At 42.2% G+C, this 72,089-nt stretch overlaps 3 protein-coding genes and 1 non-coding gene across 4 annotated transcripts in view; 3 read left to right on the top strand and 1 right to left on the bottom strand.

Moving 5' to 3' along the window:
• nsun2 (NOP2/Sun RNA methyltransferase 2) overlaps nucleotides 1-3,885 on the top strand; it is an 11,526-nt gene extending 7,641 nt beyond the window's left edge. The window contains exons 13-19 of the mRNA XM_075449948.1: nucleotides 38-261; nucleotides 464-556; nucleotides 652-787; nucleotides 1,965-2,045; nucleotides 2,512-2,650; nucleotides 3,014-3,053; nucleotides 3,160-3,885. Of these exons, the coding sequence (XP_075306063.1) occupies nucleotides 38-261; nucleotides 464-556; nucleotides 652-787; nucleotides 1,965-2,045; nucleotides 2,512-2,650; nucleotides 3,014-3,053; nucleotides 3,160-3,463 (1,017 nt within the window). The 3' untranslated portion in view covers nucleotides 3,464-3,885. The remainder of the gene's footprint in view (nucleotides 1-37; nucleotides 262-463; nucleotides 557-651; nucleotides 788-1,964; nucleotides 2,046-2,511; nucleotides 2,651-3,013; nucleotides 3,054-3,159) is intronic.
• A 17,760-nt stretch (nucleotides 3,886-21,645) lies between these two features.
• Nucleotides 21,646-33,364, bottom strand: ube2ql1 (ubiquitin conjugating enzyme E2 QL1). The gene is made up of 3 exons (XM_075449873.1): nucleotides 33,138-33,364; nucleotides 31,592-32,523; nucleotides 21,646-23,256 (listed from the first exon to the last, which is right to left on the bottom strand). Exons 2-3 carry the CDS (start codon nucleotides 32,294-32,296, stop codon nucleotides 23,125-23,127), a joined length of 837 nt encoding a protein of 278 aa, XP_075305988.1. The 5' UTR covers nucleotides 32,297-32,523; nucleotides 33,138-33,364; the 3' UTR covers nucleotides 21,646-23,124.
• A 2,062-nt stretch (nucleotides 33,365-35,426) lies between these two features.
• On the top strand, nucleotides 35,427-37,645 carry med10 (mediator complex subunit 10). The gene is made up of 4 exons (XM_075449412.1): nucleotides 35,427-35,696; nucleotides 35,785-35,868; nucleotides 36,313-36,415; nucleotides 36,864-37,645. The coding sequence occupies exons 1-4, from the start codon at nucleotides 35,575-35,577 to the stop codon at nucleotides 36,957-36,959; spliced, it is 405 nt and encodes a 134-aa protein (XP_075305527.1). The 5' UTR covers nucleotides 35,427-35,574; the 3' UTR covers nucleotides 36,960-37,645.
• Nucleotides 37,646-53,058: 15,413 nt separating this feature from the next.
• On the top strand, nucleotides 53,059-53,131 carry trnar-ccu (transfer RNA arginine (anticodon CCU)). The gene has a single exon. It is a non-coding gene; the product is annotated as a tRNA-Arg (tRNA).
• The last annotated feature ends 18,958 nt before the right edge of the window (nucleotides 53,132-72,089 follow it).

Raw genomic sequence — 72,089 nt, 5'->3', positions numbered from 1 at the left:
GTCCGCTCATCCCCCTCCCATCCTTTTTCGTCTCCAGCTGAGGAAGGACGTTTCGTCTCGCTCGGCGGCCCAGACTGAAGGTTCTCCGGCGGCCTCGTCCCCAGCGGACGCTCCCTGCCTCCTCCCTGAGGGCTCCCCGGAGGAGGAGGAGGAGGAGGGAGGCGGCCCAGCAGGGAAAGTAGACGGGGAGGCAGAGCAGGAGGCGCCCCCAGGAGCTTCTGTGGCTCAGGAGGCCGGTGCCAAACAAGATGTAGTGTGTGGGTGAGTCTGATGAGCTAATGCACAAAAAAAAAAAGAAATTGTCAGCACTAAAGAGCTTCTCCTTGGATTGTCAAACCCACCACTGGCCTCTGAGAAACAGGAAATTTGACCCTCCCGAGATGGCATATTTTGCCACAAACCTGAGATTTTTATTTTTTTTAAATGAAAGAACCCAAAACAAAAGTTGTTTTGTCTCTTTCAGGCCTCCGCCCTCTAAAAAGTTGAGGCTGTTTGGGTATAAAGAAGACCCCTTTGTGTTCTTAACTGAGGATGACCCCGTCTTCACCACTATTCAGTAAGTGCCTCTGAGTATCGAACGTAGAAATGATTTATTTGATGGTTGTAATCCAGCGAAACTTTTTTTTTTTCCTTGTTTTTTGTCTTCTCCAGATCTTTCTATAATCTGTCTCCCGACTTCCCCAAGCTCAATGTTCTGACCAGGACCCACGATGGCAAGAAGAGACACTTGTACATGGTGTCCAAAGAGCTCCGCAACGTGCTGCTCAACAACAGCGAGCGCATGAAGGTGTGTGTGTGTGTGTGTGTGTGTTTCAATGATTGCTCATGTGGGGAGTCAGGATGGATGATAACGATGGAATGTTTTCATCTGATTAGGAACAGATCCATAATCAATTTTAGTTTTTCCCTGCTCCTAAAGATAATTGATCTGATATCGATCCCGTGGTAACAATCTTTTGTTCATCTGAGCACAGAAATGCATCAGTTTGGTGTGTTTGTGTGTGGGGAGGGGGGTTGACAAAAGCAGCATAAACAGATGGGACCCCATCCTTAACCAATCCCTCGGGTCCTCTATCCTGTAACACCTGCTCAGGTGGCTGTGTGTGTGTTTCTTTGTTCTCTTCAGTGTTTGATGTTTCTCACTTTTTAGTCATTTTCTCTTGTGCTGAAGCACGGCGAGTTCCATGTTTACTCAGTTCCACAGGTTTTGGACGTGACTTTTGGAAAAACAGGGTCTCTATTTAACCACTGTATCGTCTTGGGGTTTTGGCCCATTTTTTTTTTTCTGCTGATTCTGCCAGTTCTGTGGGCAAACACAGACATAAAGAGACCTGGTTACCAGGGTTGCATGATAATGAGGGGGAAAAAAATGTAGAAGGACTGAACATATATTTGGATTAAACCTACACCGTAGGACTTTTATACCAAACCCCTTGCAGTGAGAGGAATTACTTTAATTTTTCTAATTATCATCATTCGGAGCATCTAAAATGCCTCCCGTGTTTTTTCGCCATTCTCTATCTCTGTTGCTCCATTCGTCATCGCTGACGAACTGATCACTGCTGGTTGATGCAAAGTACACAACACTGTACCCGGCAGATTTAAAACCCCAGCACACAGAGACTCACTGGGAGCTAATGGGCTCATCAGCAGCGACCTGCCTGATCTGCTTCATCTTCAGTGTCAGGAATGACCATTTCTGTAAGGAGTCTGCCATATTTTTCATATGAAATTGTTACAAAAATCCCCTGAGGGCGTAACGGTACAGCGTGCATATTTATCCCAAATGTGTACTTGGATTGTTTTAAATCGCTTACAGTTGCCGTTCTCCTTGCCGCACAGTTAACCAGGATCTTTTATTGTTATAAGCACCATAAATCCTTTTTTTTTATTTTTAACACACATCACTGTGTTTGTATACAGAGCCATTTGTCAGCATTCTGCTGTTTTTGTTTGTTTCTTAGGTCATTAACACTGGGGTGAAGGTGTGGTCTCGCAACAGTGATGGAGAGGAGTTTGGTTGTGCCTTCAGGCTGGCTCAGGAGGTAACGCACACACACGCTGTGGATTTTAAAGAGGCCCGTTGTTAGGGAGTTGCAGCCGATCTTCAAATAATCCTCAGATGAGCAGAAATCATTTAGTGTAAAGCCACTTGTTCCTTTTCTGGAGTCGTGCGAGTCTGAATCTCAGCCACACAATGTCCAGAATCCTGTTTGTTGCAGGCAAATGAAGCTCACCATGTGGAATGCAAAACTTTGTTGGCTTCAGCACTCTGTGTATTTATGAGATTTATAATGCATTTCAGTTCATGTTTAAACACGCACGAAATTCTTCTCGCTGTTATTATTGTAGCCGCCACAGAGCCGACGAACACAGCTGAGAAACGAGGGTGCCAGATGGCAGAATTCACACTCAATTACCATGATAATGAATTCATTTTATACGCGCAGTGTAACTGTAAAGAATGCTTATTTACTAAGTTGATCAGCACTCTCATCTCCGTCCTGCCAGGGCATCTACAGCCTTCAGCCGTACATTCGCTCCAGGATCATCAGAGTGAGTGTGGAGGACATCAAAGTGCTGCTGACGCAGGAGAACCCCTTCCTCAGCAAGCTGGAGAACGACGCTCACACTCAGGCCAAGCAGATGGGTACGCTGCGCTAAATATTTCCAGCAGAATCTAGGAAGAAGCAGCGGCATATAGGCAGGATAAGCGGATTAGTGCTCAGAAGGTTTGTGGCGTCGCTGGCAGCAGCTGAAAGAGGAAAGTAAATGCGGAAAATGCTCCTCGGAGGCTGCTGCCCTTGAGCAAGGCATTGACCCAAAAAGGCTCACAAAAGGAGCTGAACAGTTCCAGCTGTTGAAAACTTGTCAGGCAGGCGATATAATGATCAGATTTTGCTGTAAATCACAGTATATGACACATATGTTGACGTTTTCTTTTGATTTAAATGAACCTTGGAAGAATCAGTCACTTTGTAGTAATTGATCATTATAAAACATCTCTCCACAGGAATGGGTAGCATTGTGCTGAAGTACATTCCAAACCCAAAGTAAGCTGTTCAATTTATTTTATCGTTTGTGCACCTTTTAATATCTTTAGTGGCTATGGTCTAATTGGCGGTTAGTTCTGACACCTGCTGTCTCTCTGTTTGTCAGTAATCCCACGGAGCCTCAGTGTCCCATCCAGCTGTGTGGCTGGAGGGGAAAGACATCCATCCGAGCCTTCGTCCCCCGCAACGAGCGCTTTCATTACCTCCGAATGTTGGGCGTGGAGGTATTCAGAGACAAACCGGGCCAGGGGCAGAAAAGAAGGGACGGAGAGAAGGAAGGGAAGGAGGGTGTAGAGGAGGAGGAGGTCGAAGAGGAAGGGGCCGCAGCGGAAAATGAGGCAGAGATGGAGAACGGCGAAGAAAACGGATCATCACAACCAAAGACCGACAGTGGCAACAAAGAGACTTAATAGTTGAGGATTTAGAGGAGACTGTAAAGAAAAAGGACCGATGACTGATTAGAGCTCTAAAAGCTGTTTACCAGGTCCAAAACCATATGATGTGGAGGATGATGATGATGATGATGATGATGATGATGATGATGATGATGATGATGATGTGCCTCGGTTTGCCACACTGCCAGAGCAGAAGGATTCCCCCACAGTGATGAACTCTGTTGGGTTTTTTTTAGTTTTAACTCCCTTCCAGGAGTCAAGCTTTGTAGTTTCATGGCTTGTCTTTGTTTTATATATCTTTTTTTTTTTTGTGTGTTTTATTGAATATATTCCATTGAACAAGTGACATCAGATCTGTTTGTAACTCCTTATTTCAGAGGTTCTCAGTTTCTACACCTGTAATAAATCAAAGCTATGGAGTCGCCTAAAGTCTGAAAGGTTTGCCGTGTTATTGGTCTGACGGTTGCTCATAGAGATCATCATCATTTTACACAATCTGTGTTTTTGCTTTTGAATTTAGGATATATGGAAGAAAATGAAAATCGCTCTATTGATGCCCTTTTGTATAATATGTAATTGCGCTCCGTTAGAAAGTCTGTAGCTTTGGCAGCAAACTTCTTGGCTGTTGTTTCGGTGCAGACGTACGAAACTTAAACATTTAACCCATTGCTTACATTCTTGTAAGGATAATTTAAGTTTTACAGCACGCCGAAGCAGCATCAGTGCCTGTGACATGCCGTCTCAGCTGATTTGGGGTTGATGGACACCGCTATGAGAGTGTCCGAAGGGGCGGCTGCTCTGAGAAAGCTGAAATATGAATTAAAAAATCGAGCTTCACGTGTCGGCATGAATACCCGCTGTATCTCGTCAGCAGTTGCCACAGCAGCTTTGCTGCATTGGATGGATGGACGGACCTTTCTTCCTCCTGTTTATTAACGAGTCCAGCTGCCATGACAACCAGCTCCGTCACCTCTCTGCTTACAGGAGGGAAGAGAGGACAGCGGGACCACAGAGAGCATCCTGCGCTTCTCCTTGTTTTCCCTTACGTTTACCTTTTGCCATCCCTCGGCCCTCTCTTTGTTTTCTTTTTATTTGACCTCTAACCAGCGCTGCAGTGGCCGTGACTGTTCAGTAGAACGGCTGTCGTATCCGCTCCCATGGCTGTGGGTACGTGACGACAGATTAGTCTGAGGATGCTGAAGTCGGGGACTAGAGGAGTGACGTGCCGACACTGAGGAGGGAAGCAAACCTGCCGGGGTTTTTTTTTTTTGCCTGTTTTGTTCACCAACTGTAGAAAAGAAACAAACAGATAAGGAGCAAGTGGTTGAATATCGGTCAATGTGCCAGAGCGAGGGTTTAAACGAATGATTAGAAAGCCGATTAGAAGATGCCACATGAAAATAGAAGGAGTAGCAAAATGATGAAAGCCTTGGGAGGATGAAGGGAGATGAGTGGTTGGAGGGTGAGAACGGGTGCTGATGAATAAAGTAAACTGACCGCCTGGGAGAGGTTGGAGATGATGCAAAACTTACTGAGTCACTGGCCTGTCAGTGTGTGTTGGAGTGTTTGAGTTAAGCCAGTGTGTGTGTACACTTCAGTTAAGCCTGTCTGTGTGGTCTAAACGTGTGTGTGCTGGTGTGTGAATGCGAGTTCTGACTTTTGCCTTGAAGTCACAACATTTGCATCCAAACTAACAGGACACAAGTGTTAACTTTATGGGTTCTTGCTCCTTCACTGACGAGCAAACCTCTTCTCTTTACTTTTACTTTAGAGTTCTTGTTCCTTTTTTTGTTCATACCCTTCCAGTCTTCTCTCCATTCTTGTTATCCTTCTCTGCGGAAGAGTCGCAGCCTCCCAAAGCTCAGATTCTGAAACGTTTCTAATGATAGTTCACTCTTAATGCACCAGTTTCATTTTACTGTTGAATGTTAATACACTGACATGTTGCAGCAGTACATACTTTTTTTAAATCCCCACCTTTGAACGCCACTTCCTTTGGTTGTTTTCTTCAGCACTCTCCTTTTATTGTTCACTCCCTTTTAATGTGGTCGGTAGACCCGAGTCGTCTCTGGCTTTGTTTATCCTCCTGCTTGCTGACGTGTAATGGCTGATTTGTCTTTTCCGAAAGCTTTCAAGTTTCAACAGGTCAAACAGTGGAAACTTGTTCTATATTTGTTCTAAATTTGGCGTCTCTTTGTCGTCATCTTTATTTGCTGTCATATGCATAATGTTACAATGCTGTTTGCTCATGTTGAATGTGAACGTAGAGCTCAGGCTTCGAATACTGGATACTCAGCTTACAATGTCTTTTTTTCTCCTTTTTTTTCTGTTTTTCATATTTCTAAATCTGGTGGTGTGATCCAGGCACAACATGACCATAACCATTTCCAGGCCTCTGACAAGAATGAGAGTAGCTGAGCAGAAGAGAAAAAGAGAAATGGTGGGGCACAGAAAACAAAAACAAGCAGGTGTGCAGGCCGGATGGGTATTTATTTGACAAAAACCTTGGTGTTTGAGGTGTGCAGGTCCTGCACCTGAACTGAAGCTTAAGAAAATGCAATCCCCATAAGTCAAAAGACAAGATATCCAAAGCTGAAGCTAAAACATTTTCTTTTAAAATAAGGTGTCTCAGGTGAGGCAGCCTCTTGGATCCTAAAGGGAGTTATTTCAGGGTGTCATGGCAAACAAATGCATCCCTGTCCCATAGAATCTCCCTGAGTCCCCCAAAGGCTTGGTGTTGGGACCGTTTTGCTTTGCAATGTACACCCCACTCTGATTATCCACTCGCATGGTCTCTTGTATCACTGCTATGCTGACGACACCCAGCTGTACCTATCATTCTCCCCTGATAACGCCGAGAATTCTGTTGGTTATGAAAGTTGTTTTTCATTCGTAAGATGCTTCTCTAAATGGTTTGCAACCTCTGAATTGTCTATCTGCTGGCCTCATCACTGCGCAAAATCCTACGGATTTTACAACTGGAAACTGGACTGCAGTCAGTCAGGTGTGACATTACAGCAGCACAAGTCTAAATTGGATACAGTCCAATTCAACACAGTTATAATCCACTTCAGTCCAATTTATCTTGATTCAACGCAGGGCCATTCATTATACAATGCCAATCCATGAAAGTTGCATGCCTAAGGAGACCAATGGATCACATTGAATCTTCACTTCAATTCAATCTTTGGTCCTATGCATTCATGGGGTGGTGAGCAGCAAAAAACTCCCTTAACAAGTCGAGATCTTCAGCAGAACCAGACTTGGAAAGGGTGGACATCTTCTTCCACCCTTTGGGAGGTTGATTCATTTTTCCACTTTTTGTTGCTGTGGCCCAAAGTGGCAAAAATTCAACTAAACCAACTCTCATCTGTGTGACTTTTCAAATTGATATCTACCTACATTATTTGGCCATTTATTCCTTAATAGGCTTTATCTTTAGAGCTATGAAGGGATAACAAGCCAGCTTAAGTGGACACTTTTGTCATGCAGGATATTTATTTCACTATTTAATATTCTGTACCTGTCAAAAGTTTATACAAGATCATCTAGTAATGTAGAGTGAGTAAATGTGTCCAAAGCTCTGACTTGTACTGCATCTTGTGCTATTAGGGACACTAATGACATAAAATAAGCTGCCTTCTTTGCCTCATCTGCTCACGTGTAAGTGAACTTACATCAGCATGAATGGATTTTGCAGGAGCAAATATGTGATGTCATTGGAGATCTAATCCACACAAGAAGTGCCCTCAAAGTACCACAGTGTCCCTCTTTTACTTTTCTTCTCTTTCCTTCCTTTGCCCCCCCACCCCCTCCACATCATCATCCCCCTCTTCAATTTGATGCTCTTGCATAGTTCATGCCCTGCAGCGCTCAGCCTAGTGGAGATGCACATACGTCTGGGATTATATAATCAAGCTGTTACGCAACGCTAAAAGAGACTGTGGGAAGCAAATTCACACACACACACACACGGGACGGGTGGTGGTGGTTGTGTGTACATGTCATGTTTGTGTGTTGGTGGGAATCTAGTGTTTCATGTTTGGATTAAACCAAATCCCACTCAGCTCCACACACACACACACACATACACTCGCTGTGCTCGCCCTTTTAAAATCTGCCTGTAAATCTCTGGTTTTGGCTGCTGGCTCTTGCGTGCAAAAGCCAGGGACTGTTTGTATCCACGTGTGAACATGCATGCTGATAATGTAAGAATTTTCAGACTGCCTCCTTCCCACTCTACAGCTTCTTGTAAGCGATCTTTGTTTCTCCCCCTCTGACACGGGCTCTGTTCGCTCGCGTGTGACACAGCAGCTCTCACAGGCTTAAACCCTCTTTCCTCCTCTCACCCCCTGCCCCTGTATTGTGCTAAATGTATGTATGTGCTAGATGTATGTGCATGTGTGTCCATGCAGACTCCTCCTCATATTGCAACACTGGTACTGTGAAAACACCATCTCCCATCTCCCGTGGGTTTACACCTGAATGCACCTGATGTGTTTTAAAATCCACTCACACAGGTAAACAGACACACAGTTGGGTCGTCATCGCACTCTCCAAAATCAGCCACTGACCAGTTCCACATCACAATGAACCTGTGCTGACATGTTGCTCACTGTTACTATCAATCAAGCCAGTCAAACATCAGATTAATGCCAAAACCATGTTGGTGTTGGTCACATAAAATTTGGCGTAATAAGAGAGGCATGAAATCTATATGACTCACTCCATACAGAATAAGATTGCTACTTACAAGCTGTGCTCTCTTGCTACCTGTCAGTTTGACTGTCCTTGTATAACGGTCATAGATTTATCCTTCTCAGCAGCCCAGTGAGAAAGATCGGGTACTATGTCAGAATGACAGTTTGGGGTTAGCTTCACCTGCCCCTGCCCCCGAGTGGGCTGTCTTTATCTACTGCCCATCGCTGTCGATCCGTCTCTGTCTCCTCAAGCTGTCCTGTCACCAGAGAGCACTAAAAGTCAAAGGAATTCAAAATTCAGGGTTGAATTCAGGTAAGGGCAACAGTTGTATTAATAATGCACATGTCTCATGGGATTCCTCACAACTACATTGGCAGCAATGCCTTTCCTCAGATTGATGTTTTTGGTTTTGTAAATTCATAGTCATGTGAAAAAGAACTTACACCCTCTATCAATTCTGAGGTTTTATGTATAATAGACATTACAGAAAAAAATCATCAGGTCTTCAGTAGGACTTAAAATGAGTTAAAGTAACAGGTTCTTTTCTGTTTGGTTTTGCTCTTTGGCTCCCCCTACAGGTGTGAGATGTAAACACATTGTCATAAAAACCACAAAACATCTGCATGATCCCTTCAAATGTTTAACTTTACTCGTGAATTTGTTTTCATGTTGAAGAGGCCCCAAAGACTTAAATAAAGCCCAACAAAGATGTCAAAAGACCAAACAGCAAAACAGTGTGGTGGAAGGCTGGAAACCAAAGTTATGAACTGTGGTAACTCATTCTCCGGGCACTCTAGGATAGTTTTAGCCCAGTGTGCATAAAGTCAATGTACTTTTAGCTTTTCTGAAATAAATAGTCCTACTGACAAGTACAGGGGAAAACATGCGATACTCTGGAATAAGACACCTTTGGTACTGCCATGTGTGACGATGTTCCTTTGACATGTGCCACCCACGTAAACAGTGTTGTATACGCAGCAAATCCCACAAAGACAGCTGCCATCTCCGACAAAGAGTCCTTCCCCTGGCACAAGAATATAAGCTCTGACACGCCTGAAAAACTGCTCAGGAATGTCTCAAGGAACACAACGAAAGTGTTGGCCCAGCTCCCAAACTCTCCAGATCCCAGTCCGGTAGAGTATCTGAGGGGATGTGCAGGAACAAATCCGATCCTCGATGGCTCTATCCCATAAACCGCATTACCCAAAGGATTTTCTGCCAATGCACTGCGTGCCAGACCCCACAGGACACCCCCTAGAGGTCAGGTGCTGTCCATTCCCTAATGGATCAGAGCTACCAACCAGGCCAGAAATCTGGGTGTAGTGATGGACTCAGACCTAAATTTGGAAAAACACATTAAGGCAGTAACAAAGTCAGCCTACTATCACCTTAAGAATATATCGAGGTTAAAGGATCTGATCTGTCAGCAGGACCTGGAAAAACTAGTCCATGCATTCATCTTTAGTCGGCTTGATTACTGTAACAGCATCTTTACAGGTCTACCTAAAAAGTCAGTTAGACAACTGCAGCTCATTCAGAACTCTGCTGCTCGAGTCCTCACTAAGACCAAAAAAGTGGAGCACATCAGTCCAGCTCTGAGGTCTTTACACCGGCTGCCTGTCCATCAGAGGATAGACTTTAAAGTTCTGATGCTGCTCTATAAAGCTCTGAATGGTCCAGGACCAGAATACATCAGTGACCTCCTGACCCAGTATGAACCTTCCAGACCCCTCAGGTCATCTGGATCCGGTCTTTTATCAGTTCCCAGAGTCAGAACCAGACATGGAGGAGCTGCATTCAGCTTCTATGCTCCACATGTCTGGAACAAACTCCCAGAAAGCCTCAGATCAGCTGACACACTCAGTGTGTTTAAGTCCAGGTTGAAGACACACCTATTTTCAGCTGCGTTTGAATAAAGCTCAAAACTTAATCACATTTTAACTATTGTTATTATTTCTTTCTTTTTGTTTAAAATTTAAATCCTGCTTTTTATTTCTCTGATTTTATCTATTGTTCCCATTTATTTCTTTTTTGTTTAAAATTTAAATCATGCTTTTTATTTCTACTGTTTTAATGTCTCTGTAAAGCACTTTGAATCACCTTGCTGTTGAATTGTGCTGTACAAATGAACTTGCCTTGTTCTGGCAACACGAGGAGAGCTTACACAATCTTTGGCTGGTGGTTGTAACATTGTAGAGAAAAACTGAGCGCTGAAGTGAATGTGCGAAGACATTTCTAAAGTTTCATTGGTCAAATTCTACCAACTACTATCAAAGAACCTCAGACGGACTTATTTCTTTTTTCACATTTAAAACTGGTGAATGTAATTATGTATCTAACCTGCTTAGGGACTGCCTTAGGTGACGTGCATAATTGCATTCACTTTTCAGAAAACTCCAGATTCATACATCCACATCTAAGCTGACATCACGAGACGCCCTGGAAACTAATCCTTGATCATAATATTAGGAAAAGGGTAGGTTACGTGTTTGGATTGTTCTCTGCAGTGTATCCAGTTGTCCCAGTTGGATCAGGATTCACCACCTACAGTTACTTCCTTGTGCTGATTGAAAGTTCTAAAAACACAGACACCAGTCATTTCATTTACTCGACCGTCCACTTCCTAACTTCTACATTAAAAACAAAATCTGTTTCAAGTACTGTGAGGGGGGGATGAAGCAAGAAGAGAATGACAACAAGTGAAAGTAATGGATGATGGGGTGAAGGGCAAGGGTCTTGGAGTGTGAAGGGATGAATGAGAGAGGGATAGATGGATGAGATGATGAGTAGGGAATCTGAGTGAGAGTTTGAGGCAGGGGAGTGTGGTGAATGGAGGGTACAAGGCTTTATTTAGTGCATGCCTGCAGGTGTTGCCTAGTAACAGAGAGGAAACAGATCGAGGGGAGAGAGCTGGAGAGAACGTCTCCCTTTATTTTATTTTATTTTTTTGCTTTTTCTTTCTGCTCTTGGCCTTGGCCTTACCCTCTTCTAAAATCACAATACAGGCCACATGCACACTCTGTCTCTCATACACACACACACACACGCACACACGCAATCATGCCACCCCTCTGTGTTTCACCCTCAGACTCAGCCACTTGCACACAGCAAAAAACCCTGCTCCTCATTAGCAGTCAGGGTGGCTGCTGTCCTCCTGTCAGGAAAACGCCGTAGAAAGGAGGGCAAGGAGAGGCAAGAGGACAAGATGGATTAAGGAGAAAAAGTAGACGCAGAGAAGAGAAAATTGAGTTAAAAAAAAAACAAGAAAAAAAACAAATGAAAACCCCAAGGTTGTTGCCATAGCATTTGTTGCTCTGCAAGACATTTGTCTGTAAAAGTGTGTTTTGAAAGGTTATTCTCCAGTTCAAACACAATCACCACACATCCAGCCAGCATGACGTCTTTTAATGAGTCTGATTTATATTCTGCATCTTGCTGCAGAGCATATAAAATGAGTAAGGAAGGCAGCTCAATGTGCAATTGTATCTTTCATCCAGTAGGGATTCTTTGTATTATTGATCAGGGTTAGACTGAAGGAGCTCTGGATGGGAGTTCTTTGTGTGTGTGCACAAACAATTTACCTGTGGCCTTATTAAAGAAATAGTAACAGATCAGGTATTATATGCTTGTGGGAGGCAAAAACAGAAAAAATGAAATTATGGTCAAATCTTTTCTATTTCCTTTAATGTTCAAAAACACACACACACACAGACGAAAAAAAATCATCTTCTACAGTTATGAGTGTCTGAGTCCTGTCTGCTGCTCAGGGAAGGGTGTGCATTGCATTTCAACATCAGTCCCTGACGAAAGATGTCTCCAAAAGGGTTTAGTCTCCTCCTAGTTTTCCTTCACAGCTCCTGTCTTGTGCTATCAGCATCTCTTTCTAACTAATTGTCCTTTGGGAGAGAGGGATCACCTTGTGTTAAATCCCAAACGCGGTGAGACGCAGGTATTGAAACGCAAACTTTATTGACCTCACGTAGGATATCCTTAGTTAAAAGAAACCACTGAGAATCGATGCTGTAGCTTTTGCCTGTGGACAGCAGTCGCAATTGATCGAACTAATCAAGGCCAACCCTAATGCAGATGTGCATCCATAAAATAGGGGAATCGAATGAATCCACACCAAAAAAAAAGCAGTCTGGCTTTCAAGCAAGCTGGCTCTTTGTGAATGCACTGAAAGAGGCTAAAAATATATCTTTCCCACATGCACTGTGCCATATAAAATATTTATAGAGAGCCCTAGTCTGCTAAGAATGGCAAAGATGCTACAGAGAGAGAGACGATGTAGCTGCCAAAGCTCACTGTTCCCTCCATCCTAGTGCCAGAATTTACACAGGAGCTAAATGCAGTTTGACAGAGAGGAGTGCAGGCTTTACTCTATCTGTATTTAACACAAGCATATGCTAAAAAAAAGACTGGTTCTCCTATGCCGTCTTTCTACAGCAGTCCATATTTATCAGCCGCCTTTTTAGAAAGCCACAACTTGTTACTGTGTGATTTTCCCAAGCTTGCAAATGTGGGTGTAATTCATCATCCAACACCCCCCCCCCCCCCCCACCTCCAACCCCCCGATTTTATGACAATTTGACAAACTACAAATTAATTTGTCTCCAGCCTCATATTGTCCTCTTTTGAATTCACTGAACTATGTGCCCATGTTAAATAGAATGTAGGAAGAGGTCTTCACAGTTCACAGTTAACTGAAGCAGATTCTGAAATGTAGAACTGGTCCTACAAATCTGAACTACTGATTGTTGAAAAAATATTGTCCAAAATTCCGCACTTTGTAGTTTTTGTCACACCTGTAGATAGTTTAGTAAGAGCACAATTAGTAACACTTTGAGATAAACAATCCAATTCCCTCATCTATACTTATCCTGCGTGTCCTCTTACTTTATTTGTGATTTAAACCGCCAGTTTTCTTAGACTCTGACTGTTAAAAAACTGTACATTTTTATTCGACAATAGTAACTAAAATACATTGTAAAAGTCTACTTTAATTTTCATCAAAACATTGAGGAATCTTTTGATTCTTTTTGCATTTTTACATCATGATACGAAGCAATGAGTCAAAGGCATCCATTTGAGAGTTAAAGGTGGGGTAGGGGTTCTTTTTCTGGAGCATTTTTTTTACATATTGCTTGAAATACTCTTCACACCCCCATTGCAACCAATTAATTAAAAGTTTTGACACAAAAATTTAAAGTTTTAGTGGCCTCTAGAACGTACAATCTAGGAAAAACAGTATCCAATCATACTGAACGGACCGTTAACGATGATTGGATTCTGATGCGTCTATCAAACTGCAACCTGCTCCTCCTTCCCCCTCCTTTCCCCTGTGCGCGTACCCTGCTCCGTGAACGAATTACGCGTCCAGAAGCTTGGCAGGAAGGCATCCAGACCAAGGCTGGCATCGCCTCAAAGTGAACGTAACGGTCCACAGTGCAGATTTTGGCTTCTATTAAAAAAAAAACTAAAATGTGTTTTCAATATCAAATATGTTGAATATTGAAAAAAGATTACACGCACACACACACACACACACACACACACACGCACACACACACACACACGTCTCCTTCTATATCCCCATGAGGACCATCCATTGACACAATGCATTTCTTAGTCCTGTATCCTTCACCTAACCACAAAGGAATGCCTAACCCTGACTTTTTAAATCTAAATCTTCAATAAATCTAACCGTAACTCTAAAACTAAGTCTTAACCCCCCAAAAAGTAATTTTGGAATTGTGGGGGCTGTAATTTGGTCCCCACATGGACTGGAGGCCCCCATTTGTTAGTGTCCTTTCAGCTGTAGGTCCCCATCATGATATCAAAACATGCTCAGTCACTCACACATATGTGCACACGCACATACACACTGACGCAATTTGTCTCATCCATACATCCGTGTATCAACACGGAAAATGGAAAACAAATTCATTATTCAACATCATATTTCAAAGGGAGATACCACCATATGGGGCATGGATGGGGGGAGAATAATTCATGCTGCTGTTGAGAGTAAAATCATATCTCTTATGTTCCAGCACAGTAAAGCCTTGACCTACACGGTGTGCATAAGTGTGTGTGCACAAGTGATGCACAGACAATATTTGCTTTTCCCCCCCCCCCCATCCTGCTGTGGAGGAGGAGCATCTTTCCGTTTTGAAATGGGATTTTCTAAAATAGCATCACTGTTTATTATATTGTGGGATTAAGCATAGCAAATAATACATAATGTATTATCTATATATGGTTTTAAATGCACCTCTAGTACTTTATACTTACTGAAAGTAAGCTATATTTAGCATGGACTGGCTAATGTATGGAGGGTGGGAGAATGTATCATTCAACACAAGCTTTCTGATGGCATCTCCTCAGAGATTTTCCCTCTCTGACCTTTTTTCAGCCTGTTTCTGTGTCTGCTGAGCGTCTTGGCAGTAACTCTGCCCTCACTTGAACATTGCACGTGCATGCATGTTGTGAGCATGAGAGTTTTTGATGATCTGACTGTATTGTTTGTGTAAGCAAGGATGAAGAACAGGAAATGAAAGCGAACACATCGAATCTTGGCAAATGAAGATAATATGATTTCTCATTTGAAAAGGAAAAGCTAACCCACTCTGCCTGTGGCTGTTTGCCTTTAAATGACAGTTGTCTTTTTATCCCCCCGTGACTTTACAATCAAAGTCATGTCCAACAGTAGTGATTAATTGTAGTTCCTATTTCATCTGACCTGTGCCTTGAGCAAGCCTGACAAATTCCTTTTTAAAATTTTACATTTTTTTCTAACATCAATACTCCTCTTGAGTTGGTATTTGCCATGCGGTTGAGATGGACTGGACAGGGCTATTGGGCATAGTATGGGGTGACCCCGTCTAATCGGGAAAATTAAGATAATGGTGCATAATTTGTGTTTTCATTCACAGCTCCTGTTTATTTGACTGATTATTAGATAAAGACATTCAAATTTTGAGAAATATACTCTGTTCCTGCTCTGTTAGGGAGGGTCACTTATCTTTAAAGTATCTAAACGAAAACCCCGACCTATGACTGACAATTATGCTACTGAAATTTCATGCTAAAAAGTGAAAATGAGGCACAATCAAATAACAAATGTTCAGTTTTACATAAATGTCTAATATATAAAATGCAGTAAAACAACAAAATATGTCCATCTATCCCTTTTTCTATACCTATTTCTTCCTCTTTAGGGTCACAGGGATGCTGGAGTCTATCTTTGTCATTAGGCAAGAGGCAGGATGCATCTCGGACAGGGTACCCATCCTTCACAGGAGATAAACATCCACGAGAGCTCACACTGATTCACACAGTTAATTTAGAATTTAGAATCCACAATCAAGCTTACACGAGATTAGCATAACCTCACACGCATGTACCGAGAGAACCCAGAGAGAACAACGGGGAGAACATGCAAACTCCACACTAAAAGGCCCCAGCTGGGATTCCTCTTGCTCTGAGGTGAGGATGCTAACCACCAGACCACTGTGCAGCCCAAGCTCTGAATACACAAACACAGTCAAGGTCACTTTCCTCTCAGCTCTATAGTTTCTATTTTTGCTGTATCTCTGAACCTTGCTGAGGTTGTTTTGAATGGTTTCTGTGTCAAGGTAACCTTCAGGGGATTGAGTATTGTTGCCTCATAGCTAAATAATGAATGTTATGGTCTCTTGCTACCACTCAAGAGGGAGCGCACTGAAACACGCATAAAGAATTAGCTCTTTTGTATGCTTTTGGTGTTAACTAATCAGAATATTAAGCTCGTTTGCCTTTTATCAAGGTCTGTACAGTATCCAGCATGAGCATTTAGTGATCAATGTCTTTCTGGCTCCCTACAGCTCTGTCTCACCCTAATGAGCAGCAGGAAATTCAAGAAAAAACCCAGAGTGCTCAGGGTATAATTAACAGGGACAAGTTCACAATGATGATGGCAGTGTGTGTAAGAGTGTATGTTTGTATGTTCAGTTCAACTTTTCTGCATAAATCAGCACCTTTCTTTAAATTATCTGCAGACAAAGACTGTATTTTGACGTTAGTTTATCTTTTAAACAGTTTTTCTGGCTTTCCTACAACAGAATTTTTTTCCCATTCATTTTTGGGATGATAAACTAACAAGGCCATGGTCTTCCAGATATGGATAAAGCCCAGACTCATGTTTCATCACTGGAGACTGGACCCAGTCCTCAGACTGGACTCAATCATTGTCTGTAAAATTGACCAATAAAGTTGAAATATGAGAGCTTTTTGAGGTGAAGGTAGATAGATGTTATCTTTAAGCAGTCAAGCTTTTCCCCTCAGTTTACACTTTGTAAGCTAATTTAAGCTAACTTGCTGCTACGAATCAAAATGGATAGTTCCACAATAAGCTCTCATTAATCTTTCCTGGGAAAAAAATGTATATGACAAGCTACATAAATGCCCACAACGTAAACCAAAACAACTACGTTACTACTTCTAAGCTCAAGAGTTTCTTTAGGATCTGTTTTTGACTAGCTGGGGAGCTAAGAGTTCCTTTAGTTTACATTAACTAGCTACATGTGTTGGAAGTTGAAGCGCACTCTTTTGCAGGGTTGTGACACTAGTCAGCCCGTGCTGTGTTAGCTTAAATCATCTTAGGTTGGCAGAGACAAACTATCTTAACTGCTCAAAATTGAAAGATAAACTGCCGAATGTCAGTAGCACAGATGCCTCTTGACAGCGGCGGTGAGCTATTGTGTGATTTCCAGAATCAAGACAGCTGAAAATTGCATTTAATCATGGCCACTTGGATCCTGTTTTTCAAAATGAGCAGATGATCGTGGGCACTGACAGTTTGGACCTCAGACCAGAAAAATGTCCGTACAAGTCACCAGTCAGAACACGATGCTAAAGCGACTGTACAGCTTCTAGAGCAATACCAAAAGTTGTTTGTTTATGAGGACACTCAGTAAGGTAACAAGAATGTGGTTATTGCACAAACCTATTATGGGATTTTATATTCAAGTATTCAGTAAGTTTTATTTTATTTACCACAAAAAGGGAGAATGTTATACTGCAGATCAAAGATCCCAGATGTGCTCGGGCCTGATGTGCATTCAATGTGCTTTCATTGTTTGAACACTACACCATAAGAGGGACTACAATTTTCTGTAAACCAAGCTGATAAAAGCAGATGCTATCTGCCATTTCCTGTTCCATGTTAAAGAGAACAAGTGTGGCGCTTTTTGAATTTTGATGTGAAATGTTTTTTTTTTTCAATATGACCAGTAGTGAAATGGCTTTAATACACAGGATGAAAATCTAAAAGAACAAGGTCAACACTATAACAAAGACAAAGAATACAATGAAAAACCCTTAGACCATGATTTCACATGAAAAAGGGATGGAAAAAAACCCCAAAACCTTTTCTGCTCTGTATTATGTCATATTTCCTCTATGACTAACAAATACTCATTATTCGACTGAAAAAAGCAAGACTTATTCTCTACTAGACCAAAAATAGAGAACAAAAAGTTTGGGGAATTTTTCTTTCGTTGTTTTTTAGGTAAATGATGTGAGTCGTGACACTGAACTCTGGTCGTGTTTTGACCGCTCCCCGTTTCCATCGCATGTAGTAACGCAACCCTTTATGTAAGATTTTATGGAACACCCTTTGAAACAATCTATGCAGTCAAATTCGTCTCTATGAGACTTCTGTTCTTCTCAGTTGGTAGTCATTGCCCACCCATCTGAGTGAACTGTTCTCTAAATTTGATTGCCTCCGTGTCTCAGAAGTGAGTCTCAGATCTCTCCATGGATGATAATTGGAATGAAGTCAGGACTTCAAGTAGGTCACACCAGAACAGTCAAATATTTCCTTTCCACTGACTCCTAAGTACTTTTAGCTTTATATTTGTCACGGTTTGCTCCATAAAGCTCTTGGATATGTTTAAAAGGTTTTTGCTCCCTGCACAGTTTCAAGGTAAAAATCTGATCTTTTGATAAGAGCATGATTCAGATCAGTCGAAGGTTAATGACAATTTCACCCACATCTGTATTCCTTTAAGGAACAGGTTGGTCTTTTGCCCTGCAGGCATTTTAGATCGTGACTGCAGAAAGGTGTGTCTTTTACTTCAGTTGAAAAACACAATAACAGATTCCTAAAAAATTAATTTGACTCCGTCGTATATTTTAGACCCTTGTTAGTCATGCTGTCACTTGTCAAAATGTCATCATAAAAACGCTCTCTTCCTGACAGCTTTATCATCCTGCAGGAGTAAGCACGATCAACAGATCCTCTTGACCTGAGGGGGAAATGTACTTCCAAAGAGAGGATATTTGACCTCCTTTAACCTGTTGATCTTCCGTTGAAAAACAGCACATCACCTTTTCATACCGCAGCTAAATCAAGTTGTCTTATCCTGTTGCGGCATGATTTAAACACCTAAAACATGTTCGCACATGTGGTAAGAAGTGTTTGTGAGCAGATGTAGGTGCGTGCAAGGCCTTGTCCACACGAACATGGGTATCGTGAAAAACTTTGTGCACCTTCAACCGAAGACTTTTTTTATGTAACAAGCAATGCTGTGACACTGTAAATGCAGCACTGATGATGGGGATACATCAGCGATAATGATGTGGTTTTTTTCAGCCTAGTCTCTCATGAAATCAGGTAATAGTTATGTTCGACCACCTTCACAAAATCTTGCTGTGGCACAATAAATTGCCAGAAATGGAAACATTTTTCATTTCCTGTTTGTTTTTGCACAAGAAAGCATTCAGGCGATAATGTCTGTTCGTAAGTACGCGAGTTTTTCTATTTATCCCAAACCCTAATCAGATTTTATATCGATATCTAAACCTAACCGACAGCAAAGTAGGTGAGAACAACAGTGGGTCGGATCGGCTCTCTTGCACAACAGGGCGTGCTGTAAACCCACCATCCACTCCCTCCTACCGCCTTATAAACAGTTCTGAACATGTTACGGGTTTTGCAATATCACATTTGATGCAGTTTCACACAATGCAGGACATAAGAATGGTAAAAGTAGAGAGTCTTAAAGTCTTAAACATGAAGTAATTCTACCATTTTGGAGCATTTGGTCCAATGCAGTTGTGTCATGTTCTGCTGCGGGGCGTGTGTTAATTACGCTTGGCTTTGTCCATCAATCTCATTAGTTATGACAGCGTGTAACTTCTTTGCCCGTGTGGCACTTTTCCCCCGGACTGCGGATCAGGTACAGACATGTTGTCACCAAACTAACTGGTTCAGCTGTATTTTCTACATCAGCTCTGCAGATGTGAAAGTAAAAGGGAATGCATAGCGAAAGTGAAATTCGGTAGTATCCGAGAAAGAAAACAGAAACAAAAAACTATTTTTCCTCTTGCGCGCTGTCTTTTACATGCAGTCCACATAACTTAACTTTATGTTCATCAGGAGCCAAATCTCACTACAACTTGTGCACACTCTTTGCTCCCTTCCAGATCTCAAGGGAGACTGCTCTGGCCTCATAGTGGGTAACGCTGAATTTCAAGTTGGTGAAACCAGGTGATGTACGCACAGGAGTGCAGGGTGCGTTCTCCTAGTCTGTCCTTCCTGAGGGTGTTCAAAGCTGTGTCCCACCAACGGCAGTGACTGAAAGTAGGACGGTGCGGGGGCCAGGCAGAGGACACCGCAGCCTGAAGTGGGTCATTAAAATGTATAAAAGTGCAGCTCATGAATCAGATATGAAACAAAACCACCAAGTAAGTCGAGTTTGAATAAGCTGTAACTTTTATTGCACATTCCTGTTTGGTCTTGCAATGACCTTTCACCTTTTGAAACCCTTAAGACCTCGGCCTCGACCAAACGCTCAGGTCATGAGTGGGACCCAAGTTGCCCAACAGTGACTGATCACAGGTCAGATTCCCTTGACGAGATGAGATTTGAAGCATAGGGAGGCCAAACTGATCCTAGATCTGTGACTGAGGGTAGCTAAAGTCCATTTATCGACTGCATTACCCACAAGCCAAATCAGTGTATAGAGCAGGACCAATGGGGAAGGGACAGTAGTGACATCATGGAGGGGACAAGGAGGTATTCAATGGAGTGAGGGAATTTTCTTGATTCTGCTTTGATGCACTCCCCGAATACTCCCCCCCCTTTCTAATCTTGAGGCTTTTACAACCGTCTGTTCATCCTTTCTCCCTGAAGGCCACCCCCCCGCCCCAAATAAACACACCTTCCCCCCATCACACAAATACATAGGCTATCGTTCTTTGTAGTTTTTTTTTTCTATTTTCTCGTGACAATACCTGCAACATGCTTCAAATCATCATTTTGGCAAACCACAAATAAATTAAAACACAGACATTCATATAACACAATGTGACGTTTTCAGGACGCGTAGAAAGAAAAAGGAAAAGTTTATACAGTACAGAAAAAGAAAAAAAATTATATATATATGTATATATATACCAAGAAAAGAAGCATTTGCATGTTTTGTTTTTCCCCGTGTTTTTTCTTGCTTTTCTTGAAAAAAGATATACAGCAGCTAGCTACCAATCACATATCACATGCAGATATAATACAACATAATCAGTTCACCCAGTTAGTGTCTGCAAACTACCACTCTAAACTATAATCACAAAATGATTCTCTCGAAACTGGCAAACACTCAGCTTTTGAGATATTTTGTCTTAACAATAATTCAGTTTACAGTTTTCTCTGCCGGGATCCCTACACGACCGACCCTGAAAGGCCTATCCGAGTTCAAAGGGCACTAACACGCTTTCGCACATGATCACATACCAGATGGTGTGGTGCTGACTTAAGTCTCTTTTTACCTTTTTTTTTTTAATGTTTATTTTGTTGTTCGCTTTAACGATGGGAGAGCAACACACATTCAAACTCGCACGTGTGCAGCAGGCGGACATTTGCTACCGCGACGCAGCCCGATCAGCGGGCCAGGAGAGGAGAGTGACGACACGTCGACTTTCGACGTCCTCCTCCCTCCTGCTCTTTTCTAATGACGCTCTGCTGAAATGTCAGACCAATTAGCAGCTCTGCCTCTGACATTTAGCCAGCGGAGAGCTAAACAAACGCGGCCAGGAGCCCACAGGACTGAGCGGACAGACGGACTGATGGACTGATGCTGCTGCAGTTAATATTAAACATTTCCAAAGTCCCCTTTAAAGGTTGGAACTCCAGAGCTCTGTGTAGCGGGTAGAGGAAATGATATCTGTCTTTGCGAGCCACCTGACATTTCCCAGAAGCAGCCGGCAGTGATCAAAGCTCGCACGCTTCCCTCCTCTCCCCCTGCTCTTGTTGCTCTTCTTCTCCTCCTCATCCTCCTCATCCTCCTCTCCCTACTGCCCCTCCAGCCTCCCTCTCCCAGCAGGCATCAATCAGTAAAGCACCACTCCGCCGCGTCGTCACGTGTGTCGTGCGAGTGCGCGCACATCTAAAATTGATAAAAAAATTTTTTCCTGACCTTTAGTTCTTAATGTGGATTGGGGGGGGGGGGGGGGGGGCGGGCAGAGACAGACGCGGGTATGTGCACGTGAATATGCGGCCATAACTGCACACATGTTTACAGCAACATCAACAGGGACAGTGGAACAAGCCGGCATGTCATTTAGCAAAAAAAAGACAGCACTCCCTTTAGGCTACAGTGTCATTCACAGGCAATCATATTTTTCACTGTTTAAAGGGTTGTCTCCCCTCGCTCAGACACACACAAACACGCGCACCCGCACGCGCACCGAGGCCTGGCCTTCAGCTGTACCATCTGGTATCTAAATCATGGGAATTCTAGTCTTCCTCCGCTCCTACACGCGCGCACACACACTCTAACATGAGAGCAGAGAAAGAGAGAAGGTGACTGACTGCCATTCTACTTATCATACATGATCTCTGCGTAAAGCAACATGTGACTTTTTTCTTTTTTTTTTCTCCGTTAGGGATCAATGTCCATCTACGCAACAGCGAGCTTCTAAATTTAGCCACGAGAGACGGAGAGAGAAGAGAAACGAAGCGAGTTAAAGAAAGAAAGAGAGCACAGCTCCATGTAAATTACAATCTTTATGTTGCATTGAACTGTGAGCAACGGCACAGTCGAAAGAAAGGGGGAGATGAAGGGGTGAATGAGTGGATATCAGCGCCACTGCGCTGCCCGTCTATTAAACATTAACAGCTTCATTTATATGTAAATGACCCGACAGCCACATGGACAGAAGAGAGAGAGAGAGAGAGAGAGAGAGAGAGAGAGAGAGAGAGAGAGAGAGAGAGAGAGAGAGAGAGAGAGAGAGAGACGGTGGGATGTGACGCCAGTTCAGTGCTAAGGAGAAGAAAGGATGGAGGGATGGAGTCAGAGAACAGGAGAGGGAGACGAGTCTCCTTCATTCAGTAGTCTTTTACGAGGGGGTGGGGGAAAGTCCGCAGTGTCCGATTTGTCGACGGCACGTGCATGGGTGTGCGTCGGAACACAAACATACAAACAGACAAATTAGAAGAAGAAAAAAATCCACCAACAAGCGACGCAAACTCCAATGCACGTGTGCGAACTCCCAGCTGATGTCTGATGAGGTGACGCACGCATACACACACGCACGCACAGTCCTCCCCCTTCAGGCCTTTTCCAAAACGAGTGGAAGAACACCCGAGCGAGACGGAGCTGAACCAAAAAAAAAAAAAAAAAATCAGTTCTTTTTCTTCTTTTTCTTCTTTTCTTTTTTTTCTGTGGAGTGCTGGCGATGACGACCGCGTGTCCCACGGGTCACCGACAGTTGTGTTGGAGATGATGATGGTGGCGGAAAACGAAATGAAAAAGACACACAAAACCTAAATCAAAACAACAGCAAGAGAGAGAGAGAAAAAAAAGTCTTTCGTGAAACAGCCAGAGGTGAAAGATGAGAGATCGTTGAGATAGCGCGGTGTCGTTTTGCGTGTCGGGGGCTAGCTGGGTTTGTCCGGCTAGCGCGGGGGGGTGGGAGGGGCGGCGTCAGGGCGCTCAGCCGTCCGAGACGGGCGGAGACACCCAGCCGTACTTCTCATGGGTCTTCACCAGGGACTTGAAGGTGGCCTCGGCTTCCTTGCGACTGAAAGCTTTCTTGGACTTCCCTGCTTTCCTACATATGCGGCCCTGTGAGAGACAGAGGGGGTGAGAGGGAAACGAGGTTAGAACTGTGTGGGCAGATCAAAAAAAAAAAAAAAAAAAATGCAGAAGCCATTAAGTTTGTCACTGAGTGATGCAGGCGATAGATCCTGTAATTTTTCTAGAATTCTCAGTGAGGTCTGCAGATGCTCATGCTTTGTCATTTCAGGCAGGTGTGTGACATCAGCACTCCCTCATCTCTGATGGATGGCGGACACGGAGGCAGAGGTGAAGCCGACATGAAGGACAGCTGTGTCCTGCCTTTCATGGTGCTACTTAAGAGTCAACTTTCTACAATAACACACATATTGATATTAAACGGGCTTTTCACCACAATTTAAAGCGTGTGTAAAACGTATTATCACTGTAGGATTTTATTCCTGAGCTATCTGGATGCTAGAGGCCTCGACCCCAGATAATTTTTTGAGAATTTGAAGCCTTTTTCTGGTTATACTCAACAATTCTGTGAAGGGGTGAGGCGAGAGAGAGCACTCAAGCTCTCTGTGTTTGCCTTTCTCTCTTTGAGTTCATCTGTCAAACTAGCCATTCTCATAGAATACGTTTGTTTTTGTGGTGCCCTGTCAGAAAGAGACGTCGGAAGTCATGAATGGAAACTGTCACCAACTTGGAAAGACAAACCAAACAGATCCTGGGCCAAAAGAAACTATTGATTCGCCTTTGGCACTGATCTAATAATGGGATCCCTGCCATTGTGTGACTAATGCATTTCTGCTTAGCTGTGTCAAATTAATGGAGACACACGCTTTTTTCCAAGTCCTTCAGTCGTGGCAGGGCAACAAAAATTAAAAGCCCCTTCAAATTTGAAACCACTATGTTTAACAATTATTGTCATTATTGACTAATAAGCCAGTTATTCTAAAAGAAAATCAATGAACTGCTCCACCTGTGACGTGGCAGGAACTGACTCAATTATCACAATAATCAAATGATCACGGAATGAGGCATTTCAAAGAGCAAGACATTCAGCTTGCAACTATGTAAGAGTAAGAAAAGCAACAATTAGCCCGATTATTTGCAACCAACAAATTTAGTTTAAAAGGAAAAGGTTACGTTAAGAAATGAGTCCCGCACCGGACGGCCCTTTGCTGCATGTCTTCCCCCTCTCTCTGCCCCCTGCTTCCTGTCTCTCTCCAACTGTCCTATCCATTAAAGGCATAAAAAAGCCCCCAAAATATATATATATATATATATATATAAAAAAAAAAAAGAAATGTTAAACCGTTGATGGACACATTTTTAAGCTGTTCCTCTCAAAGCATCATTTCTGTTTGGAAGAAAATCAAATAACGGCAGTTTTTGATGACGCTTTAGCTACCAAAACAAATAAGAAAATCCCCCAAAGTCTTGCTCGTCATCATCATTTTCTCTATTCACACTGATTTACACTTTTGAAGTCTTTTTTTAAGAATATCCTGTGATTTTGAAAAACCAGCACATCAGAATGTTGCCGTTTCATCTGAGCCCGGCTCGTTCTGCTAACGCGGTTAGCCGCTAACACACTTTCCCGACCGTGCACATGTGACGACAAGAGCCCAGCCCACACATGCACATTGATGGGGTTAATGGTGAAGGCGCTGCCGCAGGGGACATGTCGACAGGACGAGTGGTCTGAACGCACACTGACCAACATTAGATCAATGTTTAAAGGCAGAGAAAGAGCTTTTAAGACGTCAGGTTCAATCAGAAGTGAAAATACACTCCAGCACGCCAGGCAACGGGGAGCTAAGAGGAGACCAGAAGCAGCTGCTGCACTGAATGATGCAAAAGCTGCATATATGGCAGAATATGTGCACAGAACTCTCTCCAGCTCCGTGCGAAAAGTATTGCGACGTCAGACTTGCACATTTTCACCTTGGCAACACTACGCTGAAGCCCTTCCTCCTTCCCACACTGGGCTAATAATATACAAGGGATAGGATGGTGGGAGAAACAGAGGAAAGAGGTGTGGGCCTTGCCTGCTATGATAAAGCTGCTTAACTCTTGTTATTGTCAGCAGCGCTAAGTCTTCCCTGAAGAAGACTGCGTAGGAGGGCGAAAAGAAAAAGAAAAAGAAACAACTGCCTTCATGCAGCAAAAACTAATGTGTGAGACGCGCATGGCAGTGGCAACACAACCGTGACAAATGTGTGATTCATACCAGTGGCACTAGCTGTTCCGTGGACCAAAGTCATCTGAGAAACGACGGCGTGTTGCAAAGGGAAGGCAAAGACGAGCAGATCTGACTGGCAAGGTGATGCTCTGTCCACCAATCATACCGCAACCATACAGAAAATCTGGTTGATGTCGAGTCGCTAAACACTAGAATTCGTCTGTGCGAGCGCTGGAGCATAGCACCACTTCCCTCTACCAGGAGTGTTTTCTTGGCAGAGGGAAAACGGCAACAAGGCTTTCCAAGGAAACCAATACCAATGAAATTCTCTCAGATGGTTTGCTCCTCTGCACGCTGCAGTGCAGTGAAGAAAAAACACCCATATATGATTACACATCCATAGCATGCCCCTTAATCCTTCTGCTCTACACTCCTGCCCGGCCTCTCTGTGAGACAGTACCTGTGCACAAATAGAGTCATTATTCCAAAGCTGAGGACCAAGAGGCGAGTCTTTGTGTAGCAGTGACACTCTATCTGCTGTGCTTCAAAGAATAGATCTGCTTTTCAAGCATTTCTTCCCTCTGGTGCTTAAGGGAATAGTTTTGGGAATTAAGTTTATTGGATTTCTTGGGAATTGACACCAATGAAAACATAGTTACGGAGTACTGTTTTGCATTTCAGCTTATAAGACTCTAAGCATTACACTGCACTTTAAAGAACACATATTAGGGTTATTTACATGCCCATCATTTTATTTAGCCAATCTATTGGAAAATGTTTGAGTCTCAATGTTGAAAAAGGTACGCATTATTTTCCTTGCAACGCACTCTGCCGCAGCACCTGCCATTTCTTTCTGTTTGAAAGGTTCAGTTTTCGGTACTGTCTCTTTAAGGCCCTTTCCCAAAATAACTTCTAGAAAAAACGAGGAGTGCGGTTCAGGATCAATGTTTACTGTGGGAGTGAATAATTCCTGCTGGTTACACCAGGACTCTGTTGAGCTTCTGGTATCTGTTCATTTGTTTTAAGATTCTCTTTTACGTACAGTGACAGTGCTTTAGCAGTGCTTGTTTCTGCATTTAGTACTTTTTGTACATTGAACTACTAACGGACACGCTAAGAAACAGCTAATCCTTACACCTGAGAAACTAACACCAACAGACTTTTGACTTTTTTTTTTCGTGAAAATGCTTTGCTGCAGTTGTGCCACAGATGTGAGCTGCTAACTGGCCATAGTTTAAGTGAAAAACTAAAAAAAGAAAAAGTAATACAAAGGGATAAGAGACCCCAAATATGAGATTGAAGTCAAAACAACAAGACGGTTCATCGTAATGCACCGTATTTTATTTATTTAGAGAAAATCCAACCCATCAGTGGAAGGAATTAGATGTTAAAAATGTCAATGTCCTCCAACTAAAAGTTTATTCAGTGAGCTAAAAAGTAAAAATATCGATTTTCTGCTCCCATGGCATGTGATGGATGAGCAGCATGTCTCCTTGCGTACTTGCCCGGCTATTTTGGGTCAAAAGTGATGCAAGGGATAAAAGAGGAATTAGGTGATAACGCTGAATGATCTGGAGATTAGGGTTACAGTTTCCTTTCCTGTAGCAACGGTGGCCTCGTTTCACTGCGGGGCTTAGAGACACTCACACTCACACTTTCCCTGTCAACTTGTCTCTCTACGCGTCGGATGAACACACTCTGAAGATGTCGACCTATTACGACCCTTCTGTTTACGCCGTCTTAAAAGCAATCCCAGTCACAAAACGTGTGCCATTACACATTAAATAAATCAACTGAAACAAGGCAAACACTCATGGCACGTTGGAAGTTGATTAGCACTAGAGTGGGAAACAGAAGCTCATTGTGAATTTCTGTCTTATTTAAAGAACATGCTTCTCTTTCCCCAAACCCATCTGCACAACCTTTACAGGCTAAAACTAACCGACGGGCATCACCCTAGCAACGCCGTGTGAAACCTCGGGCTGACACACGCAGATCATGCACTACTTGGATACTGTCAGAGTGCACTGGAGAAAAACCTAATGAACCATGCATATACCCCCCCCCCCCCCCCCCATATGGTTGATGTCACCATCTCAAAATGGCAGACCATTGCTTCGGGGGATATCGTTATGGCAACTGCCAATTGTTAACGAGGTGTGATTACCATGGCGATCAAGGATGGGAAGGAGGGCACCCTCCGCAGAGCATTGTGCTGTCTTTGAACCAATCATAGTACGCGTCAAATGCTTGTTTCCGATTGGTTCGGTGCATCTGCGGACAGGCACCTTCACCGTAGAGTGTGTGAAAAACAGCGGGACAAAGGCAGACAGAGACACCCAACCGGAAACCAAGTACAGAGAGGTCGAACGCGTGTTTGTAAATGAGAGACTGATCTGTGTGATTGTGTATTAAGGCACGGGCCTATGCAGAGTCTTTTGACTCCTAGGTGAAACGGGGCAATCCGGCACTAATCAGCGCCATTGTGCATGCAGTCATCCAAAAGAATGGCTCAGTGTGACACATCCAAAAGTGGACAGAGATAGGAGGTAAAAATAATCTGCTCATGAGAGAGAGAGCGTCCAAACAAATGCGCGCGTGCGTCGCCCTGGGCCGATGCAGCGCCATGTCAGTGTTTATCTAGCTCAGCTACGCGCTCGCTTGTTGAGAGGGACACACTTATGTAGAGTGGCTGCTGGGTAATCGTGTGAAGGGAGATCAGTCAATGGGCAGAGCGGGGAAGGTCCCGGTGCATGTTGGGAAGCGGCTCTTCGGATCGGGGGGGATTGCATAACGCAGACATGTGCTCTAAGGGGTTAGGATAAACAAACAGGGATCGAAGCCATCATCAGATCAGCAAGGAGAGACCCATGGGACTGACGGCTGGGTCATTAGAGGTTAAATACCCTGTTCTACGTTCCCTACCTTCAGGCAGGATACTGTATTTCATCCTGACGACAGTATCAAAGGGCGACAAAGTCCACAATGTTAAACAGGAAGTTTGAAAAAGGAATTTATGCAAGTTCTGTTTCCTCATTATAAGGTGAATGACTGAGCCTGTGAAACCTCAAGGTGTTGGCTGATTCAGCTGGGTGACTTCCAAAGGTAAAAATAACTCCTGATGATGTCATCCAGGTTTTCTTAAGGCTAGTTTTTAGTTGAGTTTTTAACAAAACTGTTGAGTTACAAGCCCTTATCTTGGCAGTTATCAAACACTGGAATATCGAGCATCTTTGAGATCAAGTAATATATATTATATTCTACTTACTTCGCTGCTTGGACTTTGACGATCCTTTCTTAATAACTTAGAACTTATTTCTACCTCACAACTTTATCAGTTGTGAGTCCCCAAACTTAACTAATAGTGAAACTGCAGGAAAAGCCCATTAATGTAGCTTGGTCAGATGCCATCCTCACAGTAATACCATCACGGTTGGCAGCTGAATATCATCAGCTGCGTTTCCAGTCACACGCGTTGCAAACCTAAAGTAACCGTTTGAAAAGCTGCAAGAAAGGAGAAACTCCAGAAATAAATCTTGAGGAGGAGTCAACGGCAACAGCAGTGGACATCCACAAGAGGCAAACGTTGAGAGCTCCTTTTCAGGATTTACTTTCATCTTGGGGAATATCTGGGATGTATCTGGGCAGACGCCGGTCGTTCGTTTATTGTCTGCCGGCTCAGATCGGAAACTGATGACGAGTCATGTCATTTTATTCTCTGCCAGGAGAGACACGGTTTTCAAAGCTGTTTCCACTCAGCTTAACGTGCATCCAGTCTTTTTAGAAACAGGAAATATGTAACTTTTTTGCCCGTTAGTGTAGCCCCCTCCCCCATCCTCTGGATGTGAAACAAAAAGAGGGCAATGAAAACCCAGCTATTATCATTTTTCAGTTCCAATCAATGAAGACAGATTAAATATCCCAAATACTCAAATGGCTTTGATGAAAATGAAGGAAAAGCTGCGGGTTTTCAAAAAGTGGTCAGCGAAAATTTTGCATTTTACATACTGAGACTATGTCACATTAAATTTCACAGTTCATTTTCCGTCGATGCAACAAATCTCCATCTGTGCCTCCTGATGAGTAGATGTCAAAGTGGCTCTGAAACCGAGCCATCTTTAAACCTGTTTGGCTTCTTTTTCTGACACATTGGAACATCTTATGGCTAGAAACAAAGCATCTTTTTTTTGTGTGTCTGCAGTGCCTGGAAGTGGTTGTAGTCAGCATTAAACGGTCTATCGTCCAACTCTTGACACAAGTGCCTCATTATAACACTTCTGCAGTGACAACAACACAGCACTACAGAATGAATAACCAAACTGGATTTCAGACTCCTTTGCCGGGTTCGCCTTACACTACACACTTTTTTTCCCACCTCCTGCAGACCAGTACGAGTCTTCTTTCTCTCTAACCCAAGATCGATGATCACGCTTTGCTCAAAACTGGAAGTCAGGTATCTGAGACTGATGACCACCTCCAGCTCGGTCAGATCTCTCACCAAATATCCCCACACACCGACCCGTGTGATCGTACGTGTGTCTGCGCTTCCTCACATCTGCAGGTGAAGACACTCTGTTGACTCTCAGCTCAGCAATGTGTCACCGCATGTATCCTCTCACTCTAAAAATAGGCAGGAAGTTTTTAAACAGGCTGCATCACTATTGTCACAGGGAAGCGTTGGCCAAGGACGAAGGATTCTATTTTGTGTTCCAGTTTTATATATATAGGTCTTTGTGCTCTGTCATGTCTGTCATGATGCACAAGAGACAAATACATCTCCCGAAAAGTGCAGCCGCCGGTGCACATGCAGCCCAAAATAGGCAAATAGAGAGATAAAGAGATGCGCACACACAAAGTCCCACACGGGGATAATTAATCAATATTGTTTCCATTAGCAAACCAGAGAAGGAAGACACTGCACCATAATTAGGGAACACTACAGAGCTGCTTACTCATCTCCTCAAGCAGCAAATCAAGATGAACACACACACGTTTTCCTCACTCTCTCTGAAGTGGGTACACTTTTTTTGCATGACCCCCCTCTCTGTCTCCGACAGATGCTTAATGACCATAGATGACTCGAAACATCGTTCAGTTATGTCACCCGAGTGCTGATGGGGTCGGGGGAGAGAGCAAGGGAGTCCAGTGACAGTTTACATAAGGGCTGGGGGGGAGGGGGAGGGGGGGTCAGGAACGTGATGTAAAAATGAGCTTTTGAGGCAGCAACTCCAGTCTGGACGCAGAGGAGAAAATCTGCTTGGTTTACACTGGAGTGCATGCAGAGGTGCAGCCATTTTCACTCAGCTGCTGCAGTGCACCGAGGATGAGAAAACAACATTTGACAAGGTTACATAATCCAGACGCTCGAACTCACAGAGGACAGCTCGTGTAGGTTAGGCTACCTGCTGTCTCTATGACTCCATCTGTCTTTCTATCCATCACCGTGTGTTGAATAATTGTTTCCTTCCTCCTTTAGAATAATCTGACAGGTTCAGGTACAGATACGGTGAGGATGCATCAGGGCATGCAAGGGGACATTTCCATTGCATGGCAGTAGGTCTTTGTTGTCAGATGCACCTGATTTATGGAGGCGATAAAAGGCGAGAGACTGCAGAGAAGAGCAGAGGATACCGAGGTTTGCTCTGCATGAAATGGCTGCCATAAAGTCACACAAGGATTAATAGTGTTTGCAATCATGGCTTTGCTTTGAGTGTAGATATAACAGTGCTGCACTTACAACATACAGAGTGGCATAGACTGTTATCAGGAGGCTATGTGCACAGCATTAGCATAATTTTTATGGGATTATGTTGGAGTGTGAAGATATTTCCCTTCAGAAATTCAGATTCATAATAAATCCTCCAAAAGATGTGTCTTCAGACAAAACTGCTGTCAAAGATAACCTTGATCCAACAAACTATGAGCTGAACTGGACATACATGGAGACACTAAATACAGGTTCATATATTTCTTTAGTTGAAATGAAACGTACATCGATTCCAACCGCAGTTTAAGGCTAAAAGCCATGCCAGGTCGGACATGTGAGCGCGTCATTTACGCATGAATACCTAATAGAATTGCTCACATCCAGTGCGTGTCATGACTAATAATGCATGCACCAGAGATGATTAATGTGCCGGATGGCTGATGAAACTCCAAACATAAACTCTCACTCAGCAGCCCCCTTCCAACCCCCCCCTGCCCCCTCCTCACCTGTCCTTTTACGAGACTGGCCGCAAACTGCCTCATGACCGCCTCCACCGTGTAGGCGCTGGACCATCCGCGCGGGGTCAACAGCTCCATGCATATGGCCCCGCCATCCAGCACGTAGCCGTTCTCCAACCGGGGCGTCAGGACCCGCATGAACGGCGGCGAGAAGGGGAAATTATCGGGAAAGGTGACGTTGAGCAGTATGAACTCGGTGCTCGTCTCCTTCATGTCCTGCCACAGTGCCGAGTCCTTGTCTACCTGGTGCAGCTTGACGTTCCAGTCATACAGGTTGTCCTCCACCAGCTCCACCGTGATGAAGTTGTCCCCTAGCCTCCTGATCTCCTGTAGCTCCTTCATCAGCCTGCGCGTCCGGACCTGGGTGCAGTGTTGCCGGTGAGGCGCCAGCGGTGCTATGGAGGAGGCACTGGTGGCTTTACTCCCGCCTCCTCCCGTCTGTAGCTTCTCCTTCGCATCCTTGCCCTGCTTATCTTTGCCGGTCGGCTTGTCCTTGCCGTGCTGGTCCAGCTTCCTCGCCTTAATCTCCGGGGTGCTCAGGATGTTGGTCTCGTTGGCGGTCTGACAGTGTTTGTTGGCGTTGTTCTTCTGGTTCCCTTTGGTCCCCTTTAACGAGCCCTGGTGGTGCTTTGGGTCCTCCGTGTCTCGGTCGTGCAGACGGATCAGACCGATCTTCCGCAGTAGAGTGGCCATAATTTTTCTATAGACTTATCTCTCCGCTGATCCCCCCGCACAGGGGCGAGATTCACCCTTTCCGCCGGGTTCCTTTCTCACAGAGACGACCCGATGCCGATTATTAACCTTGTTATACCGCAACCGCCCCCCCCGCCGCCGCCTCCGTTCGCTGCAGCCTCTGGATGAAGACAACCGGGGGAGCCTGTGCTGTGTTCTCCTCAGTGCATCGTCTCGACACGGCTCGACTGAAAGCAAAAAAACATGGAAACGGCGAGTAAACACAGGTTCGGATGAATATTCACCTGGAATAACAACAGTTTAGCCGCACAGATCAGTGGAATCTAGTCTTTTCTCCCCCTTACAAAAGGAGAGACATCACGACTGCAGCTGTTCCAATAAGATGATGCGTTACGCAGAGGCAGTTAGGTGATCTTATATTTTAAGAGAGGGATGCATAGCCCTACTGATGGAAAAACCAAAGGAAGACACAAAAGCAGCAGGAAGGCGACAACTGGGCTATAAAAGAAAAAAAACAAAAACACCACAATGAAATCCAAGCTTGCAACAGACTGATGATCAGGTTATATTCCTATAGGAATTTGACATATATCAAATAAAAACGCCAGTGTAACAGTCGTTTTTCAAGGTGCCATTTCACAATAGCTATAAAGACACACTACAGGCTTCAACAAGCTGTCAGGCACCATGAAATGACCGCTAAGTAAAGGAAAATACACAATCCAATGAGGTCTTTCAGAGACATTGTCCACATTCTGTCCATAAGACCCGGAGTCCTTCCATTATGTGCGTTCTCCTGCCTGTACAGACAGAGCCAACGCTTGAGAGCAGCCGATCTTACCTCAGACTGATGAAATTCTGAGTATGTCCGTTTTATGAGCCGTTTATTGCACCTTTATTCTGCGCCGATCCCGCTCTGTGCAAGCCGAAGAAAAGCCTCCACCATCCAGTGGACCTGCCGACGGTGGGAGCTGCAGTGAGGAGGAAGAGGAGGAGGAGGAGGAGGAGGAGGAGGAGGACCTTTGATGTGTGTGTGCAGCCGCTGCAGCTCCCTGCTTTAATGCAGTCGAGAGGACGAACCAGCCACCAGTAATCCTTCTTCAGCCCGTCGCGTTCTCGTCGCCTGGACGCTGAGTTTCAATATAAAAGCATAGACGTCCGCTGACATTCAAGGCGAGCTTTTTTTTTTTCTCTTTTTTTTTCTAAGCTGTAGCCCCGTTACATACTCAAGTTGACTGTACAGACCGTCGTATGCCAGCTAAACTCTACTTTAAAGTAGTTTTACGACATTTTATCCTAACCGAGGAACTCAGAGCCTTTACACAATGGGAAACGACACAAATAGAAGGTTGAACACAAGCTTCAATCCTTTCAGAAAGCTATAAATAGTTCCTAAATATTTAAATCTAGCAACATTATATTTGGCCATACTTATTGCAAGAAAACAAGGAAATAGTTGTTGTCCCTATCCTTAAATACGACCCTCAAGGACATCTAACAAACTACTGCAGAGAGCGGGAAAATACACTTTACACGTAGTTGTTGTCATAATCATTTGATGTTGCATATTGATTTATTCATTTCCCATTGCTGCTTTATTATTCTATTCAGGGCTGTGGAGGGGCTGAGGCCTGTCTTAGCCACGACTGAGAAGGTTTTGCTTATTTCAGTAAGACAAAACCAGACCACTGGGTAAGGGTAAACCCTGGACAGCTCAGCAATCCATCACACGTGATGCACAGAGATAAAAAACAACAACAAAAAAACAAAACAAAACATGCACACTCTCACACAGACAAATTAGAACCACTAGTTGACCCAAAATGCAATTTATTTTGAAGGGTAAGTACTCATTTCCTGGCTAACCCGAGCTCACTCCATGTAGCTTTGTAGCTTTGGATTTCCTTTATAGAGTAAGGCTGACAGGAAGGTGGATGCCAGAGCAAAGAAATGTCACCACCACTGACATTCACGTTCACTTTTAGTCTCCTTTCGTTCTCAGCGAAGTCAGCACCTGTCTATGTTTTCAAAGAGTGAAGTAGCTCGACGCTGTCAGCGGAGCTCAGCATTATTTTCCAGGTTAACTGGAAACGGCACTCTTCAGTTCAACTCATGTGTTGGAATATATTCACAACTTTTTCGTGGTTTTTCTTTCTGGATTGTACACAGGGACTAAGTCACTAATTTGGATGTATTGTTCTGTGTAATGCTGAATTAGGTCAGTCTGGGTTTTTGAGTTGTATAAAGCAGTCAACATGCACCTGATTTTCTTGCAGACCTTGCAGTTTCACACCTCAAACTACATTTGACTCAGTACTGATAAAATACTCTTATAGGCCACCAAGGTCACACTGGACAAAGTGATAACCTGTCATAACAAAATGCGGGCCATGCATTGTATCCATCTCTGTCAGGTTTGAGGCATACTTACTCTATAAACCAATAAAGCTGGAGTCATGCTAGCCTTGAAACAATGATAGTCTATCATATTGATGTACCATATAATGCATATTATCACATTAAACATAATCCTAACAAGACCCGACCAACAAAACCATTATTTAGACACTTTTTGACAATAAAAGGTACATAATAAATACATTTTCAGTTTAAATTTCACCTTTATTCGGATTTTTCCCCCTATTTGGATTTATTCTTATACATTTCATTGACTGGTTCATTTTCATTTATTAATTCTTGCTGCTGACAACATTTTGGGATGTATGTAGTGATAAGGAGTGATGCCCAAAATCCTAAAAGCCTGCTTCCAATGTATCAACAATATATGACAAGAATTTTTAACATGACTTCATCTAATGATCACATTTTGCAAGAAATATAGGCTACATATTAGGCATATTTTTTACATACTCAATTTTCATAGTAATCAGTTTAAACACTTAAAACTTAAAATGTTACCGTGTTAATCTGCACTCTCCCACCTTGAATAAAGAATATTTGACCCAGTAGATGTAAAGTCATTGAAACTGAAGCATTGTTTACGAGTTCAATTCAATTTATGTTCTCTACAAAGAAGAATCTATCACACTGCCAGCACGACATTTTGATACGCAGTACGACAGTCTGTCATTGGCCGTTACCTAGGTTGCAGAATGTAGCCTCCGGTGATTGGCGAGTATTTGGCCGTAAAGCGCAGCAGTATCGTAGCTGTCGTAGCGTTGGCGGCTAACACTAAACAGCGATAATTTCATAAATAGATCATCCAAACAGTGGTATTTATATAGACTTTTGGTAGTTTTCCAACAGTTGAAATCAAAATGGCGGAGAAATTTGATAACCTCGAGGAACATCTGGAAAAATTTATCGAGAACATTCGACAGTTGGGAATCATCGTTAGCGATTTCCAGCCGAGCAGTCAGACAGTTCTTAACCAAAAACTGTGAGTCATGTTTCACTTGGATCGGTTTAAATGCGGAACTGTGCCGATAAACACTGTGTTAATCCGCTTTGTTGGTTTCTCTTCCCAGTAATTTCATGATATCTGGGCTCCAAGACATCGAGAAGTGCCGTCAGCAGCTTCATGAGATCAACGTTCCTCTTGAAGTCTTTGAGTGAGTCCAGCGGCTGTTAGCTTGTATTGTTGTGCACGTTAGGCTTTGTGACATATTTAACTGCATTTTTCTGCTGTCGTTTGTCTTTCCGGCGTTACAAATACACCTGCTGTTGCGTTGAGAGCATAGTTTTGCATGAAAGCCACGCCAAATCCTGCTCTAAACTCTCCGGATTTAATACTATCCTTCATGTCGATAGGCCTGTTGCAATTAAACGGCTTATAATATTATTTTTCACGACTATTGAGAGCAGCATAAACATTCGGCATGCACATAATGTAAAAATAACATTTATTGAAATATATATATATATGTGTGCATGTGTATCAAACTGTTACCTCTGTTGTAGGAAACTTCTGGAGGTTGGGCCAATAGAATTTATCTTTTTTTTTTTTATCGGTGCCTCATAACGTCATATTCTGGTATGAAACCTTGTGTTTCAAGGTATATTGACCAAGGCCGGAACCCTCAGCTGTACACCAAGGAATGTCTTGAGAGAGCCTTGGCGAGGAATGAGCAGGTCAAAGGGAAGATAGACACCATGACGGTAAGAGATTATGCCAGGGACACTGAGATTCCCCACCAGTGCCTGAATGAAACTGAAGAGAACTGTAAAAATATTTTGCTGAAGAAATGTTGAGAAGCACATTTAGAATTCCTGCAAACTTAAATTATCCCTTTTTTTTAATTTTTTTAAATGGCCCTTTTCATATGCGTTGAATACGTTTTCCAGCTTTTTCCTGCTCAGTTGGAAACACAATCCCACCGTTCAGTCAATGTAACTTTTCCTATAAATAATCGTGGCTAACATCTCCTCTTCGCTTGATGATACAAATGTATACAAGGAGGATCTATTCTGAGTGTACCACAGTTGTACCTGTCCTAAACACACAAGTTTAGTTCTATCCTGCTTTAAATGAGAAGTATTTATAGCTCAGTATCAAACCACCAAACTATACTGTTTTTTTTTTTCCTCTCTTTTTCTGTCCTCGCAGAAGTTCAAGAGTCTTTTAATTTCCGAGCTCAGCAAAGTTTTCCCGGAGGAGATGTCCAAGTACAGAGCTATACATGGAGAGGACACCCCCTCCTAGTAACTCCTGCACCTTGGCCCCAGACTTTCAACCTGTGACCCCTGAAAAAAAAAAAAGCCCAAGTGGTGTTTGACCAAGCAGGAGGCTCTGTGGTTGCCAAAGACATGTGATAACAAGTGATAATTATTATTCTTTTCCCTCAAAGTCTGTGATGCTGTCGCTGATCAGTATCCTGAGGAAGAAGGTTTGATTTCAGCTCAGCGCCCTGACTCAGCCAGTCATCGCCTTCCTCTGCATATAAAAGCAAATTTAAAGCTGGCTTTCAAGGAGAAGCGGCTTATTTCTAAACCTCTGGGTTGTTGCGTTCTAAGGGTACACAGTCATTTTTGATGTCCCTGCTGATACATGGACATGAAACAGGCTGCAGTGTTTTTTTTCCCCCCAGTGTCCAGTTGTAAAGAAAAAAAGAAAACACTGCAAGGTTCCTCTCTGATTCTGCATCAAGGAACTGACCCCATCATGTGTAAATACTGTCTATTTATACTCATATTCTCTACTTTTTATAATGCTTCCTTACCATGTGCAACATACATTTATACCACCCACAGTTCATAACATTTTGTATCAAGCTCAGGTTTGTAATGGCCATAACGGCTGAATGCAAATGTTATTTGAAAGCAGTTCTGTTTTTATTTGTAACTTGTTGGGATTGTCACGTCTGTTATTAAATGGTCTTTTTGAATTTATTGGATTTTTTTTTTTGCGTGTGCTTAACAATTGTAGCATTTTATAAAATGTATTGGCAGGTGAAATAATACTAAGAGACTGACTTGTTTTTGTCTGTTGCAGACGCATTGCTGAAATGCATTTGCTCCTTAATAAATTGGACATGCTGGTATTCTGAGGGTGTTATCATTAGATAAGACCGTGCACTCAGGCTGCTTTTTTTTTTTTTAGAAAACTTTTTAGTGAATTCAAATCAGAAATTCTTTCAGGAAATGATGACTACTGCGTCCTCCAGGCTAAAGTGGAGGGAAACCATCCATCTTGTTACCAGCGTACGGCTTAAAAGCCAGCGTCCATGATGGAATGGGGGTACATTGGTGCACATGCCACGGGTAACTTGAACATCCATAAATATACCGTTAAAGGGGAACTCCGGGGCATTTGAAGCGCAATCCCATTGCTAGAGGTTGTCAAATACTGACAGTAGGACACAGACTGGTGCAAATCGGCGCTCCCTGTGCGGCGATTGCGCTGTTTGCGCAGCCTGTCATGCTAGCCAAATACGTGGTGGCTAAAGGCTGATTCATACTCGGCGCAAACGCGCAACTGTTCTGGCTCGAGAACCATTAATGACGTCATCGAAAGCGCCAGCCCCTTCACAGTTCCTTCAGCTCATAAGCGCAGTTTGCGCCGAGAATGCGTCACATTTGCAGTTCTCTCCAGACCAGCGAGCGTCACTGTTGAGGAAACAAGCTGAAAAGCATACGAAGAAAGCATACACAATGCCACCTGTGGTGTCACGTCAGCAGAGGCTGGCACATCTGATGCGGAATGAATTTACTCTGGGTGTAGAACTGTATATGTATCTCAGAGCTAAGCGGCTGCGGCAAAAACAGAAGAGAAGGTGGAATGTTCGTCCTTTGCAACAAGACGAACTTTGTCAAACTTTGTCCCAGTGTAACTTCATAGACGTGTCGTACAGATGTTTGTAGAGGCGCATCCTCTCGGTCACCGCGGTCTCTGCAGTGTTCATTTTTTCTTTTTCTTGGTCAGCTGTTTCCGGTGGAGCGCGCGCAAAGTCAGAAAAAAAGTTGTGTGCGCGCCCTTGCGCCGCGCGAGGATTTTCTAGCTTGCGAAGGGGGGCGTGGCGGAATTTTGGGACACGTGACCGTTTGCGCCATTTGCGACCAGCTAGTATGAGCGAGGTCGCGCCGAGTATGAATCAGCCTTAAGGGGCAAGTGCTAAACCTTCCATGTAAAACAACAACTTGCACACAGCAGAAACGTCACACCACTTTATAAACCATTCGACAATAAAGTCACAAGCCTTACCATCAAAACCATATGCATGGTTCTCACATTACTGGCATGGGGACGTTACAAAACAACTTTATAAACAGCATGTAACTTACCGGTTGTCGGTATGCGCGCGCATGTGAAAGCCCAAAAGAGTCGATGGACAATACTCCCATATACAAAACAATTATCTTCTCTAGAAAAACTGCTTTCAAGTATTTAAAACATTACAACAATATTACTGGGCATGTATTGTTGTAATGTTTTAAATACTTGAACGCAGTTTTTCTAGAGAAGATAATTGTTTTGTATATGGGAGTATCGTCCATTGACGGTTTTGGGCTTTCACATGCGCGCGCATACCGACAACCGGTAAGTGACATGCTGTTTATAAAGTTGTTTTGTAACGTCCCCATGCCAGTAATGTGAGAACCATGCATATGGTTTTGATGGTAAGGCTTGTGACTTTATTGTCGGATGGTTTATAAAGTGGTGTGACGTTTCTGCAGTGTGCAAGTTGTTGTTTTACATGGAAGGTTTAGCACTTGCCCCTTGGCCACCACGTATTTGGCTAGCATGACAGGGTGTGCAATCACCGCACAGGGAGCGCCGATTTGCACCAGTCTGTGTCCTACTGTCAGTATTTGACAACCTCTAGCAATGGGATTGCGCTTCAAATGCCCCAGAGTTCCCCTTTAATGCTGAATTATGTGCGCACATTTTGAAGCGACTCATTTTCCCATTCATTAGAAGTAGGTGTGTGTCCAGACTTCATGTTGCCACCTGGATGACATCTTTTTTTTAGAGCAGGGGTTGCTTATTTCAGTAAGACGACACCAGAACACATGAGCGAGAGTCGCGATGGGAGAGTGGCTGAACTGCAGCCCATCCAGTGAGAACATTTGGCTCATAGAGAAACAAAAAGAAAACAGACCTCGATCTGTTATTCAACTAAAACGCTCAATCAATCAAAAAAAAAGACAAACATTTCATTGGAATCTACAGTAATCGGCCTCCTCAGTTCCAAAATACTTTGTGCTCTTAAAAGGAGAAATGATGCAGCCTACTAGTAAATATGCCCTATCCCAACTTTATGCTGGTTTTGAATAAAGAGGAAAAGATATTTTTTCCCAAAACATGAAGATTTGTGTTTCAGTCGCTAATATCGTCTTTTTACTTCCACCTTTTGTGAAGCACTGCTTTCTGCTTTAGTTAACATTGAAGCCAGGATTCTTGTTGTTTCAAACACTATTAGCTGAGGATTTTTTTTCAAATCAGTAGAATATTATGAGTGAAACATGAGTAAAAGTGTCAGTGTGTCACATGCAGAGAATATGACCTGCACGGACCTGATTACATTTCACCAACTTCTTTGGGATCATTCAGCTCATTTGACACTTCAAGTGCGTCTTGTGTTGGAACTGTATACCGTCCGGAAAAGTCTGCCACTCTGAAACAAGGAGACAGACTGACTGCGTCATCCTCCTCCTGCTGGGGCTCGGGCACAGCGTCACCCCCGTCTGACTCTGGAGGCTGACGCTCTGAGACAGAAGGAGAGGAGTGAGCTTTGTTATTGGTTTGTGATCTATGCTGTCAGGCTTCACTGAGGATTTTCAAACGTGTCTCCTTTAGGTGATCGTGGTTCACTGAGGACTTAACCTCAAGCTGTTGTCGTTCAGTGATTCTGTTTTTATTTCTCAGCTTTTCTAACTGTTGCATGAACTGTAAGTGTTTTATTCATTGTTACCCGTCACTGGTGCTTACTTTGCCAATACGGTCCCGCTCACCTCTAAGTTCACAACAACAGACTGTTATTTTGCTGTGTTTTGGGGAAAATGTTTTTTATAAACATAGATATAGGTATCGCGTGATGTAATAATTTACATCTTATTGTGTTTGGAAGCTAGAAGAAACACCATTCATGAGCATATCTGAACATACAGACATGAAAATGTTGATATCAGTATGCTTGTCGGCTGTTACTTTGTTAAATTGATTTAAAAAAAACATGACCTTATCCCAAAGTAGCCCAAAGAGGAGACTTAGTCTTAACTGACCCAAAAGTACTTACCTGAACATACCCACTTATGGAAAATTCTAGCACTGGCAGTAGCATGGAGCTCCACCATACAGCCAAAAAGAGTCAAAATGCATTTTTTTTTTTTTTTTGCGCGTCACATGTCACAATGTCAAAGTGGCAACATGATCAAAGCTAGCTCCATTTCAGTGATAGGAATGTTGAGCGGTGTAGCAGTGGAAAAGCACCCACTCTGAATCAGACCTATTTTAGGTTTGGTAACTAGGACAAAAAAACCCCCAAAAAACGGAAGACTTAAAGCTGCGTTAGCCATAGCTTAATCATTAAGGCAATCAAGCTAGTATTAATTTGGAGTTTGTTGGTGTAACACCTTTGAAGTCTCACATCAGAGAGGAAACCTGTGACTCCGTATGAAATGGAAACTTCTTTTAATCACCTCTCATAGTTCTCTTTCTGTAACAATCAGTAGCAGATCTAAGAGTTTTCCAAGTCTGGGGCCAGGTAAGTCATGCAAAAGAGAAAACACAACCGGTTTAAATTCTAAGGTTTTATAGATGAAACTGTGTGAACATGCTCAATACTTCCATAGGAATTAAGGGGGGTAAGTGACAGCCAGGTGCAGCAGATCAAATGCACTGGATTAGCTTACCATCAGTAAGTGTGAACACATCTGTAAAAGTTTTGTCACTTTGTTTTCTTGGAGCATTCACGTGTGTATTAACACAATGCCAAGGAGGAAAGACATTAGCAACAATCTTTGAGGAGCAATTGTTGCCGCCCATCCATTTGGGAGAGGTTATCAGGCTATTTCCAAACTTTTAAAAGTCCATCGTTCTACAGAGAAAAATATTATTCACAAGTGGAAAACAGTCTTCACACGAGTGCACGTTCCAGCAAGTTCATCCCAAGATCATACTGTATAATGCTCAGAGAGATCAGAGAAACCCAAGAGCTACATCTGAGACTGTTCAGCCATGAGTCAGCATGTTAAGTGTTAAAGTTCATGACAGTACAATTAGAAAAAGACTGAGCAAATGTGGCTGAACAAACCACAAGAAATCTGGAACAATGTCCTCTTATCTAGGCCGATGATGCCAAAATGAATGGTCTTAATGCACAGCACCACAAACCAAACCAAACTCAGCTAATCAGCACCTCAAGTCAATTATCAAGTACGGTGGTGGAGGGGTGATGATTTGGGCTTGTTTTGCAGCCATAGGATCCGAACACCTTTCAGTTATTGAGTCGACCATGAACTTGTCTGTATACCAAAGTATTGTAGAGTCAAACGTGAGGCCATCTGTCCGGCAGCTAAAGCTTGGCTGAAACCGGGTCATGAAACAGGATCCCAAACACAGCAGCAGCAAATCTACAACAGATAGTCTGAAAAAGAAAATAATCAAGGTGTTGCAATGGTCCAGTCAAAGTTCAGACCTCAGCCTGACTGAAATACTGTAACAGGACCTTTAAACAAATGCTGACAAACCTCAGTGGGCTGAACCACCCTGTAGAGAAGGAGTGGACCAAAATTCTGCCACAACAATGAAAGAGACTGATGGCGTCATACAGGAAACAAATACTTAGAAAAGGAAAGGGGTGTCCTTTTTTCACTTGATTGTAAGAGTGACATTTTGAAAATAGGGGTCAAATATATGCCCGATGCCCATGCACAATGTGCTACTTCAATTTTGCTCTTTGTTTGATCGCTGTTTAGACTACATACTTACTTACTTACTACCTACTTAGTAACACAAGCAGATTCAAACACCACAGCAACAGCCAGGAAAGCACTATAGGTGAGCATTTAACGAGGCACAAAGTCACAGAAGTGCTAAAAACAGTTCATCACTGCCACTATCATCACTTCGGGGTGGGTGAGGTTCCTCTGATTTTTTTTGGATTTGGAAATCCGGCCTTGTGGTAGCGTTTCAGTTGAATTGTCTGAATGGGAACTTGGAAATTCTCACTTCTGAGTTCAAATAGAAGCTGCCATCCAGTCCATGCGCCACTGCTGCTTTTTATGTCTGTGTGGATAATGAAATAATGAAATTTTTCTCACAGATCACCACAAAAGTTGTAAGCTGCATTTCAAGCACCACAGAATTGAACTTTTACTCATCTTTAAACAGTCAGGCCACCAGTGAAAGGGCCTGGACACTGCAGGGGCCAACACTCCTCTGAACCCATGTCTGGATCTGCTCATATGGTAACACTGCTTACAGTCCCTATTTTTACCCAAAAGCACGCAGAGCAGCGTTGATCTACTGTCAGCTGCCTGGATGTCTCTGCTTCTTCATTCCATTTCTTTTATCTCACCCTCTGGCCTGCTTCTCTGTGTGCGCACGACAAACATCCTTGCTGCCGCTAATCACAGCCGCAGCAGTCAAGGCCGCCCTTTCAATCCAATAACGAACCAATTCGGAGATCAGAAATTAAATTAAGTGCAGCGTTTGTGCGTGAGCCCCATGACATTTCTTTCTTTCTCACTCACTGACACTGTATGTGTTGACGTGTCTCGTAATGCTTGACTAACCAGAGGAAGCATAAAAGGAAGAGGCAGTGAGTATTGTACTGAAAATATGTCTCTGTATGAAGGAGGTTGGATGACTCATTCAAGGAGTCTTTCACCTCTCCTCTCCTTTCTCAAACCAAGGCCGGAAACCCTGACAAACACCCATTTTTGCAACCGTCCATCCCTCGTTTTCGGGGACTAATACTGTTTACCTTTTCACTGACATTCACAGGAGCGTTGATGTGTTTCAAGGACGTGTGTGAGGTTAATTTAAATGATTCACGCAGAGGAGGATTCTCACCCCCCATGATTACTTTTCATTCTGACCGGCTTGATGGTACTTTAATGCAGGAGTTCATAGAGCGCACTGGGCGGAATAAACACTGTAATTGTCAGATCCTTTGATGTTTCATTTTGTCTGCATGTGAGGCCCCTACTTCTGCAATTTCATGGTGTAAATGAGGCGCTCAACAAATTGCTTTTCACAAACAAAGGCACGAGGGCACTGCACTGCTGACTTTGGCCTGCAGGTATCAGATTGTAAGGGAGCTTTAGGTGGAGTATCAGGTGAGCTGATGCTTTGCAGGCTCTAAATAGTTAATTCAATTCCCTGAAAACATAAAAAAATAGGTCAAAGAAAGACATTAAACACTGGCCCATTTGACCACCTCAAAACTAAGTTGCTTCAAGCAGTTATTTTTGCTTTGCTAGACCTTCGAGTCCTCATTTTTTCAATATGAGTTTGGGCTCCGCTTTAAATACAGGCCTATTTAACGATCACTGCTCTGTAAGCTTTGCTCACACTTTATCATGGACACACTTTGTTTTTGTTTTTGCACTATCTGCACATTCAGCACAAGCATCCCACTCCTCTTCTGGTACATTTTTTGTTCATTCCTTGTTTTGTGTATGTGAACTGTGATCTGTGATGTTAGTATGCTGTGTCGTCTGTGGTTGTGTGTTGTGTTGCACTTGTGTTGTTTTTTTGTATTCTGATTCGTAATCAGTGTATTCTGTATAAGCTACTGGATCCTTAAATTTCCCTCGGGATTAATAAAGTATCCATCTATCTATCTATCTAAGCGTTAAAGGTTTTATTTTTGGATTATTTGAAAACCTGTTCCAGTAAAGATTAAAACCTAATTTGGAATCTCTCATAACTAAGAATTAAGCCTTAGAATAGATTATTTTTAAGATGTTTTTGGTGTGTATATCACTTCCTATGTTTAGATAAAGATGATATGTTCATATTAATTTTACTTCATAATAAGCCTAACCCTAACCCCATAGCCTGTTATCAAGAAGGACTTTATGTACTGTGTGCAGTGCTTTTTCTCTACCATCACACACAGATGAGCACATCACAGGCAGCTTTGTGTCTTTGCCAAGGATATTGACACGTGGAGGAGCTCTGGAGCAAGCCGCCAACCACTTTACCCACTGAGTCACACCCACTATTGTTTCCAAGGTGCCAGCATGTAATTTCAGCACATTATGTGCCACCATCTCATAATGTGTTATTAAAGAGGTTGTGCTAATTTCAAGTATTTATGTGACACAAGGTTGGAATTAATGCAGATTGTGTAAAAACTCCCCCTTTTTCTCTGTAAAGTAATTATCAGAGAACTTGAGGGGGGCGGGGGTTCGAGCCTCTCCCAGCTGTCATTGGGTGAGAGGCGGGGTGCACCCCGGACAGGTCGCCAGTCCATCCACGCTCACACTCACTCCTAGGGTCACTGTGCAGCCCCAAACCAGTTTAAGAAAGGCTGAACAAATACACTGATCTGATTGCAGTTCATGTGACTACAGTGTACCTGTACATTTATTTAACCCTTCTTCATATGAAAAGACTGACTGAGATTAAAAATCTTCTTTACAAATGAAATTTTATTTGATTTTTTTACAAGAAAGTGAAGGGTCAGACAGACAATCGCACCGCTGCCCGTCTGCACAAAGGTTGCAAACACACATAAATCAAAGCATGCATGGGAAAAGATGATTGATGAGGTGTTAACTAACTGCAGGTTGTCATAACGACTCAGTCCAGTTATCATTTCATCATACCCTCTGCCTTGATTCATGTATTAAATCATTGCGAGTCGTACATCGCTTTACTGATACTTCAGTATATGATTTGCATTTTGTGTATCACAGTTTGACTGCTCAAATCAAAGCTGGTGTGTGGGACTTATACATATACACTAATGTCCTTTGCATTTAAGCTCTTGCCAAACACTATGCCGATTAGGCTCTCTTTGAAGGCACAGTCGAGTTTTAAATCTGATGTCTGATGTGACGTTCCTGGGCCGACACTTTGGAAGGGAGCGAATTTATGTCATCTGGCAAAGATGGGTTTGCCAGAGCTAAAGAGGGGAGACACTGTTGCAACAGAGACAAAACATCTAAATCTGCAGCAGCTCACAGTGTAGCAGCAACTTCCGGTGGACGCATCAAAGAAAAGTTTTTTAATTCACCAGATGAAAAACAAAGTGGGGTTGAGGGCAAAGATGTTGCTTTACTACTCTTGCACAGATTGCTTCCACCTGTATTGTAAGCATGATTAGTAGTTGTATGGTGACTCCACAGGATCCAATGAGTGACATAATAATAATTATTAATGAAAAGAGTGTATTGGACTGGATGAGGGGCAAGTGGTATATTGGACCGCTTACTCAGCAATGCAGGAACAAAGGACAGACAAAACAATGATTTTGTTGTGAGTGCGATCGGGAGCACCTTGGTGCCAGTAGAAGCCTCTGGTGAACGTTGCTTGCGATAATGTTTGCAAAGCACAATCCCCAAACAGTTGAGCAAAACTGATAAAGTCGAGGGCATTTACAAAAAGTAAATATTAAACTCTTTCTTCAGGGGGTGCCTCAGGGCTTCACACAAATTACACTCCTAACAAACGTGTGCTGTGCAGCACTCCCGGCTGCCCCGGCTCTCATCAGCCAACTAGGCGAGGAAAGGAAAACACAGTCCAACCCATCACCATTTACACATATGTAATAGCATAATCACTTAGGTAATGTGTTTGCTTTTATGATCACTGCGGCGAGAAAACATGATCATTTTCATCACTATCACACCGAGTACCTTGTTGAAGGCTTGGAGCACTGCTATAATGGCATAATTCTGAAAATATGGTGCAGCAGTCATGCCACTCTTTTTTTTTTGCCAGCAAAAAGAAATCAGGGAGGATATAGTCTCCTGTATCCTACGAGGGAGCTGCAGTAGTCTGAAGAGGAAGATGGTCTCTCAAATCTCCAAAACCCTTGTGGTGATGCTGCAAAAGTGGTGGTTTTGACCATCTACGGTCTATGGGTTTTCAAGAGAGCCTACTTTCCATTTTACATTATAAAATCCAATAGAAGAAGAACAGCAGTGGCAGAATATAAGACCTTCGCTTGGACCAATGAGGAGACACAGACTAATAGTGACTCATGAAGCCAGAAGAGTCAGCAAACCTGAATGTAAAGCACGGTCCTTTTGTCCCAGGCTGGAGTCTCTTCCAGCTGATGAGATGCAGGGCACATCATGGAGAGGTTCCCATTCTATCACAGGGGGCAAAACTTAAGCTTGAAATGAAAATGTAGTAAAGTGAATATGGCGAGGGCGGTGCTAGCATTGGCATTATAGAGGAAATATGCTCACTGAGATAATCCTGAAAACAGAAACTAGTTAGACAAAATGATTGCTTTCATATAGCTTGTTACAATGCAACAGTTGGGTACTGTGGAGTTTTCAGAAATTATGTGAAATTTTGAATTAAGCTGTCTATGTCTGACATCACTTTGGATATCGACTCTCCGTGGTGCCTTTCCTCTTAGTTCCTTTGGTCATTGGACCTTTCCAAACTTGGCTTTGCTGCATAATTTGCGTAATGCACAAGGTTTTTTTTTCTCTTTTCTTTATCCTCTTTGTGAGTTCAGGACTGGAGAGGCAGTTGAAATGTAAAAATCCTCCCATGCCCTTGGGTTGGTGCTGAAAACACAAAGATGGGGGCTGCTGCCTTTGATGCTATTAGCATAATGTCTTTCTGATGCTAATGTTAAGTGCCTCAGACTGACCGCTGCAGCTTACGTGGCCCGCAGCCGTGATGGGCTTACATGGCTGCTGATCGCTCTCGTTTCTCTCTCTCGTATTGTGTCTGCTGCCTGTTTTGCCTTGGCTTAGTGGCAGTCATTCAGCCACTCAATGAGGGTCAGGAGGCGGACCCCCTGTTCCTTCAGTTGCCCTGGTCACCATGGAAACACCACTCCCATTCGCGTCACAGCAACCCGCGTCTGTCCTCTCTGGACAAAGCCCTTTGCTATGTGTATGTATGTGTGTGTGTGTGTGTGTGTGTGTGTGTGTGTGTGTGTGTGTGTGGCAGGGCAAAACGGTAAATGTTAAAAGTGTGCACATGTGTTGGGTGATAGACCCTAACTCATCACAGCTTATAGGCGTTTGTGAATCCTCAGTGCTTTGGGGCTCAGATATGAATTGCACAACACACCACAGCAGGGGAAACACTCCAACACGGTGCTTTTTGAACACAACAAACATCCTCACAGATACCCGATGTGAGTAAAGTGAATGAGCTTTGCTGAGGAGGTGAGCAGAGCCTTATCATGTTGCAAACAGCATATAACAGACCTAGCAAGGAGCACAACTATCAGAACCTTCTGGACCCTCTGAGGGGGTTTCTCTTGAATATTTGTGTGTGTGTTTTTTCCGGTAATTGGATGATGAATACACTAAATGAAAACGATAAATTAGCCCAATGATGTCTGCTGCGCAATGCAGCTGCCACCAGCCGACAGGAGCAACTGAATCCTTGCGCTTCAGAGAAGCAGCACAGATGGCAGTAAATGGACGGAGAGCATTATTTGCATTTGTGCTTTGTGACCCCTCTGTTGGCATGAGTGCTTTGACTCCTTTTGGATCTCGGTTCTTCATCTGCGGCCAGGCTGATTTGCTGACAAGCCGTAAGAGTGGGAATGAACAAGACTGGAAGAAAGACAGAAAAGAAGATTTTGGGAGGAGCGGGATGCAGAGGAGGTTGTTAAAATTTCCCTCTGGTTTAATTATCTGACACAGCCCTAGTCTTTTTCTCTGGTCGTTAACTGTTAGCGATAAAAACGTCTACGAGTATAATATATGTGTGTATCTTTTCCCTGTGTGTGCTAATGGCATCCACAACAAAGAGCAGCAGTGCTGAGAAGGGAATAGGCTTATCCCACTGTGATGTTTAAACCATACTCATCATACCCTGAAAAGATGAAATCAAACATTCCCATCACTTACCGACAGTGTCTCATTACACAAGGCAATGCTCCATGGCATGCATAGCTACGATTGACTGTGCATTTGAGTGGTAATTCCACCATCGCGTTATGTTTGATTAGAGCTTCTAAGTTCCTCTTTAAACAATGCATGGGAAGACAATCAATCGAGATTCTCATGTTTTTACAGCCGTTGGGATGTTTGTGATCGCCAGAGGCTGTTTTGGCTTGAGGCGTTTTGGAATGTGGAGCTCTGAAGGGCTTCCTCTAGATGGTTTTCACAAACTGCATGTCCCCTATCTTGTAAGTGATAAGTACATGCAATGAGAGCTGTTTTAATTTTTTTTTTTTTTTATTATTATTATTTTTTATCACAGCAGACATTTTGGCTCCTTGCAAGAAAAAAAAAAAGAACAGCTGAATCTTATTACAACAAGGGCTCAGTTAATTTAAGGGGTCCCAATGAGCCAGCACACACAATGTGTCAGTCCCCGAATGGGCTGCCTTAAATAATATTAGGCTTTTTAATTAATGCTTCGATACTGAACCTGTGCTTTAACTGTTTTAACATTCACACGGGTGAAACATTTTATTGAACCTACTCTATCCGTTTGAATAAGTCGGTTTATCCAAATGTGCGATTACTACTGGTGTTTTTGCACAGCCAAAAGTTCAGTTATATTCACTATTTGAGGTAGTTGCTTAAAATATGAGCTGTTGTGTCATCAGTACAAGTCCTACAATAAGATGAATATAAGCCAGTTAAACACATAAAGCATAAATATTGTATATGATCATTTATTTACTGAGGAAATGATTTGATGTGATGTCTTCATGAGTGGTAAAAGCATGTAAACCTGATATGAACTCTTACAGAGACCTAACTGAGACTAAATGTGTTGGGCCATTTCTTCCAACCTTCAACTCAGAGATGTTGGTGGATTTTTTCATGCTTTGACTTTACAGATCTTTACTTTACTTTTTTTTAGACCATATTTAGGATTAAAGTTGTTTAGACCTGTTCTTTTGCTGCATTTTTTTTTTTAGAACTTGCTGGTAGAATCTACAGTTTGTTGTTCCATCAATCAAATCATCCCAGTCCAGGTGAAGGGTAACAGGTGCAAACCATGATACTTTCACCACCGTGTTTCACCCTGGAGATTTGGTTTTAAAGCCGGAATGCAGCCAAACATGTTTTATTTTGGTTCAGTTTATCCATGTAACACCTGAATCTAATTCTACCTTCAAATAATAACTACCAGTCCAGAGGTTCACCTACTTTTAACACTATTTATGCAAAATTATACAAAATTCTTTTGTCTTTAAACACCTTAATGCCTCACATTACTGTGGCTAAGGCTTCCGTGCTAATCACCTATATTTAAATTAATCACATTCAAACTGAAGAATTATTTTAGTGCACAGCACAACAAAGATCATGTTGCTGACATGGTTATCATGCTATAGCTACTACAAGCTACATTTGAGTTATAACAGTCTGTAAATGGGAAACAGAACACTTAATATTTAAAGGAAAATGTAGAGAACAGTTTTGAAATGGCAAAGGGAGATTGATAGACGTGGCCCCAAGTGGTCGAGTGAAATTTTAATTTGCTTGTTGAATAATTTTCCTGATAGTCAGCTGCTACACATAACCTCCATTGTCCTTAGGGTATCTTTTTTATCCCAGAGGACACACACACACACACATAGGACGAGCCCCATAAAACTCACAGCCACGCCCTGTCTTTGTTTCGCCATTTGGCTTCAACTTCTGTCTTCTGATGTGACCCCCACAGAGGTCATTGCATTAATGCCAAGCAGGTCTCCCCCCCTCCCACACACACACACACACACACACACACACACGCACACACACACACACACACACGCACACACACACATACAACAGCTAAAAACGTAGCACACATCCCACCCCATGCAAGGTGACCTGGCCACATGCAAGTCACACTAACTTCCTCCCAGAAACATCTGACCGTGTGCCAGCCCTATACGTCACAAAATGGAGCGGGGGAGGAGGAAGACGAGAGGCGATTTATGCTAAACTGGCTGGAACAAAAAAAATCGAAAAGGATAGTGCACCGAGGCCAGGATGAGTTTCAGTTTACAAAACTGTTTAAGCTTTCTTTAAGCGTGAATTACCATATGTGTTTGACAGCTGGCCAAAAATAACAAAATTTAGATGAAAAGAGAATCTTCTTCAGTTTGGTCAATTGTACAATATTTTGTTTCTGGTTGAGTTAAACTCACTTTTTGTAGGGCACCCTATTGATTGGATCATTTCAAAACTGTTATTGCAGCACTCTCTTACAACACTACATAAAAAAGGAGTTGAGTATTAGCATTTAAGTATTTATAGCTCTGCAGCATGGACATGGTGTGCATAAGTATTTTTGTCTTCGCTAACCTTTAAAGCTCTAATCTTTTTTATGAGAGTGTATTGGCTGAGACAGCAGCGCAGTTATAGAATGTACAATAAGACATACAACTAGACAAAATTAACATGGGAGATAAGATCACAAAATCATAATCATCAGTGTTCGTAAAGTTTCAATGTGAGGGCAGTGACAACATGTGCAGCCTAACATGTCTGCCTCTAGAGGTAAAAACTGTGAATGGACCACATGTCGGGATGCAGACTGTCGTTGGGGTGGGCTGGATACAAAAAGCGTGATGGGCATATGGGTGTGATGACAGGGGGTGTTAGGGAAGAAAGGTAGATGGGGATGTAGGAGGTTCCTAACAGAATAATGAGGGCAGCAGTGTGCGCGTGTGTGTTTCAGAGTGACTGGTCACTGACTGTGTAATGGGCCAACAGGCTGTATTGTTTTGGGCTCGTACTGAAGTCCCTATGGCAGCAGATGTGGTGTTACGCAGCAACAGCAAAAGCTCATTAATCAACGTCTAGTGTGTGTGTGTCTGTTCTTGTTCTGCATGGCTGTTTTGCATGTATGCAATTTTTTTCTGTCAACCTCTTCACTGTGTGTGGACTCTTGTGTGTGTGCGTATTTGGAATGTTGTGCACTTTTTTTTTTACAGCTTGATTCTATAGTAGGCTAAAGAATATATACGAGTGGAGCAGTGTGTGAACGCCCTAGATTTATTTTGTGCATCCTGGGACGCGGTGGCATCAGTAGGGTAAGTGACAGTCCAGCTGGTGGACTGTTACGTGACGCTGACATCATAAAAGTATGCTTACACAACATCAAACACTCATTCATAATTCTGCATGATGTGTTATTCATCTCAAGAGACTCAGAAACGCACTCACATTTGAAGCTGGGCGAAGGTGGGGTAGAGGGAGATAATCTGATAAACACAACTCACTTTGCCCTTTCTCTATGAACACTCCATACAATTATGTGAGCTGTTTGATCAGGTCAGAGTTTCTTTGCCCACACAGAAGCACACATTACATTCACCTCCTCATGGATGACTCAAACCCACACTGGCTGAACCCACCTCCTAACTACACTGGATTTTTTTTCCAAAGCAGTGAATGAACAAAGCATCCCTTTTTCACTGTCTGTTTCAGCTTCTCTTCTAAAATATCTTCCCATCATCCTGTCCTCATTCAAAGTGGGGTGATTATAATGATGTTTGACCAAAGCTTGCTTAATGATGTCCAATCAAGATGTTCATGGAGATTTGATCTCTTTACTTTCGTGACTGGTGACAGCTACCGTTTTTATAAAAAACTGCCCTAGCTAAAAGAAAAAATGAGAGCACAGATGTTTTTTTTGTTCAAACAACTTAGAATGATCCAGTCTACACTTTTCTGGCACAAACTGCTGCAGTCATACTAATGAATGAGGCAAAAAAAAAAAAAAAACAGCTCTGATGTAGTGTTAGAACAGGGTTTTTTTCTTTTTTGGTTTTGAAGTGGATTTATGTGAAGTTCTTATTGTGTATAGAAAACAGAGATCTTAATGTGCAGCAGCTTTGGAAAACACATGCAACCAGACAAAGCACAAACAAGTTAGGAAATCGATATGACAGCACAAGTGCACACAACACAAATAGATGACAGTCCAGGATATCTCCACAACAAACTGCAAATACAGATACACGTTGCAGTGTACAGACAACTGAAATGTTTCCAGGGGACACAAAAATAGGACAAACCAGCACAGAATGGGCTTGCATTTAGTACTTGTTTACATATGAGATGTTTGAATTGAATTTTTAAAGTGATCATCATGAGTGATGTGGGAAAAAAACAGCTAAAAAGCAAATCATTCTATTGATTTTTTGTGATTCATTCGGCTTTGCAGAGGTGGAGGATTTCCATGATGTACAGCCCCAGTGGCCTAATGGATAAGGCACTGGCCTCCTGTGCCAGGGGTTGTGGGTTTGAATCCCATGTGGGGTGTGTAGCTGAGTGATGCAGAGGAGAAGTGCCAGTTTCTTAAGCCACAGGTTGATGGACAGAAACCATCATCCACTACTAAATATTGTTACCAACTCTGAAATAGAGTATGGCAACCCGACCGAAGCCCGACGGGCCGGGCCGGACTCGGACAAAAAATTAGAATGTCTTCTTGTCGGACTCGGGTCGGGCTCGGAAGCAAGCAGACATCGTGAAAATGATAAACAGCCAGAGGACAGGTTTCAGTTAATTGCAAACGTCAGTTTTTGTGATAAACATAAATAATTGAATGTGCATAAATGAAAATGTTGGTAGGCTATTCGTGCAGCATGCATCTGTGTGCATCTGTGGTCTGTGCATGCTCGGTGCGCACGCACGCATATCGAACATTCGAACAACTTTACATTAAACACGTGCGATCAGTGCAGCCGAGCTCAGTTGGCTGGAAGCGCTATGGAGGACATTAAAAGAAAAATAGCTTCTGGAGAACTGATGGATAATGGTGCGCTGTCACCAATGTGTATTTACTGATTAGGGTGCGCCGTCTTGCGTTGGTCACTGGTCTCGGGCTTCCGGCGGGCTCGGACACAAATATTTTAATTAATCTCGGGCTCGGGTCGGATTTGAGAACTTTTCTGTCGGTTGAGGGCCGGGCTCGGACAGAAAAATCCGGCCCGAGCCAGGCTCTACTCTGAAAGCCTATACTCTTTTGTGGCTGGACACTGCAGTGGTAAGATTGCAGCCTTTCATGTAGGTGACCTGGGTCCAAATCCCCTGCATGAGGTACTAGCTCCAGTAGGAGGACCCCCTTATCTTACCAGTGTAAGTCACTTTGGATAAAAACATCTGCCAAATGCATAAACCTGCATTTGCCCCTAAGCTCTTTTATCTATCATCGGACCGGGACCTCTTAATTTATGTGTAACAGCTGCATGCAAAGAAGCAATGGGACTCAGACTGCTCAGATAAATGGCATTCTCTGTTCCAAGAAAATCAGGTATCATCTGTTATGTTGGGACCTGTTGGGAAGTTTTTCATGGATTAGGCTTGTTCTTCTGACACTGGTCCCGAATGGAGAAGAGAACAAGTTCGTCAGAACCACAGCAAACCACTAAAACATGCCTAATTTAAAACATAAAAATGTATCAGTGTGGTAACACACAAAAGAACTGTAGATGTGTAAAAATCAAAGTACTTCATTGGAAAGTTGTGTACTTAAATTCAGGCACGAAATGTACGGAGAACAAAAGGACAAACTTTCTCATAAAAGGCTAAAGAAAGGTGAAAACATTCATGGAATTTTTTAGGGATGTTATATAAAACAGGCAACACAAGGAACACCGGCAAGCATAAAACAGTTCAATTTACATCACCTGCCAGTTCAAGCTTTTCCTGTGTTCTCTGTGACTTTTGCTTCCTGTATTTGTGCATGCGTCAGATGACCACCATTTTTCTTCCGGTCACTTGGGACACAGCACAGTGCAGTACATGCATACAGGAAGACAAGTCCTTTGAGGATGATGAGGATGTCGTGATATGATGGTGTTAGCATGTCACCAAACAGTATTACTGGACAGTATTCATGGCATTTAGAATATAAAGATTTAGAATTTTAAGCCAGAAACGTGGCCTCTCAGATACAGTGTGTGTGTGCTCGGCTGACCTGCCTGCAGTCCAGATCTGTCTCCTATTGAAATGGATCAAGAGAAGGAGAAACAGGCAAACAATGACCATGGACTGTCGAGCAGCCGAAACCTCTTATCAGCAAGAATGGACACGGATTCCTCTGCAAAACTCTTAACAATTATTGTCCTCAGTTCCAAAACTGTTAAAAAGATCAACTGTAGGGAAGACTGATGTAACACAGTGGTAAACATATTTTCTCAAAAAAGATTAAGTTGGTCCAGGAACACGCTGAAAATCACTCCTTGGACTTGGTGTGTTAAAAAAGGCTTAAACAAATGAACAAATGATTTATTACAAGATTTTAGACTTCTCTGAAAATGAGTTTTTGTAGAACAAACTTGAGCCCTGATCAAAACGCAAACTCCCGATCATCCTCCAGATTTGCCTGTCAGTCAGTCAGTCTATCTCCACCTGGCTGAGCCTGAGCTTAATGGCTCTGTAAGAGTTATGTAACATTACATCATGGAGCTGGATGTGGCCCTCCTCTCTGACTCGCAGCTGGGAAACCAATGTTCTTGGAACCACGACATTTGGAGACATGATTCTAATGTTGTGCCAGCGTTCAGCCTGTGAACAAGTTAATCTGGTATTAAGATTTGTGCTGTCCTGAAGAAACCTCTCTTAGCTTTTGTGGTGAATAACCGCTGGACTCCGTTAGGCATGAGGAAAAAGCTGCAAAGACTGGGTCATTAAATATTCAGTTAGACCATTTTCACCTCTCAAGCCTCAAACCAAACACTTTTCAAAGAAAATGCACTCACTCAGCTTCATAAATATGCTACACTTGTCCACGTTTGTATATTGAAAATACGTTTTTCTTGATCTCAGATGGCTGTGAGAGTAATGTATGGCTGTGAGAGTATCTCCTTGTGCTAGAGTGCTGGAGAAAGTGATGAAGTATGAATTAACAAAACAGCAGAGAAAAGCAGAAACACCTGCTCACGGTCACGGTGCATACTTGAAAAATCTTCTCAGACAAGGGTGAAAGTAGGCTTCAGTGTTCCTCCGATGCCCACAGCGCATCAGGCACCATAATGCATTTAGATATGAGAAAGTGCATGTGTGCGCATAAGCATCTGTGGTCATGCTTTTGTGAATTCCAGCTCTCCTTGTGTGATGACGTTACAGCAGAGTAAATTTAGTGTTGCCTTGTGGTTTCAAGCAGGTGGAGCTGGTGCATGTGGGGCGGATGTGGAGGGGGTTGTTCTAAACTGCACAGTCACGAGCCGGCCAAATGTGGACTGGCAGCTAACTGCTGACTTTCTTACAACATCAGCGCTTTGTCTGCTTGGAGCGCACATGCTCAGAGAAATGAAGATTTGAGGATAGTTCATGACGGAAAAGCAGATTTTTAAAGGAAATTCGACCCATCAAAGGCTTGGAGAGTCAGAATTTTCACATAGTTAATGGGGCTCATAATATAGTCCTAGGGCAAAACCTGCTTTACAAACTGGGTGGAAAACAAGATGCAGGGATGGGTATAAAAAATTGCACATGGGTGGCATTGAGCAAAATGTAGGATACATTTTTGGGGTTTGACTTGTACCAGGGAGTAATGGTGCATCATTCTAGAACTGGACACTTGACATTTCCATGTCCCTATTAACAGAATTTCAACTTAAGTGGGATTTCTGACTCTAAAAGTTTTAGGAACTTCTCCATCACTAACATCAAAATCTAACACAGATGCATCTGGCAGAAAAGTGATGGAAGCTTTAGTATTTTACTGATTATTTGCACTTTGGCTTGTCCTCACAGAGCAAACTGAGATGGCTCAAACAGAGACACATCAATTGGGCACGAGTCCTGCTTTGAAATGGACTGTGAAAAGGTGCACTGTGTCTGTCTGGTGGATTGACCACATATTTAGATTCAGACAAAATTAGTCAATAACAATATTTATTGTGTTTATTTGAATGGGATTGGGTGCATTTATGATCCTCAGAGGATGGTTTCCTGACCATAACAGCTTTAACAAAATAGTTTCTCAGATTACACATTTGATATGTTGTCTTTGTTTCAGGTTCAGGTTAGAATTAGATAAAACAAAAGAGTGTAATCACGGCACCAGGAGCATGACATTTCCGGTACCATGTTTAGATTCCTTGGGACAGATGTTCATGCCCCTCTTAAAGTGAGTTATGATAATGTCGGGGACCCATCAAGTGCATCATTAGGTCAATTTTTTAATTTGTTCCAAATGACTTAATATTTCAGAAACTACATATTAGCTCGAGGGAATGTTACTAACATGGCATGTTTATCATCATCATGAGAATGAAGCCACTTTGGAAGTTTTTTTGTCCTCCATTCTTTCTGAGGGACACCATCAGACAACTCTTTTTGTTGCAGAAATAAGCCAGAATGTATTCAAGAAGCTTGTTGTCGCATCCTTTTTCAAAAGATGTCCTAAAATGCACAAATTGTCTCTCCAAAATGGTTGCACGCAAATCATTGCTGTTGCAACATCCGTGAACCAACAAAAAAATAGATTTATGTAGTCACTGCTCCACTGTTGGTACTGGCTCCGACAGACAAAAAAGCATCAGGAAACACTTAGTCAATGTGTTTTTTTCCACAAATCATCATGGTGTCATTACCTAGATCCTTTCCTTCTGATCAATCAGCTGATGATCACTTTGGAAATAATTTCATAGCTACATACATATTAGATGGAAAACATACATAATTTTGTCAAATTGGGTTATGTATTACCCTTTCCACTCACTTGAACAAATATGGTCATTCCTGGCTCAAAAAGACTAGTGGCGACTGATAGCAACAGCCAAATACCTAAAGGCAATTCACAAACCAGTGTCATGAGGCATGTTTACATCGCACTTGAAAAGAAACTAATTATTGTGTCAGTCTGAACAAAACTGGACTTTTAAAAACAATGTGAACAGGTTAGTTCGACTGAGTTTCTCCAAAATAGGCACTCTGTGCAAGCTCCAGAGCTCCATCTTTTTGTCAAATCAGCCAAGCACAAGTATATATCATCACAGCAAAATTCCCAATCAAGAACCCTCATTTGCATTTTTTTTTTGTTTCTTTAGTCAGATGGCCAAACACATCAGAAATTGTGAATTACTTGTCAGCTTGCGGATGCTCAAAGCATTTCCAGTCCGTTGCTCGGCTCGAATGAAATCCTGATTTTACAACCGCAGCATCATCAGACAAAATCACAGATCCAAGAAACTGAAGGACATCTGTGCAGTAAATTCAGCTATACTCGCATGTGCGATGATCTGCCACAGAGAAAGTGCATGTGACCATTGCTGATGGTAGCTTTGCCCACTTTTTATGTATAATTTCTGGTTACATCACAGATCAACTTTCTTTAGATGCAGACTATGGGAAATCTAGGAAACATTTCACATACTACAGAGTAACAAAGACCAAAATACATCTGGTTAGAAACTTAAGGCTGCTTATGTTGCTTGCTCTGATGTGCTATAACAGCAGCAATGATGATAAATAATAAGTCAGATCAGCAATAATTCCACTCTCCCACGTCACTCACAAATTTATGTCTGAGACCTTTGCACATCTGTGTTAATTTTATTAAACATTTCCTGTGATAGCCTTGACTTTAACTGCATTTCTATTCATTTGTGAGTGTGCAGGGACGAGAGGCTAATCCTCTCCCAAAGACCTAACAGCTTTGCATTTAATTTTTCAGCTCCTCTGCCTTCATCTTTCTTTCCTCTTCACCCAATTTCTCTCTCATGCTTCCACACAATGAAAGGCCTAAGCAGTGTCATGGTAAGAATGTCTTTGGCTTTTCCTATTCAAGTCCATAAGCTCATTTAAGACAATTAATCTCCTTGGGTTTGTACGTTTTAATGCCCCTGAAAGAATACATAGTGGAAAGACCTTGTGTTTAATGCGAGTGCTTTTCTAGGGATGTTCCTTTTGTTTTCCTTGTGCATCCTTCGTATCTGGGTCTCTGTCTTCTGTAATCCTTTCTCACAGCATGTGCACACATGCACGCACAGTGCACGGGGGCTTTGCACAAACGTATCTTTTTTTATACATATTCATCCCTTGTAAAACTAGAATGAAAGAAGTATTCAAAGCCAATATCCTTTATTTAAAGTGATCCTGTGATTTGACAGTGCTGCTGCTGTCACATCTCTGAACTGTTCATCATCAAAGCATCGAAATCCCAGAACAAAATATCACAGGATTCATCACACCACATCTGTTAGATGCTGAAAAGAGCAACTCAAAATAACCGAGACATGAGTCAGGTACTCACAGAAAAACCCAACGAGCAACATTTGTAAGCACGATGATGTGGCGAGACGTGGCTTTGTATGTTAAGACTTGCCAAAGATTCTGTGCCTTTATTTAGATGCAGAGGTCACACACACTCGACTGCAAGCCGCTAACCGATCAGGAATAGGATGGGATGAAGATGGATTAAACAGTGATGTCATGAAATCATGCTCTTGGAAAATCATCCCATGTTGGAGGTTCCTGGAATGAGAAAGCCCAAATGAAGCTACACCAGCTTGACGATGGTGTGTCTGGGCTTTGGCGTTATTTTAGTCTGGTGGAAAACAGACCATTCTTTACAAATGAAACCAAACCCTCTTTGCCTAGTTTTGGCAGTAAACCCACTGGCACTGCCTTCTCAGTGGAAGTTTTGCCAGTTGTAACAAGCAGCACAGCGGTATAGCAGTTGTGAAGATAAGATTACTCCCCAGAGTTAGTGAGAGATAATTGAGCTTGTTTGCTGATTTCCAAAAGCAAACGTTGCATTGACACCTTTTCTCAATCACATTAGCAGCTCTGTACTACTATCAGAGGCTGAAACAAGTCCAGACAGTCAAGTAGAAAATTAGCTTAGCTTAGCTTAGAATTATTACTGGAAGCAGGTGGAAAGAACTATGGCTGATTCCTTGAAAACCTTCTAAAACCTTTAACCTTTGTGTGTTATGATGAAAATCATTACTTTTTATGTTTACACTTATACAAAGTAAACAGATTCTTAACTTTTTCTTCCTTTTTGCTAAACAGTGCCTGGTTAGCATCTCAGTCTTTATGCTAAACTAGGTTAGCTGGCATATTTCTAGTATATTTGTATGTTGTTGTAGTATGTTGTAAATGTGAAGCGAGCTAACTCGGCATTAAAGAATGGACGTACAAGTTATTATATTATTATTGTAATAAAATATGTTTCTTAGGTCCTTGAAAAACACTCAAATGTTTTAGCTTAGACCATGAAATGGCCAAATACTCTGACTAGTGGGGTGTCTATCAATTCTCAATAATAAACAAATAGTGTCCTTTAGAACCTCCTATCAGTGAGACCTTTAAGTGTAATCAGGAACCCTTAGTTATGTCTTGTGAAGGACCTTCAGTTTTGATTGTAAAAAAACATGAAAAAGTAATCTCATAATCATTTTTTTTCTGTGGCAAGTGAACATGATATAAACTGAATAATGCCCCTCAAGGTGTCCACATGTTGATGAAGTTCCAATAATGGACACTTCATCTGGCATTATCCCTCACTTTAATATAAAAAAGACATGATGCATTTCCATATGAATATTGTGTCAGGCTATCATGGTAGTCATCTCACAAGGACACCTTCTTTTCTGTCATGCTATGCTAAAGGAGTTACTTAATATTGCTTAATATAGTTGTAACCATTGTCTCGAATAAATCTTGCCAAAGAAATGCTTATTTACCAAAATGTTAAAGCATTACTTTAATGTTGCAGGCGAAGATCTAAACAATAGCTAAAATCAAGCTATGGATGCTGACACTGGGAGGGAAATATAATAAGCTAAAGATTTCGGATTGCATCCAATGGGGCAGCGTTACAGTTAGACATGACAGTCTGCACCAACACTGTGTCTTCAGTTTGTGCGAACCTTAGATCCCCTCTACGCTTTTGAACTCTTCCACATAAAGCATAATAGATCACCTGCTGTGTTTCTCTTTGGAAGTTCAGTTACTGGACACACTGATTGGTGTAAAACATTTCACTGTGTGCTTGTGTGAATCCTCAAATCTAATTTCCAACAGTCTTTTTTTTGCAGAGAGCACTGCTGGGACTTTGCTCTGTAATGGAGGTTAATGGAGTCAGGCCTTACACATGCCGCTGGGGTTGAGATGAAGCGTGATAACTGCCATTCACAACAATACTACAATATATCTATCAAACGCACTCGCACACATCCCTCTGTTCTTCCTAATTGACTCTATACTCAGAGAAGAATTTAACTGACATTTTGTGTGCGTGCGTGTGTGTATGAAAGTGAGCATGTGTGCCATATCCCTTTTTCCAGTGTGTTGGTGGAATCATTTACATGCTGACTGGTGAGCGTGTGTGCACACGCCTGCTGAATGTGTTAATTAATTCATGTTTGCCAGTCACACTCCATCTGCAGAATGGGCCTAATCGTACACACATGTACACACGTTCTTAAACTTTTTCTTTTCCTTACGTGCATGCAGGTTTGTCTGTGTGATGACACGTGTGTGGATGAGAGAGAGAGAGAAAGGCCTACACGGAGTGCGGTAAAGCCAGAGTGAGCGTGGAGCACACTGTATATAGATGACGCAGAGAGGGTTCATAATGTGAGCGTCATCTGGCCCTCTGTTCTGTTTGAATGTCACAGCATGAGGTCAGCCTGACTACTTACACACGGGCATACACACACAAGCACTTTGTGGCTGCTCACAGCAGTTTAGCTCCTTAAGCTTATGTAATCACCTGTGTGCTACAGTCGGCACAGACAAGAATAGACCCAGTAAGGGGCTTAAATACAGATACACGCAAGAACACATTCGCATTTCCACATCTTTGAATGGGGCTAAGCTCCTTTTTCTCATAGGAGAGTCATCAATGAAGTGTTTTTAGGACTTGAGATCTTGTTTTCTGCGAGTCATCCGAACAATGTTCTCTGACTCTACTACCACACCCCCCTCTTAATGGTGGCAGTAAATCCTTTAAACAAGGTTAAATTGGATTTGACTTACATCATGGAAAACACACAATTCAATCACATGAATAGTTCTTTAATTCAGCTGCTTGTGTCGAGGCAATGAAATGTGAAAGTGACCCGTCTCTGCTCTCCTACCAGGGGCAGCTCTTATGTAATGGTTTTTGTACAGCCTGATAAGTTGCTGGTAATTCTCCTCTTATTTGGGAAGTGGTTGAGGATGACACAGCACTAAAGCGGTCACCGTATCATGTCATTGTGTGGCTATTTTAAGATGCTTCCCTCACTTGGCTACTCAAGTGGAGTCTGTCTGTTATTCGCAGCATCAGTGCCAGTCAGTCTGTCTTCTCGCGTCTTAATAGAATTTTAATCTGTTCTTCTATGCAGCCCAAGAGACTAACAACTTAAAAATGAACCGCAGTTTTACAGTAATATTCAGATTATTGACCCTCCATCCATCCATTTTCTATACCCGCTTAATCCGTTGGTCGGGTCGCGGCGGATTATTGACCTCAGTCTGAATAAGACAATATTTCAATTAAGTTGCATATTGGCAACTCATTTCATTCATATTCTTAATATGTTTCAAAGCATATTAATGACTCATGGTCACTTCACATTTCCTAAGTGCAACTGCAATGTTTACGCCCACCCAAAGCCTTTAATACATCCATATCATCCAACAACCTCATCAGGTTCGTCTCTTGCTCATAAGTGTTTTTTTCAATTTACTCCAGCCAGTGTTGCCAGATCTGGTGAAAAAACAAGCAACCTAATCACAGAAACAATCGCTGACTTTCTTAAAAGACAAGCCCTAAATTGCTTATAAAAATCAGACTTGGCAATCCATGAAAGCACAGGAAGGACATGCTATTGTGAGGTTTGTACAGGTCTGCATGGCTCAGTTCAGATTAGCATGCTTCATGTAGCTTAATCCGATTGTTGCTCACTCTGATTATGATCTTCTTTAGGCTAAGGTTTAATGTTCCAGTGTTAGTCAGAGTAAGGTCTTAACCAGGTAAATAATGGAATATTGCTCTGTGTGTAGCCACACAGTTCTGTACCCTGGTAGTTCCAAGCAGGACAAACAGTAATAGGGAAGCATTTTTGAAAGCAGTGTCTCTTTCTTTGATACAAAGAAGAAGAGTTTTTTTTAATAAATGTTGCGTTTGGGTTTGGAAATCAGTGCATTGGTTTATTGAATCAATGCCCATGTTTTGTTTGATATAGTTAACTTTACTACTTGTTTTATTGTTTGACACATGTCTCTTGAATTATTGTGTGTAGTTTCTAGTTCTTGGTTCTAGTCTGTCTCTGAGTTCTCTCTGTTATTTCTTGTCAGCATTCCTTAATATTTCCCATATCATCTTTAAATCATCATGTTACCACCTTTCCCCTGTCTTGTTACTCACCTGCATCCACTCTCCTAATCATGCTTGGTTTGCTTTGTCCGTTGACAGATCATTCCTTTGTTGTATCCTGAGCCCTGTGCTGCTGCTGTTTGTCTGAATTCCCTGTGTTGGGCAGCACTTTTGATGTTTTTTTTTTTTTTTGGTAAATAGTTTTAAATTCTTCCTCTTGTCTCCTGCCTGTTTAAGACTACATTTCGGTCCTACTTTATGACAGGCGCACCGCTCCGTATTTGAAAGGAAATGGGAACATTTAGCTGATAATTTTGTGACAATTTTGGCAACACTGGCTGAAAGTAAAAGCCAACAGAATTTTTTTTATTCATTTTTTTTTTTTCCCCCCATCTTTTGTACAATCCCAGAGGTCCGACACATAGGAAAGTCCAAGCCAGCAGTTCTTGAGTTTGTGGAAAACATATCTGAAGGGAGCTTGGATTTAAAAGACAAAAAAAAGGGAGAAAAAAGTCAATAAAATGGACATAAATGCTTTATGCTGTTTGCAGCAGCAGACTGCTACATTTGGATGTAATGATGTGTCAAAATGAAAATAAATTCTCCTGCGGATTTCTTTAATTTCCATTTAGATTAGCATTTCCCATTTCTATCCGGTAAATGAGAGTTAACTGCCTTTGCTTTTATGTGCACACAATAGTCCTGACATCTTGACAGCGCTGAGGTATGCAAAAAGAAAAGGTTAAGATATCGGGGGCTGAGGCTGGGGGTGGGTGGAGGTTTCGTCTGGAAAATGGGGGTAACCCCTGTCGAATATGAAATGCTATCAAATTACCATGCTTCTCATGTCTTGAATTAGCATACATCAGATCAAACAGCTTGAGACTCCATGGTGATTATGCATCCAGGCCCATGTTCAGTTTCAACCCTGTTTTCCTCCCAATTATCATATCATTATCATACCGTTGCTTCTCAGCTGCTGTGTAGTCAATTAAGTCCACAGTGCACTCCGGGGAGTTGTAGACGTGGTTTAGCCTGACAGGCTTTCTGCCCGTCAATCCATCCATCCATCCATCCATCCATCCATCCATCCATCCAGACATTTGTTCCACATTGCTTTGAGAAAACGAAAGCCACAGAACTTTATCTTCAAATTAAATGCCTTACTCTGGTGAAATAAATGTGCTCATGTAAGCTTTAGAGCTGTTAGGAGGCTGAAAACAGTTAGACTGAAACTGGCAGGATGGTGCACTCGCTCCATCCTCAACTGCCAGAATTCACTCAACCTGTCAGACGATGGCCGTGGCATCTATACCTGCTGTGATGCACAGCGCTAATATAAGTGAACAAAGGGAGTGAAATCACACCCTTGGTGGAGAAGAAAAGGATGGTTTAATAAAAGCGCCGACAGGGGGAGGAAATGAGGGGCTGGTGAGAGCGGCGCTCCTCAGAGACGGCGATTAACAGTTGATTGGCTGTCATACAGTTAACTCCTGCCATGCTGTCAGTGTCCTTGGAGGAAATAATGTGTTCAATTGTCTAGGAATGAACAAAACACACCAAAAGAAATGACAAGGGCGGAGTAACAAAGAGGATGAAAAAAGGGGGGGTGCAAAGGAGGAGTAAGGAGGAGAGCGTTAATTAGAAGAGGGAACATTCTGGCGAATATCTGTCAAGTCTTTCAACTCCTTGGCGGCCATATGCAGTGCCGCCACTCCCCAACCAGTCCTCATCCCATATCACATGCAATGATGCAAGACCAGAGGTGTGTTGGAGTAGAGAAGACAGACGGAGAGAAAAGTGAAGGTGTCTGAGCTAACACTGAAAGAAACAGGACAAGAAAGGACAGGGTGTTGAGCAGGTTGAGGTGGGACAGCACAGCACTGGATGTTTAAACTACAGGGGATCTTGTTTAACTGTAGGTACAGGTCATATTTCGTTTCCCCACTTTAAAATTTCATATCTATTAAATGTCCCTGAGCACATTTACTCCTTTAATATTTAATGTCACTCAAGTTTTATGTTCGAGCTGTCAGTTTCAAACCTCCATCATGTAACATGAAGATGACCTATTGGAATTAAATGTAATCATCGAAACTGTGTTTTCAACGGTATAAAATTGATTTAGAAAGAGTCTGTGCACTTTCATTACTTCAGAATGAGCAATTTATATCCCGAGAGCCACAGGTACTTCTCTCCTCGACCTCTGCCACGTTTCAACAGTAGCCCCGATGGGACAAACCTTACGCTGACTCCAGCTGTTTTGCATTTTTTATGCTCACTGTTGCTTCTTTGTTAAAAATCTGCAGTTTATGCTAATCGATGTGACGCGTTTAACCGTAGAAAGTGTGACAGTGACTATATTCAATCTTAATACAAATCTGGCCTGAGGCTCCTCTGCCACCCAGTTTGGGTACATTATTCCAAAGTTTTGTGTATCTTATGCCATCACTTGTTCCAATTTTGATACTTTTTATTATGATTACCCCAAGGACGCAAAAAATGAGAGAAAAAGAATGGACGTGAGGAAGTTTTTTTTTTCACTGAGTGACAGCAGTTTGGTAACAACAGCTACAACAACTCTAATAAAAAAATCTAACTAAAAAGTTAAATATGAAAGTTAAATGAAAAGTTAAAAATGTTGTGTTTCTATTTGTCTTTTAGTCTCTCTGTACGCTCAAAAAAATAGGTAGGGCACATATTAGATTGACTAATTAGAAATATGTTTGCTCAGCATAAATGCATTGAGTTTAGGATTTTTGAACTCAATAAATTCATGTCAACTCAACGCATTTCTGCTGAGCCAGTCTAACATGTGCCTTAGTTATCGGTTCATTTTTCTCATCGTAGCTCTGTGAGAGTAAGGCCAGGCAAGTTTATTTGTACAGCACAATTCAACTACAAGGTGATTCAAAGTGCTTTACAGAGACATTAAAACAGTAGAAATAAAAAGCATGATTTAAATTTTAAACAAAAAAGAAAGAAATAACAACAATATAAAATCAGTAGTTAAAACATAATTAAGTTTTAAACTCAACCGGAAGGTTTATACTGGGTCAGGAGGTCACTGATGTATTCTGGTCCTGGACCATTCAGAGCTTTATAGAGCAGCATCAGAACTTTAAAGTCTATCCTCTGATGGACAGGCAGCCGGTGTAAAGACCTCAGAGCTGGACTGATGTGCTCCACTTTTTTGGTCTTAGTGAGGACTCGAGCAGCAGAGTTCTGAATGAGCTGCAGTTGTCTAACTGACTTTTTAGGTAGACCTGTAAAGATGCTGTTACAGTAATCAAGCCGACTAAAGATGAATGCATGGACTAGTTTTTCCAGGTCCTGCTGACACATCAGATATTTTAACTTTGATATATTCTTAAGGTGAGAGTAGGCTGACTTTGTTATTGCTACACCCAAATTTCTGGCCTGGTTGGTAGTTTCTAGGTGTATAGATTGAAGTTCCGTGGTGACCTGTAATCGTTTCTCTTTGGCTCCAAAGACAATTACCTAAGTAAAACTTTAGCTTTTGAGAACAACAGTTCATGTATCCCCCATCAATTTCATATTCTTTCAATTCAACAATTCCTGCAGCAATATCGCAAGTAATATTAACAATCATCATTTTATGAGTGCACACCTCTCCCTACACTGCATTAGTGGTTAGAGAACTCTCATGTCTGTCGTGTATATCATTAGATGCATTTCCTTCTTCATCCTGTCGTAACAATAAACTGAGAGGGAGTCAAAGTAGTCGAACAGCAGTTGAGCAAAAATGAGAAAATCTGGATATATTATTCATTTGATACTGTATGAGGTTAATAATTCATGTCCTGCATGAAGAAACAGCTTCACGATCATTTCAGAGTCTGGGTCAAAACTCTGTGGAAATCAGTCGAGTCTGAACCAGCAAATCACTTCTGTGTATTTTCTGTATTACTGTAAATCTTATCTAGACAGTTGTTTGGGGGGAAAGCAGCACACTGTCAATCTCTCACTCATCCCTGCAACTGATTACAAGCTTCTACCCCCAGTGATGTGTTGAAATCACTGTGCTAGTGAATAAAATATGCATTGTATTGGCATTTTTAATGTTCTGGTTATTTTTTCATTGGACCATCCATACATCTTCAGTGACTTGTCTCTCTGTGGGCCATGTTAATAAACACCAGCTATACAGGACACGAGCAGCGGCTGCATCTCTGGAGAAAGATGCAGTGCACCAATTTGTTGTACTCACTGAAACAATGTGATTTAAAGTCTCTGTTTGCCCACTCTGGAGGCCTCCAAGTGCTACAGAACAGACTGTGCTGCTTTCAAATATCCCCCTAATGCTGCCTCAATATTCTTTTCAGAATCACTCAAACATCAAGACGGCTAAAGACAACGTTATACTGTTCTGGCACATTTAATACTTCCATTTCCTCACCAGGCTGAAGGACAAACCGAACACTACATTTTAACCTTCTGTTGAATATTCGTTGAGGTTGCGATGAAATGAAAGGCTAATGAAAGATTTCTATCTGCTAAGGCTGTTGACATCCCAGATGGCCTCGGAGATAAGTCTGAAGTTATTTGGCAGAGCAGGAGTGAAAATGAAAACGTTCAGTTTAGCAATAAAGTGCATTGGCTGCCTGCGCAGTGCTGCTGTGTTTTTTTTGGCTGAGTCAAAAAGATGTGGCTGGATCGAAGGCGATAAAAGATTTATTTATCTCTTAAGGCCTGACTTCCCTGCCTGCCTCTCCTCAAAGCTAAAAGCAAATACGCACCGTTTGTGAACGTGACTTAAATCCACCCTAAAGGTAAAACCAGGACTGCGGCACAGCATGTTGTTGCAGTTTCTGCTGATGTTATGTCTGGAGGTTGTACCTGTAAGTATGGCTCTCTTTATCTGTACTGGCTGCCATGACAACAGTTTGCTTTACCGTAGGAAAGGCAAATGAGCATAAACCACAGCAGAGAAGTACAGGTAACAAGCAACATAAATAGTGACCCTCTGATTCTTGGTGGAGGAGCAAAAGAAACCGCAACAGATGAACTGGACTTAAACCGAGAGTGCGACATGAATTGTGATCGCTTCAGATTTCTTTTAAGGCTAAGTATACTTGCATGTTAATGTAGCAAAAAACAACTATCACTTTAGTAAAGATGCCGCAGTGTGATGACGCCCATAGCAAAACAAGCCATACTCCCTCTGGATGTGTTGTAATCCAATATTCTTCATTCTATATTCCGGCTGTGTGCATGTTGGGGCACGTGAGTGTGCCCTGAGCAGACTGAGGTAGGCCTACTTTCAGATTTATGTCCTCCAAATAAACCATGTTCTTTAACTAAAATGTCTACAACAAAAAGATTAATAAGAACGGAGTCTAGAATAAATTTTAAGATTTATTATGATTTTTTTGTATGGTCCTTTTCTTAATGATATTACGTAATGCTTTACAAGAAGAAATATGGCTAGTTAAGTCAGATGGGTGTACGGAGGAATACAATCATAAAATCTGTGATATCAGACTTTGCTCAAGGTTTTTTCAAATAGGAAAGTTTTAAGGTGGCATTTGAAGGAAGCTACAGAGTTCCATGGGATGGGGGCTCTAATGGAATTGGCCCATTCTCCCTTTCTCACAAACTGTTAGCTGGGAATAATCAGCAGGACAGTATCTGTACATTTCAATGGCTGGGGGGGAAGAGACCAGGTTAAAGGTTTAAGATGTATCTATTTTTTGGGTAAAATTTTAAAATCAATATGACATTTAACAGGGAGCCAGCGCAGGGAGTGATATTTTTGTGCCATTCTGTGTTTTTTCTGCAGCATTATGAATCAACTGGAGATGATGGAGGGAGCCCTGACTGATACCTGAGTATAGTGCATTACTGTTGTCAAGACGAAAAATAGATTAGAACCAACAGGGCAGAAGGCATTTTGGGAGACAGGAAGAATGACCCTCAACTAATCTGTGAATTAAAGGAAATGTTGGGCCTGCCAGGATTTATTCTCATCAAGACAAGCTGTGAGATTAGGATCTGTAAACATAGTAATGTAATTATGGTCTTGATTGAGCTAGCCAACAGGTAACACGAAGAAGTAGAAGAAGAAGAAGAGGGGCACGTACTGAACCCTGTGGTACACCAAAGATTAGCTGAGCTGTTGAAAAGGTAATGTTAATTTGGTGATGGAAAATCATCCTGTTGAAAAGGGCGAAGTCCTTAATTCCAACAAAGAACTCTAAGCGATGCAGGACAATCTGTGATCAACGTGGCACTTCCAGTGGATCCAAAAGAAGAGAAATGGTCTGCAAGACCTCCAGTAGGTCTTGGTCACCTTAACAAGTGCTATGTTGTGTTAAATAGGTCACTTTAGGCATGGATACTTACTGCAATGAAAATAATGGTTTCATTTAGACAAATAGATTTATTAGGCTGGGGTTTATTGAATATTGTTCCTGTAAAACCAAAACATGTTGTTGTTGCACTCAAGTTTGTGTTAGATTGCTATAGATATAATTAGTGAGCTGTAGAGCTGCTTGTTTGTGGATTTTGTTACTGTGGAACTGAGCCAGGTTTCCTTCTATTTCCAGTCTACATGCCAAGCTAAGCTAACTGAATCCTGGCTGGGTCTGTCTTTTCTATCTTTCGCTGTAGTAAAATTGGTTCACTAAGAATATGCAAGTAACCTTGTTTAGAAAAATAAGACAGAATCCCCATTTATGTGCACAAAAGGAATCATGCCTGAATCTGATTATGGAGAAATGTTCTGTTATCATTCTAGTCAGAGGACATTTCCTTCAGTACATGGTGTTTCAGTACAAGCAACACATTTCACAGTCACCATGGAGATTCATGTCAGAAAGTTGGTGTCCAAGAGGAGAAATGAATTGCATCAGATTTATATTATCTACCATGCTTCACATTTTCAGCCTTCCAACTTCTCTGTGTCTCTAAAATCCATTATTTATGATGAGATATTTCACTGTAACTCAATAACTCAGTCACTGTAACTCAGTTTATGTTCTGAAGCAGGATTAGGGGCCTATGGTTGCTAACTACAGGGTTAACCTTTGGATTTCAGGGTCACAATGGTGCAGGTTATAACAGATTAACACATAAAAAGGCACCACCCTCCTACCCGTCATTTCATCATCATAGAAAATGGCACCACCAATCCTGGAAGATCCCACGAGGCTTGGTACACAGACTAAGCTAAAGCTCTTCCAAACTGTCGAGCATCTCTATGAGAGATGTAGCATATGCAGTAATCTCAGCGGGACTGATGATCTCAAGGATAAAAAGATTAAAGCACTAAAGCTTGTACTGTTGACCTTATGAAAGTTCAAAGTAAACCTACTTACAGATATGAATTATTTTTCTATTTCTATTCTTGGACTGGGCCCTTTTGTTTTTATTCTTAAGTGAAGACTGAAAAACCCAGGGCTCCAGCTTAATAAGGTTAAAAAGATCTTCCAGGCCACAAGAAGACATAGGCAACACATTCAATGAATGAAATATGCACCTCTTAATTATAATTGATGATATTTGATTTGGATTTTGATTCATGCAGCTCCAGAATGTTGTCTGTCATCTGGTCCTCAGCTGTTATGTGAACGCACACATTTCACATAAGTGGGAAAGCCTGAGATGTGGGAAAACCTAAGATGATTCACCGAGTCGATAACCACCATCGTGGAGCTATGATTGGGGTTTTTAGGGCTCCTTGAAGGCAGAAAACAAAAAAGTATCCAATTATCTGTTTCTTGTGCTGTGCTTTTTCACTTTGCCACAGAATATTTAAATATACCCCCCTGTTAGCATCCCCATCTTGATGTTTGATTGATGATTTGTTTTGTTCACTGATAAGCCAATCGTTTTCATTAATCATCTCATGTTCCTTGTGAAAACCGAATGCTGATTCGAAAGAATCTGCCTTGTGATATAATGAATTATATGAGAAAACAAACACGAAGAGATTGGAGGGATGGAAGATGGGGATAATATTGTGGTAGGGTGACTCAGACCCTCCCCTCATGCCAGCTGGGTATCAATCTGTCTGGCTTAATAGTTTTGGTGTAATAGATGCTTGACTGATGAATCAGAATTGTAACAGCTCGCTGGTGCTATCAGTGGAGTGCGTCCACAGACCGCACCATTCTGGGTGGGCGGGTCTTATCTCAACAACAAGGAAATGGAGCGTGATCAATAGCCTTTCCTCTCTGTCTGACTCACGTCTAGATCTACATCAGACAGAGTGTGTGTGTGTGTGTGTGTGACAGGTGTTTACAGACTTGAAAACGAACATCGATTCGTTCAACTGTCTACCCCAACAATCAGCAACCAGCTCCCACAATAAGAGAAGTGTAAAATAGAGAGAAACAGAGAGCATTGTGGCGGCAAATTGAAAGTCTACCCACCTCTGTTTCCCTCAGCATTATCTGTTATTGACCATCTCAAAGAAGTGTTTCTTTCCAAAAAGGTTCTTGTGTTTTGGAGTGTTCCTGTGCCAGACTCGGACGTCTGTTTAAAAATGGTTGTTTTGTATTAACTCAGTAATACTTGAGGTGTCAAAATGACTAAAATCCAAAAGTTGTTGATGTTAACTTGGCAGAATTGTCATCAGATTTTGGGAATTTTGAGAATTGAGGGCTGTAATAAGTGCAGGTTTCTTAAAAAATCACTTTTCAGTCATAATAGACTTTATTCCACATTCCAGGACGGCAAAACCTTCTGGTGCCATCTAATGTGTATAGTTGGATGTGGCATTTTTCACTCAGTCACTTGATAACTTACCTAAACTCACCATCAACGGCGTTAGCCACATGTCATATGACAGTGAGGGAAAAAATAGAAAGTAGAAAGGCTGTTCATGCTACTTTCATAACCACAAAAGTAATCACTTTTTATTACATGTTATAGTGCAATGATACAGCGGTCTGTGTTTGCGTATGTCACAGTTGTCCAAACATCATAATC

This window comes from Odontesthes bonariensis, chromosome 18, assembly GCF_027942865.1.
Source record: "Odontesthes bonariensis isolate fOdoBon6 chromosome 18, fOdoBon6.hap1, whole genome shotgun sequence".
In the NCBI taxonomy this organism is placed as follows: domain Eukaryota; kingdom Metazoa; phylum Chordata; class Actinopteri; order Atheriniformes; family Atherinopsidae; genus Odontesthes; species Odontesthes bonariensis.
This window is presented reverse-complemented; position numbering and strand designations above follow the sequence as displayed.

What these genes read in the sequence shown, in the direction of transcription:
- med10 (XM_075449412.1), top strand. Translation starts at nt 35,575, where the DNA reads ATGGCGGAGAAATTTGATAACCTCGAGGAACATCTGGAAAAATTTATC. An exon ending in GTTCCTCTTGAAGTCTTTGA is followed by an intron (nt 35,869 to 36,312) that starts GTGAGTCCAGCG and finishes TTGTGTTTCAAG; the next exon opens with GTATATTGACCAAGGCCGGA. An exon ending in GGAAGATAGACACCATGACG is followed by an intron (nt 36,416 to 36,863) that starts GTAAGAGATTAT and finishes CTGTCCTCGCAG; the next exon opens with AAGTTCAAGAGTCTTTTAAT.
- ube2ql1 (XM_075449873.1), bottom strand. Translation starts at nt 32,296, where the DNA reads ATGGCCACTCTACTGCGGAAGATCGGTCTGATCCGTCTGCACGACCGA. An exon ending in CCAGTCTCGTAAAAGGACAG is followed by an intron (nt 23,257 to 31,591) that starts GTGAGGAGGGGG and finishes TGTCTCTCACAG; the next exon opens with GGCCGCATATGTAGGAAAGC.